Source organism: Seriola aureovittata, chromosome 19 (genome assembly GCF_021018895.1).
Source record: "Seriola aureovittata isolate HTS-2021-v1 ecotype China chromosome 19, ASM2101889v1, whole genome shotgun sequence".
NCBI lineage: Eukaryota > Metazoa > Chordata > Actinopteri > Carangiformes > Carangidae > Seriola > Seriola aureovittata.
In genome coordinates this window covers 1,462,501-1,519,491 of record NC_079382.1, presented here as the reverse complement: position 1 = coordinate 1,519,491, position 56,991 = coordinate 1,462,501, and the positions used below count along the sequence as shown (strand labels likewise).

The 56,991-nt window shown below is 41.3% G+C and overlaps 2 protein-coding genes and 1 long non-coding RNA gene across 3 annotated transcripts; 2 read left to right on the top strand and 1 right to left on the bottom strand.

Annotated features, from left to right (window-relative positions):
• Nucleotides 1-15,405: 15,405 nt before the first annotated feature.
• LOC130187174 (uncharacterized) lies at nt 15,406-17,758 on the top strand. The gene is made up of 3 exons (XR_008830402.1): nt 15,406-15,496; nt 16,925-17,029; nt 17,345-17,758. It is a non-coding gene; the product is annotated as an uncharacterized LOC130187174 (long non-coding RNA).
• Nucleotides 17,759-19,343: 1,585 nt separating this feature from the next.
• hey2 (hes-related family bHLH transcription factor with YRPW motif 2) lies at nt 19,344-25,484 on the top strand. Its single transcript, XM_056363447.1, has 6 exons — nt 19,344-19,709; nt 19,824-20,042; nt 21,577-21,655; nt 21,755-21,838; nt 23,010-23,091; nt 24,415-25,484. Exons 2-6 carry the CDS (start codon nt 19,957-19,959, stop codon nt 25,149-25,151), a joined length of 1,068 nt encoding a protein of 355 aa, XP_056219422.1. The 5' UTR covers nt 19,344-19,709; nt 19,824-19,956; the 3' UTR covers nt 25,152-25,484.
• A 2,407-nt stretch (nt 25,485-27,891) lies between these two features.
• LOC130160750 (lactoylglutathione lyase-like) lies at nt 27,892-31,060 on the bottom strand. Its single transcript, XM_056363448.1, has 6 exons — nt 30,923-31,060; nt 30,446-30,528; nt 29,945-30,085; nt 29,649-29,716; nt 29,330-29,419; nt 27,892-28,787 (listed from the first exon to the last, which is right to left on the bottom strand). The coding sequence occupies exons 1-6, from the start codon at nt 30,989-30,991 to the stop codon at nt 28,693-28,695; spliced, it is 546 nt and encodes a 181-aa protein (XP_056219423.1). The 5' UTR covers nt 30,992-31,060; the 3' UTR covers nt 27,892-28,692.
• Nucleotides 31,061-56,991: the final 25,931 nt, after the last annotated feature.

Below are 56,991 nucleotides of genomic sequence, written 5' to 3'. Positions count from 1 at the left end.
AGGGTGAACAGGAACAGAGCCAGAACAGTCCCCTGTGGAGCCCCAGTGCTGCTCATCACTGTGCCTGAGACACAGTTACCCAGCCTGGTCGTCTTGTCAGGTAATCCACAAACCAGGACGTGAAGCAGGGATCCACCCCCATCCCTTCCAGCTTGTCTTTAAGAATGGGGGGTTGGATGATGTTAAATGCACTTGAGAAATCAAAGAACATAATCCTCATGTAACTACCTGGCTCATCCATGTTTAACCTGTGGCCTCAGAAGGTGGAGAAGCAGCCGCTCCAGGGTCTTCATGATGTGTGATGTTAGGGACACCGCTCTGTAGTCATTACAGTAAAGGAAGGTAGAGAGTCAATATTACATAGGTCTTTACTTTACGATTCACTGTTCCACCTGGGGGAAACCATTATATAGATCTTCAACAGACTATTATTTAAGTTACACAAATATCAACAATTAACATACAGTATGTATGTGTAGATTCACATTACAAAAGAAAGCTCATTCAGATACAATGCACAGCAGCACATACAAAATAAATCTTATAGTATACTGTGTCCCTTCCTTCAAAGCCTGGCTGTCCAACAGCCTAATATTTAAAGATAATATATTGTAATTTAGGCGGCGCCCTACAAAAATAAGGCTGTGTTATACATAAAATGTATAAATTCCTTGGAAAATGACACAATTGCCTTGATTTTTTTTCTTAGATCTGCATTTGCCTCTGTGTATGTGTATGCATGTGTCAGTGTATGTGCATTCACTGTGCTATTGTGGTTCGGTGTCACGCAAATTTCTTCATGTTTTAATGTGCATATTTTTCATGTGTGTGTGAGTGCGGGTGTGTGTGTGATGGGTACTGACAGGCGTAGGCTCTGCTACAATAAGAGCCTGTGTAGCTGCAGCAGGGGGCAGGAAGCACCAAGAGGGGCAGAAAGAGGGCAGAGAGGGGCATGAAGTCAGGTCAAACACCCTGGGAGAGCAGGCCTGGGAAAACCATGGGAACAGGGGGGGAGGGGGGCGATGGAGAGGAGAAGTGGAGGGAAGCCGCCATGTTGAGGATAAAACCTGAAGAACACAACAGTCACATCTCAAAGTTTACATCAGTGGATATTTACTAAAGCAAAGGTTCTTAGACTGAGATCCTGCTTTCAGCTGCATTTCCACCCACTGATAACACTGCTGAACTTTGACCTTTTATTGATCTCTGTCGTGACGTAATGCCTACCTTGGACAAGTTTCAAGTCTCTACAATTACATTTTCACATTGTCCTGATGAATGGAATGAATGGAAACTAATGGCTGCCTGGCAGTCTTCTTAAAGGAGCAATTTGTAAGTCTTGCTATTGCTACATAGCTTACATTAGCATTAACAGCTGTTTACCTACCAGTGTAGGAGAAATGTTGTGAGCTCAGCATCAAACTTCATTCTTTTACTCACAATGAGGCGGAAAGAATCACCAACGTTAACAATTGTCTCTATCACGTATTTTCCTCTACTGAAGTTAGCATGCTAACCAGCTAGCACTTACCAACTCACTGTAGCCTCCAATCTGCCCTGAAGACACAGCGCTGCTCAGAGGATGTATTATAACCTCTTGTATTATAAAGAAAATGATGGCCAAAGCTACAAACACCACCACCTGCTCCTGACAAGAAACCATTAGCAGCAAAGAAACTTACAAATAGCCTCTTTAAATCTGTTCAATATACATTATTTTACTTATTTATTTTAATAGATTAAAATGCCTCAGAGAGAAACTTTGTTGTCAACACAAAATGAAAAAGAAAAAGGTGGAGATGGTTATTGACCTTGATCCTCAATATACTGTTGTGTAGCATGAGCAAATAGCCTTTCAAATGAAATACCATATGAACAGTATAATGTAAACAAATAATCTACTTTGTTGTTTCCTATTGCCAGACAAGAACAATGACACTGGATGATTATGAAAAAGCCTGGATTATGTTCAATGTTGTTTGTTTGTTTGTTGTTTTACATTCTTGCTTCCTACAGTATCTGCACACAGCAACATGTGGTTAAAGTAATGGAAAGATCATGGTTTTAGTTAAAGAGTTTTTTACACTACATGTGACTGACATTTTTTCTGTAACAACGAAAAAAAAGTTATTTTTTTCTGTTATACTTCTGTTTACTGTTACACTTATCATCCACCACATATTGTTTTATTTGTTTATCTATTATAACAAGATGAAGCTCCACAATGATCTTCGAGCAAAAAATGAAATATTCCTTAACTTTTAATAATGTATTAAAATCACAATTGACACATGAGTCCAAAATTAAGATGTGAATTTGCGTAACTGAAATGTTTTGCAGCTGTCTTCTTTTATGTTCAGGTGTAACTTTTTTTTTTTCCTAATCTGCCCTCATTTCTCACCCACAGATCAAAGTTATCTTGCTTGTTTTTCTTTTTAAACTTTATTTTTTCATTGATTTGCATAACTGCTGCACCATCTCTTGAAAAACTGAAACTAAAGAGGGACACAGTGATAAGATAAGTGAAGATATCATACGATGTATGAACAAACAAATGGAATAAAGAGATGGGGCTGATCTCTGGGTTTCGTGGCTGGACTCGGTTTTTTGTGTTGAATCGGGGAGATAATCTTGGGTAAGCCTCCTCCAGCAGCTCGTGGAGATCAGGTCTGAGGGCGACTATCAGGATGTGTGATCTCAGATGACCAGACCCACTGGTAAACTGCACTCAACAATGACCGCCTCTCAGCAGCGCCAAAGAATAACACTCTTTCACTGCAGCGACACACAATTATCCTTTTCTCTCCTCATCCTCTGCCCTCTCTCCCTCTAACTCTGTCACTCCTTCCTTCCTTTCTTTCTCCGGTCAAGAAGTTAATTCACTTACAGCTCGACTGTACTCACACAGAAATCCCCTTCTTTCTCCTCATGAGTGTCAAACACCATCAAAGCTCTTCAGCTGCTCTGTATTTATTGATGTTGATGGGAAATGGGACTTTTTCTGCTGTTTGTGTTTTTTAAGTTGAGATGTCTTGTAGCATCTCGCTCAAAGGCGCATGTGATGGCAGGGATGGAGCGCTGCCTCGCTCCTCAACCCTAAATCGAATGTTCCACCAAATTTAATTTAAATCTGTTTTTGAAATATTGAACCTACAACCAGATTTCCCATCCAACAAACTCAACTATCTACAAAACAGAACCTCTCAAAGATAAGGTTCTTTAGGGTTAGGTCTTTTTTTTTTTCTTCATTTAGTGCATCAAGTAGATTTCCTGTCATGGAGGTTAGCTGTTGTGGAACTGCCTCCATCTGTGTTCCACGAATCCAAAACTTGTTAAAAGTTCTTTACTGGAAAGTCATCTCAGATGTGACTGTTGACCAAACCTAATCTGAGAGGGAGATCTCTGCAAACATCACTGATGGAAGCCATTCAACACTTTCAACTGACGCATTTCTCAGGCTACATCCACTCTAATACATTTTAGTTACGCTTCACTGTTGCTACGTTTACGCCTGGCATCTACACTACTTGAGTTTTGGAGTTTTGCTTCCTGATTGGTGTCATCAGTCATGAGGTATCCTTCCTTGACTTGTGGATTGGATGGTTGATAATATGTTGCCGTATTTGCTTTGCGACAGTGTTTTCCACAGCAATGACCAATTTATACTCCTGTGTTACCACACTCAGTTTGACCTTGAAAGTCAATCAAAGCAATAAAAAACTGTGGTCTTACTTTTTGCTAATGCTGTTTCTCATTCATAGCAAACAAACACCTGCAGGGTAGACAATCTGCTTCCTGTTTACACCGGTACATGTGTGCCCAATGTACATGAATGGACATGTGTAGGTGTGTTAGATCATTTCTGATATGGAGCTAAAACGCTTGTTTGGACTGAGATCATTTTCGTTTCAAAATGCCGTACGCATCAGTGTGGACGAGGCCTAAAGCTACCTCTCAAATGACATCGACTTTAAACTAGTTGCATGGGGAAATAAGAGATGAAAATTGAAGTTTTTGAAAACTTCATCAGAGTAGATGAATAATAAATCACCCCCCTAAACATTTTGGTGTTTGGAGTCGGGAAAACTGATCTTTCTGACAGCAGTGACAGAAAGTTTTCAGTGTGGTTAATTAGAAGTCCTGGTCTGGTGGCTGAACAGGTTTGAAAATGGCCTATAAATACACAACATGCAACTAACCACACTTTTTTAACTACACTTCCTAACTTCTTAACACTAGTTCTTGTATTCAGAAATTTAAACCATCACCATGCCAACACACAAACATGCCTGTTGAATGTATAATGTGAAGATTATTCATTTATTCATGGCAATAAAATGATAAAACTGATCATTGAACTTGTGTTCATGAGTGATGTTTCTGAGAATCTGAGTTCTGGTCACATTACAATATCATTAAAGCTAAGGGGACTTTCCCAGCAGCTCTGGTTTGAGATGACACACATACACACACACACACACACACACACACACACACACAGATGTATAAAGATAAAGTGCTGGGAGAGTTGGGGGAGTTGGATATCAGCTGATCGTGTGTGAGTGTGTGTCGTGGAGAGTCTAAGATGGGCAGCCAGGTCTTTCCCACACCCACTTTCTCTTTTTAGAATGTGTCACAAATGTCAACACACACGCACACACACACACACACACACACACACACACACACACACACACACACAGGCTGCAGCCCCCATCAGTGGAACGTGTGGGGTCAGGAGGCCACAATGAGCCAGGTCACGTTCCTGAGGAAGAGAATGTCTGCAGGCAGCAGAACCAGGAGACTGGTGGAACTGGTCTGAGGTCAGTTTACTCAAAACTTCTAAAACTAATGGGCGTGTCAGTCCTCACTTTAGGACTCCTAATTTTTCAGACTAAGAGCTATTCACAAAGCCACTTAGCGCTAAAAGTTGCACCTAAGTCTGGGAGAAGGAAACTAAGTGTTTGGCAACACTGCGTTACTTGGCAACAGAGAAAAGCCGATCTATTCACCAAACAATAAACGCGCTCCGACCCGACATCATAGGACAGTTCATACGATTTCTTTAGATGTTCAACAACTACAGAAATGAATGGCTCCGGCTGTGATCGGTGCCAGAGGTGGAACCTCTGTAAAAATGATTGCACCATCACAAGAGGAGGAGGTGTTTGCAAACAGGAAAACAAAATCAACGCACAGGTTGTGTTGATGCTGCCTGTACAGCTGTAGACATTGTTGTTCAGTGTTCAGGATCTACACTCGAGTCACGGATCTTCATGGAGAGCGACCTGATCAGCTGTTTGAAAGGATCATACTCCAGCTGGATGTCACCTGGTGGGGGACAGTGGAAATCTTCTCACACTTCAACCCACAACCGAGAGAACTGAATATAAGGTTTTATAGTAAAATTCTCCCGGTCGACACAAACCTTATCATCATCATTTTGCACTACTACGTAAACAGCTCCTAATCCGTTATTATTTCATTTGTACTTGTTTATTTCTCAGTGTTTTTTAAAAATGATTACCACAGGGTGTTGATCATGCATTTTCACCGGCACAGACGGTCTGTCATCAACCAATCGCTGTGGTTCCTGCAAGGAGGCTTGTCCATGAAAACCGTCGTCAGCCATAGCAACAGAGTCGCACTCTTAGCTGAGGAGTTTTCACTTTTCCTTAGTAACAGTTGGTCTCAGCTGTTTTGTGAAGAGGACTTAGGAGAAAACTTTTAGTTCAAACTCTTAGCGTGACTTAGGAGAACGCCACGATCAACATGAAAATCTTCTGTTCTTCTTCGTCTTTTCAGTTGGAAAACAACCAACTACATCAAAGTTAGAGAAGACAGACATGTTGTCTTCTTCGTTTTAGTCTGCACAGAGAAACAGAATTTAATCACATTAATACACAAAGACAATATTCAGAATGACAACAGCACTGCATCAATACTGAACCCTCCTCATTCATTTCAATGTTGAATATATATATATATATATATATATATATATATATATATTGTCATGAGGAAACTTTTGGAGTTAAGTGGGATAGTCAGACTGGCTTTAACATTTAAATCAGAAATTTAAAAAACAGGGTGGTACCTGAAGCAGGAACTGCCTCCTTCTTGGGGTTTGGGGGCCGCCCATGGTGATCATAGTAATAATGATAGTTTCTTTTCACTCATACTGTTGCTGTTGTATTTATTTATGTATTTGTTACATGGTAAACTTTAGCTTTAATGTCTGTGTCCAGCTATTTTCTCTTGATATCAACATTGTTGTTAAAATTTCTCCTTCTTATGTCTTTTTTTACTTTGGTCTCTTCTTTTCATATTCTTTGTGGTCTAGCATTTCATGTCACACATTAAATAACATTTTTTTAAAAATGAAAGAAAAGAAGGAAGGAATGTGGAAACTTCAGCGTGACTGCTCATCGCATCAATCAAAGCTTTTTGATTTCTGACAGAGCTCAACTTTGCAGTTTATACCACAGAGAAGGGGGTGATTTAAGGTGTGGATTTAAATCACATTTGCTTCCCACATGGGCACATCCTGGCCTCCGTACCTCCACTTCTTCTTCTGTCTGTGGAACATGTCCAGCTTCAAGCATTGATGCAATGCAGCCAGTGTGAGTGGAACTTGAGTTATTTGTTTTAAAGGCTTGATTTATCTGATCATAGATGCCCTTTTCCAAGTTCTGCATGTGTGTGTGTGTGTGTGTGTGTGTGTGTGTGTGTGTTGTCATATACTGTAGGTAGCAGCAGGAATGTGTGTGTGTGGTGTGGATCTGATAGAAGTGGTAAAGCCTCCTGAGGTGAGACTAATGCTGAACAGGATGTGTGGGAGAACAGAGCAGCTCTCACTGCAGACACAGACCTTCACACATACTGACATGAAGACAGGCGAGGTCAGTGACAGGTGGTGAAGATGATGAAGAGCATGACGCCTTTTTTTTTTTGTCACAATGAGTAAATGACAGAAGAAGCAAAGTTTCTTTTCTTGCGTTTGTCCTGAGTCGGCTCTGCATTAGTGCTGCACACAGCCGAAGACACGTTTATCTATTTAGCTCATTATCACGTATAGTACAAGGTCTCGTAGGCTTCTGTTGACGCACGGGGCAGCCATCTTGGATTTTGAGGATGGGGGTCGGTGAGGTTCCTTTGACTTTCTGGGATGGAAATCCGACTTCAGGGGCCATTCTAGTTGAAATTTCCCAATGGAAAATTCTGATTTCCCAGTTTAAATGGAACACAACAATATTTTCTGAATAAAGAATGACATTGTAGGAACTTCCTGTGCTTAATATTCAACATTTTCACTTTCTGTTGGTTTATAGGCGTCATTATTATATTTCTTATATTATTTGAAACATTTGAACAAGTGCTTGACATTTAAAGGCAAGACAATAGTGACAAATATATATATATATATATATATATATATACATACTTGTATATATACACATACACACACACATATACATATATACACATATACATATATAAATATATATAAAATTATTAGGATTCAAAAGTAAAATCAAACACAACAGATTAAGCAGGAGAATATATGACAGTACAGCTACAGTTCAAGATATGAATAAACAATCGCAAATGTTATAGAGCTGAAGAAGACCTGCAGTTTTCTGGGAGTTAGTTCTGACATGTGGAGCAGTATTAGAACCGAATCCTCCAGCAGCCTTTAACAAGAGAAAGTGAAGGATCCATAGTTATCAGGAAAGATCACAAAATATTTTTCAAAAAGATGCAGCATGGATAAGTTGCTGCATCTCTGTCATGGTAGGGGGTAAGGCTGCACCCAAACGCAGCCAACACAAGAGAGTCTGTGAAAAATGTTTAATAATCAGAAGAACTAACAAAACTGGTGAACCAACTTAACAGGAAGCCAAAGCACAATGTAACACTGGGGACTAAACAGAAAGCCGAAGCACGAGGAAACACAGGGGACTTCAAACAGGAACCACAAGCAGGAGAAACACAAGGAACTGGAACCAGTAACACAGGAGACACGAACAGGTGAGCTGACCCAGACCCAGGGGGAGCACAGAGACTGGATAGATACAAGGGAAGGCAAGGGTGATAGAACACAGGTGAAACACATTAGGGCGGGGCACACAATCAATTAGGAGGGAAACAGGACAAAGACAGGAAGTAAACACATCATGACACACAAGGAAAACAACTACAAAATAAAACAGAAAATGACAAAGGACAAAAGTCCTAACAAAATCTCAAACATAAAATGACCGTCATGGCAACCCCTTGACAATCTCAGCGTTACTGAGCTTTGTACAGGAAGGCCAGGAAATAAAGAATAAAGAGGGCCACCTCACTGTGGAAGATGCTTATAAACGAAAGTCTCAGAGGAAGCGACAAAATGCCACAGATGCACCTTTGGTTCTCAAATATTCACATGGCTGATTTCAATTTTCTTTTTCTTTTTTTTTTTATTAACTTCACTGGTGTGAACAGGAAACACGCTGCTGCACTACAATGCACACTCAGCCGCCCCCCTGTGGATAAATAAAGACTTTATAAAAGCTCTTTAATCTGTGTGAATTTCCAGACGGGGTGTTGCCCCTGATAAGTTCAAACCAGACCGAACATATCAGTCCAGGAGGACGACTCTGGATGAGAGAGATAAGTAAAGACTGGAAGAAATCTGCAGCACCTCTCTCTCTCTCTCTCTCTCTCTGAATGAAATGAAAATAAAGATCAAAAATGTTATTGAAGTGAGTTTGAATTGAAAGAACAGCAACAATATCTAGCTGTGTGCGTGTGTGTGTGTGTGTGTGTGTGTGTGTGTGTGTGTGTGTGGTATAATGTGAAAGTCCAGATTGTGAAACATACCTGTCATCAACTAAACTGCCTCCCATCACACCTTGAAATATAGAGCCTGTTCACACCAGGACACACACACACACACACACACACATATGCACAAACAAACACACATACAACAGATTCCCAAGGGTTCTCGTACGTTGTCGAGTGTGTGTTGACGTGTTCAGAGATTAAGAGGTTCAGGCTTCCAACACTTCACTGCTGAGAAGTCTTCTTCTTCTTCTCCTTCTATTTCTCCTTCTTCTATCTGTTCTTCTTCTTCTTCTTCTTCTTCTTCTTCCTCTTCTTCTCCTCCCTCTTCTGTGTGAGAGGAGTATATTTTCTATCTTTTTCTGTCCTTCCCTTGTTGTATTGATAGTTATAGTTGTGTTAGGTGTTTAGCGTTGTGTTCTTGTGGGTTTTATTTTTGCTCAGGTGTTTTTGTGTGTTTTTGCCGAACAGCCAGGCTTCGTCCAGCTGTTCAGACGCCAGCATGGCGACGAGCAGCGTCTTCTCCAAGCCGACACGGAAGCACGGCATCCAGACCGGAGCCGGCCCTCTGCGCAGGGTGGAGGAGCCAGGTGCGGCCTTGGCTCTGCGAAGTCCGCTGCCCGCATGAACAGCGTGATAGTTCTGTTCCTGTGGAGCGGGTTAACAGGTTAGTGGAAACACGGTGAATGGGATGTTTGAGCCGGTGCTGCCACTAAACGCGACCGGCTACTGAGATCACACTGTCAAACGTGCGTCCTGTTCAGACGCAGAAAGGTGGTATCATCCGAAGTGTTGCCGGGCTGTTCTGTCTCACCGCAGGCGGCTCCCATCACCTTCCTGTTCGTATGGATGACTGATGGCAGATAAAAGAACAGGTGAACTGTGCGAAACAGGTGAGGTGGCAGGTGAGTTGCGTGTGACTGGCGAGGTGACAGGTGAGTTAAGTAGAGCCGGTAGGGTGACAGGTGAATTGTGCATGGGTGGTGCAGCAGTTGATGCTGCTAAAATGTTTAAATTGTTACTAGCAGACCAAAGGCATGAAGGGTGGAGATTGAGAGCGGTTTTTTCCAGATAAGCAGGTTTTCTACACCTCAGCCAGGTGAGCTGAGTCAGACCTTACTGATCAAGAAGTATCTAGACTGAAGAAACCGATGATAAAAGTAAGGAAATTACTCAGTTTGTAATGACAATGAAGGCACTGGTTTCATTATTATTTACTCCCTTGATTGTTTTTAGTTTAGTTTTCTAACCTCTCACTCAGTATGTCTTTTTGTTCTTTTTTAGAGTGGGGACTTAAAATGTAAATGGCGGCAGACAGGCACTGAAGACTGAAACACACATTGTTTTTACAAGAAAGGCACAGTGATGTGAGCAACAAGGCAAACTGGAGCAGAGGGTGGGGAGGGGGAGCTGGTTTTAAGCCATAACACCACACTCAGTGGAGGAGTGGGTTTCCTGTTCTCCAGAACTTTTACTCCAACTTCTCTGGAGGTCGAGCATGTGATAGAGGGGAGGCGTCTTTAAGCCAAAGCGCCTTTTGAGCATTTAACTGTGTTTTTTTTTTTTTTTTATCAACATCTGTGTTCCAACTAACGGTGCAGAGAGGAAGAGCTTCTTCATGATAAATTGAATAGCTGCAGCTCAGAGGATTTTTTTATTCTTGGCTGGGGATTTTAACTGTAGTGTGTTTTTAGATGGTAATCATGCAGAGCCTCATCCAGCCTCCCGACACACTCTGAAGCAGCTGCTCTGGTCTCATGGCCTGGTGGATGTGTGCATGGAGGAGACTGCAGACAGAACACATGGTCCCACCTCAGTGAGGACAGGATCTCCTCAGCCTGACTCCGCCCCTTTTATTGTTTTAAACATGACTTTAATGTTTTTAAATCCTGTAAAATGATGCCAGCTGGTTTTTACTAATTATTCTTTGGCTTAATGTCATGTTTTTATTAGGAATATTTTACCCAAGAGCACATACTGGCATTTTAATTCAGTTGTAAAATTTGATAAAGGTTTTAGAGAGGCTTTAAGTTACTGTTGGACTGCGTTTAGACATAGAACAGTGATTTTACATGTCTTAGGCAGTGGTGGGACTATGGAAAGACTGAATCCTCAAATTCAAAAAAATGGCTCTAGCCAACCTGCTGGCCACTAAAGTAAAGGTCCCGAGTCCAGAATATCACAGGGGTGGATGCTCTTTGGGGCTGGAGAAAAAGCATGGACAGAAAAAAGTAATCCAACCCCCCCGCTCTCTGACACAGGGCAAGAACTCACTGAACCTGGCCAGATCAGAAGGCGAGAGCTGTTGAGTTTTTCTCCTCCCTCTATACTGGTGAGTACAAGGAGGATGACTCACCGTTTGAGGGTTTCTGAAGTGAACTGCCTCAGGCCTCCGAAGAGACCAACTCACAGCTAGATCGGCCTCGACTTTTAGAAAGCCCTCTGGGACATTTTAGCAACTGATCTTTTTAATTTCATTTAAAAGTCTGGCTTCAGGTTCTCTGCCACTGTCCTGCTGCAGGGCTGTTGTCGCCCTCCTGCTGAAAAACAAGGTTTTGGATAACAGGCTGAGAGAAGCCGTGGAGCAGGTCGTCCATCGGGACTAGGCCTACTCTGTGCCCGGCAGGTCCATGGTAGTCCAAGGTGTGTCTACCTAACTCGAGATGTTTTGGTGGTCTCCAGCTCATTGGGCATAAATACCGGTCTGACTTCTCTTCTCCGGATCAGGAAAAGGCATTGGACCGCGATGAGCGTGACTTCCTCATGGAAAATCATGGCGATGTTTGGGTTCGGCGCTGGTTTCATTGCCAAGATCCGGGTGTTATGCAATGACTTTGAGAGTAAGCTGAAGCTTAATGGCAGTTGGTGTGCTCCTATCAGAGTGCGTAGAGGCTTCCAGGTCTGGTATCCTCTATTCCCTCTTCCTAGGACCCCTACTTCATAAAGGAAGCACAAGCATTGAAGGCCTGATTTTACCTGTTTATAATGAGAACATCGTTTTCTCTGCCTATGCAGATGATGTCATTGTTATTATTAAAAACCAGCGAGATGTTGATATTTTAACTGATTTGACAATTTTACCATTCTATCGGCAGCGAGGGTGAACTGGAAAAAAAGTGAAGCCCTTGCTGTCGGTGGATGGTGTGACGGTCTCCCAGTTCTTCCTCAGAACCTGAACTGGAAGAAAGACAGCCTGGGGAACTAATTAGTATTTTATTTTATTCTTTGAGTGGCTTTAATATAGTTTTTAATCTCTCAACAACAATGAATAATTTCAGAGCCGGGAGTTTAAACTTTAATGGGGCTAAGGAGACGAGGAAAAGAAACAGCTAAACTTAAACATATAGACACATAGTGATTTTAATAATGAAGCAGACTGGTACAGAGAGTGGGAAGGGGAAGCCATCTTAAGTCATAACACCACACTGAGTGCAGGGGTGGGCTTCCTTTTCTCCAAAGCCTACATCCATCTTTTTACTGTTGTTTTTATTAATGTTAACGCTCTTTTATTGTTTTAAGCACCATTTTGGTGTTTTTAAAAATGTGTAGGATTTTACCTGTTAGTTTTACATATCACTCCTTAGTTTTATGTAGTGTTTTTATTCGAAATATTGTGCGCCTGCTGGCATTTTAATTCAGTTTAGCTGCTGACCAAAGTTTTAGAGAGGCTCTTGGTTATTTATTGACTGGTTTTAGACAGAAGAGAAGTGAGTTTACCTGTTAAGGGCAGTGTAGGGACCATGGGAAGAGTCTGATCAAACAGCAGCACACCCTCAATGTCACACGTGACAAATCTCCAGATCTATCAGAGATCTGGAGATTGATATTGTGGAATGAGAGAGTGTGAGCGAGTTAACAGGATATATTGAAATCCTCAAAACTAAAAAGATGGCGCTCTAGCTTCTAGCTTCTTCTTTGGCTTGGAGAGGAAACATGGGCAGAGGAGGTTCATCCACTCTCTGCTGTCAGACACAGGGCAGGAGTTGACTGGACCTAGTGGGGCCAACACTCACTGATGCCCAGTCTGTGAGCTCTATGCTGGGTGTACATTCTGTTCTGTTGGTGCAGCAGGGCCTGGAGCTCTGGAGGCAGAAGCCCTCTGCAAATGAGAGGAACCTACAGCACAGCCTGACCCCACGGACACTTTCCCTCCACCTGAGCCCTGGGTTCTCACAGCTTGACGGTCCCCAATTACAACTGAGGGAAGGGAGAAACTAAGCCTGCAGGCAGTGCATGTGCTCTGTGTGAAAACCATCATCAGGAAAAGCTTGTGTAAGAGTGTGTGTGTGTGGACAGACAGACTGAAGGGACAGTAGACCTCCCTTTATAAACCACCTCTGATCTCCAACAGAGAATTCTGCACGGTGCCATTGCCACCAATGCTTTTGTGTCTACTTTTAACAATAGTGTTCTAAGCAAGGACAGAAAGGATTCTGTGGTCCGTCTGAAAATGTTTTTCATGTTTTCACTGAATGCAGGAGACTCGCAGAGTTTTTCAGTTTTTTATCTGCTGTTTTCAAACTATTCGGTCAAGTCAAAGTATCAACTGGTCAGCTTTTTGGTAGGAGAAGCCAAATTGGCAATCCACCACGCTCGCAGAGACAGACTGCAGACCGGGTCTGCACACAATGTTGTGACTTTATGGAGGTGAAACAGTAAAACCAGGACGAGGAGAGTTGGAGTTCTGCTTCCACAAAGCCACAAACAATGTAAACACTTCCATGCAACTGTGGGCTCATGAAAACTTATCACGCCATGTGTCTGATCAGGGAGAGAGAAACTTTGCAGATTACCTCGGTCATAAGTGTGCTGCCTGTACGATACTCTCCTCCTTTTATTTCTTCTTTCTCTTCTTCTATTTCTCCTTCTCCTTCCTCTTCTTCTTCATTCCCTTTCTTCTGTGTTCTCCTCCTCTGGTAAAATAAAGAGTTCTTGAGGGTTCTTGACTGAGGTAATCTCTCTAAAGAGCCACTTTCACTATCTGACAACTGCTGTTTAACTTAACCTTTATTTAGAGGACAGGTGGAAGAAAGGTCAGAGGTCAGCTGAGTGGGAAAATGAAATGACTCTCAACACTAAGGACTGTTAACAATAACCTTTTTTTTTTTTTTTTTTTGCATCCTGCTCCAATAACTCTCTTTAATACTAACGATAACACGTCTTTGTAATACCAAAGAATGATTGAGGAATTGTTCAGGAATCGTATGAAACAGATTTTCAGAAAACATATTTGCTGTTGCAGTTTAAACATCGTTTTTGGAGACAGGTTTGAAACGGTACCAGTCGTCCTTTATGTGTAATTCTGACTCATTAGATCTTGTTATATTTTCATAAGACGCACAATTAGTTTGTTAAAGAATAAAAATTGTGATAAAGAATGAAGAGTTTTCCGATAATTTATTCACAGATAAAAACAGCTGACACATAAATCAACTGACCACCGACGTGGTCTGGCTCTCATCATCATGTACAATACATCCCTGCCCAGCACGCACACACACACACACACACACACACACACACACTCCTCTCCTTCCTCCACACCGTGTCCTGATGGGAGACGTGGGTCAGGTGACAGGAAGGAAGTGGAGTAGCGCAGCACCTGTGGGGTTGGTAGTACAACGCTCCCAGAGGACGTGTCTGCAGGTTTCCTTCATCGCAACAATGGACTATTATATCCTGAAACAACAGACATTCATACAGTCTGTGGGAGTGCATTAAAGGCTGGTGATAAATTTTTCTTCACCCCCCCCCATCCCCCCACCCCCAAAACACACAAACACACTGATCTCCTTTACAGGTGCCACTTATATATTCTTATTTTGAAATGAAGCTCAGTCTTTAGACATGTTCTTTATGTTCAAAGCTGCTGTGACCTGTTATTGATATTTAGACAATATAAAGACAATATCCATGTTCAGAACTGTCTGATTAGTTCTTTCTTCTTGTTTGCTTTTCTAGAGCTTCTTCAGGTTTGGTCATAGAGTTGCAAACCCATCATGGGTAACATTCTGTATATGAAAATTTATTACAATATATCAACCAACATTCACAAGAAGTAAAATATACTGAAGTAATATAATGTAAAAAATATCAATTACAGGAACATAATTCACCAAAACTAACAAACATCAGCATCAAGAATGAATCATTGAATCATCTACAGTGTGCCTGAATGATCATGTACGGAAATATCAGCACATGTATGTGTCATGAGAATGAGATGTAAATATGATACTGTAACTGTATTATACGTGGTGGACTGTTACGGCACATCACACTTCCCTGCAGGAGCGTTAGACCTTGTTATTTGGTCGAATGTAGGTTTTACAGCCAGCATCAATTTGACGTAGAATAACTGACGACAGCTGACGTTGATATTTTGTTGTTTTTAAGTCGTGTTGTAAAGTAAATAAAATCCATCATCTTTCAAATGTCTCATGCCAACGCCATCTTGACACACAGTATAAAGTACAGATACTTTAAGCTGTGTCCTAAATCAGGGGCCGCATCCTTCGGAGGCCGCGTTTGAAGAGCGGCGTGAAACATTTCCAAGGCTCCTTCAAGTGTGGCAGAGAAGTGCGTCCTTCAACCTTGGACGAAGGATCCAGCAGGTGGATCCTTCGTGGCCCCGCTGACAGGGAGCTCACGGATTACACGTTTAACTGTAAGTATTGTGTTTCAGCTCAATTCAACAACTAACAGTACAAGTCTTAAAACCAAGGGCCTTAAAACCTTTTCTGTGAAAAAAAATGGTATATGTTATCAAGGTTGCTAGGCGACAGCAGCTAGGCGACAGAAGCTTTGTAACGCAACGGTAAGAGCAGGAACAGGTGACGCAAAGTGAAAATCTTCTGTAGACCAGACCATCTCGTTTTAGTTCAGCCTTCGTGGTCTACGGTCGCCGCAAAGAGCCACGTCTTTGTGGACGGCGTCCTCCGAGGGATTTTCATTTCCAACCAAAATATAACGTCTGTCCAATGTTAGAGTCGTTAGAGTCCAACACTGACCTCCTCCTCCTTCAAGGAGTGGGTCTAAAGAAAGTTCCCTCCACCACGGAGGGAACCGCAAAGAAAGAAAATCTCTCTGGTTTCTTCTCACTGAAAATAAAATGACGAGAATCAGGTTCTTGTTGGATGTTTGTTTGTGCTGGTGAAGTTACAGCAGGTAGTTTATAGGTTGACGTGTGTGTGTGTGCGTGTGTGTGTGTGCGTTGAATGTCTTGTGGGAACGAGGGCTTGAGCAGTGTGAGGTCTGAGGCGTCGTAGTGACGGACGGGCGGCGAGCACCGTCTAACTGAGAATAATACACCACTTCCTCCCATTCTCTCTCCTCTCTCTCTACACACACACACACACACACACACACACACACACACTCACGCACAAAAAGGCCCAGTCATGTTCTCTTGTTCCAAAAGGATTTCCGACTCACGGCCTGGCGCTTCGGCCCAGCGTTCCCTGAGATATTATCCTACACACACACACACACACACACAAACAAATATTCCTCCCTCAAACACTCAGTGTTTCCTGCTATGGGATGACCCTCCTTGTCCTCTGTGACCCCTGACACTAATAAACCTCTGATATCATCAACACGCTCACACACACACACACACACACACACACACACACACACACACACACACACAGACTGGGTTTTTCAAATTGTGACCTAGTGGGCTGCAGCCTCCCAAACACAATGCACATATAATAAGCTTAATTTCAGGCTATTGCACATTTTTGAACATTTTTGTAGAGTTCAGTTTCTGAATACAGGCTGTGCGCATTTCTCTGTGGACTGAGGCTTTGATACTTTCACAGTATTAATATAGAACCTAGACCTGATCTATAATCAAACTACACATGGACGGAGACCTTTAGACTGAATGGGCCTTTAATATTACAAAATGCATCATTACAGTTTTGTCTGGTTTCTGTTTTAAATTCTCATACCAGGTGGAGCTCCCAGTACGCCATGCCATCAAGGAAGTATGACCAGTTAGTGTTCATTATTTGTCACCTGTGTGTAGATGGACTCACTGCTGTGTTACTGCAATAATCTGAGACAGAGAGACGCTAATGTGTTTTAGTAACAAGGAGAGAGAGAGAGGAGGAGTTCAGCCAATGAGAGGGTGCTGACAAGTCTATCTGAAGTTATCAGCTGGAAGGAGGGAGAACGGATAAATGGTGGGAAGGTGAGTGTGTGTGTGTGTGTGTGTGTGTGTCTGCATTATAATTCCTGCATTAAATCATTGTTGTATTTCAAAAAAGATTAGCAGGTGTGAAAAGACAGCCGCTTCTGTGTGTGTGTGTGTGTGTGTGTGTGTGGGTGTGTGTGTGTGTGTGCGTCTGGTCTCTCTCACACGATGATTGGGTTTCAGCATACACAGCCAGGAGCGGTGGGAATGTCTCCTTCAGACACACACACACACACACACACACACACACACACACACTGTGTCACTCTAACTTTTCTCTATTTTTGTCTCACTCTGTTTCTCTACACTCAGCCGACACTCAGCCGACACACAGCCGACACACAGCCGACCGACCGTGGTGATGTGGGAATGTCGTGCACCAACACCAACATCATGGAGGAAACAAAAACAGCATGTCGGATGAAATTACAGTATTAAACGGCTGCAGGCAGATGTGACTTCGGCATGAAGCATTAGTTCAGGGGGAATCCATGTTAGTTTAGGACGTGTCTTACAACCACAATAAACCACAGCAGCCTCCTCATCTTGTGGCTCCTATCCTGTATTGTAGTTGTTCACACATATAAACCCAGAGTTTTCAAGACACCTGACCCTGTGGGATCTCACACTTGCTCTCTTTGCCTTTTCTTTGCCCGGGTTTATAAAATCCAGACTTCAGCGCACCAAACCTAAACCACGGAAGAAGGCGGGAAACACCATCTGAAGGGGACAGACCAGGTTACGCTTGAGAAGACATGGCTCATAAAAACCACCACGTTGAAACTATAGATCTTTTTTTTTTTTTTTAAATAGAATAATAATGCAAACACAAATATCAAGGAAAATCAAAAGAACATACTATATAACAGAAGAACAACATCAGTGACAAGAGAAAGAAATAATGGGTGCAAGGATGACACCAAGAAACAGCTTTCAGTTTACATGATCGAGCAAGAAGCTTGTGGAATGTGTCTTTAAGGCCCTTATCAAAGTCTTTGTAGGAGACAAGCTCATGATTCACTTTTTTTCCATTTTTTTTCCCATTTTATTTCCTTTACAACAAGGAAAAAAGTGTTTACAGCTGACCTGAATGTCCACACTTGAAGGCGGAGTGAGAAGAGAGAGAGAGAGAGAGAGAGAGGACACAGTGGTGTAAATATGGAGAGAACAGTGAACACTGGTGTCGCTCTCTGTTGTCCACGTGAAAGTGAGAGAAATAGTTGTGTAACAAATGAAAGAAAAAAAGAGCAGAGACAGAGGCTCAGACCCTGACACTGTTTCAGTTCAATTCACTTTCACTTGTATAGTGCAAAAATCCTAATATGCATTATCTCAAGGCACTTTACTGTTTTAAAGAGAGAAGCCCAACAGTTCCCACAAACAGCAGCACTTGGCGACAGGGGGAGGAAAAACTCCCTTTAACATTAAGGGGGGGGGGGGGGGGGGGGGTCTGCCTCTAGGGAAGGGGAGAATGGGGGGAGAGAGAAAGAGAGAGAGACAATGAACAGCAGTATATACTGTTGATTGTTACTTGCTGCAGTGAACATAATAACAGTTCCGCCCAGAGGTAACGGTGTTATCATATGTGCTGTTTCACCTCTACACAGCTGATCAGTCTCTGAGCCAAGTGGCTGTAAATAATAAAACATAATGAAAAAAGTTACTGACAAAAACAGGTGAAAAAAGTTGGATTAAATAAATACATCTCTTCAAGTTACTGTGAAGAACAGAGCATGTTGCATCATGGGAGCCCAAGTGAGAGAAAACCGTGTGGACACATCCTCTTAGTACAAACTAGTTAGTAGTTATAGTCATCAGGTTAGTTTGGGACCAACAGAGTCACGTTAGAATAGATGGCAGGAGTTAGTAGTATAACGTAGAGCTTAGCTGGTTTAACTGTAGGTAAAGATGTGAAAGAGAAAGAGCAGCAGCTGCAAACAGCAGCGATCAGAGCTGATGGAGAAAGTGGAAGTAAAGGAGACATGGTGGATGTTCAGCTGCTCTGCTGCAGACCAGCCTGAAACCTACTGCCTTATATAATGGCTATTTTTTGACTGTAAGAAGTGGCCTCATTCCCATGCACTTGTCTGTCACACACACACACACACACACACACACACACACACACACACACACACACCGTCTGAACCAGACAGGCGGTATTATCAGGAGAGAAGGACCAGCCCTGCCGAGACTGCACAAATCTTCCATCTCAAACTTGCTGCTTGAGTTTGTGTGTGTGTGTGTGTGTGTGTGTGTGTGTGTGTGTGTGTGGCTCCCAGGCTCCGTGGGAAAGCTCCAGCAGCAGAGGAGGAGGAGGAGGAGGGGGAGGAGGAGGGGGAGGAGGAGGAGGAGGAGGAGGAGGACACACCGGTCACCAGTCCAGTCTGCAGGCGCCTCACAGGCCACCTGTCTCGGACTATTTACCGGACACACACCGCTGGAAAAACAACAACAACTCCCGGAGCTCCAGTGAAATTATTTTACACTGAACACTTCGAGGAGTTTTTCTTTCACTGACTTCAGATCGGTTGTACGCTGATGTTTTGCTGGGAGGGATCTTTAATTTCAAACGTTTGCAAGAGGAAACTTGAGTTTTGCTTTCTGGGAGGAAACCTGCATCTTCACCAACCCCTGGATGAAACAAACCTGAGCCTGAACCTGATGTCATACTCCTGTAAGACATTTCCACTCATCAGTATTAACGGTATTTTAATGCAGGGCCTTTAGTTCACCTCTGTCACAGTATTTTCACTTTTAATGTAATTTCTTTATTCATTTATATCTCTAGAGCAGATCACAGGACTCATCGTAACTTTGTTGGTAAGAGAGGAGGAAACCTTTTTTTTATTAACTTGACCTCCAACACCTCCGCGTCTCGTCCCGGGGACAGACAGCACAGCCCTGCCCGCCGTCCATGCACCATGAAGCGGCCATGTGAGGACAGCAGCTCGGCGGAGAGTGACGTAGAGGAGACCATCGATGTGGGCAGTGAGAACATTTATCCAGGGTGAGTGTTTCGTTTTTCAGTTAAATTCCCAATAAAAAATTTTCAGTGGCTGATGATTAATCTGATTTTATATTTAATATATAAGAAAATGAAACGGGACGCTCAAATGTCACGTTTTTGTTCTTAAACTTTCTTTTTCTGGGGAAATTCATGGAAAAAGCTGGATCCAGAGAATTTTTCACATTTTTATCAAATATGTTGTGTATTATTTTTTAGTGATATATCAAACCACTCCTGCATCTCATTTTATAAAATAAAGTCCAACATTATACTTTCAAAAAGGAGGTGAAATGATAGAATTAAGCGTGTTACTAAATCTTATACTGCTCCTATTTAAATAATAATACAATTCTAAATCTAGATGGTGCGGAAAGTCCAGAGCAGAAGGCAGCAGTTTGTTACAGCTGACATTAAGTGTCTGGAAGTGAAATTAAATAAATCCACCTGAGGAGAGGTCACCTGTCCATCTGACAGGATGTGACCTGACCCCACTCACCTGCTTCTGCAAGTAGAATAAAATAAAAGTGGACTAAAGGACAGCTGATATAGAGTATGAGCTTGTCAGTCAGAAGGAATAAAATCTCCCACACCCATAAAACAGCAACTGAGCCGGTCTGATATTAAACTTTTTCTATTTTCATTTCTTTTTCTGGAACATTCTGTTTATTACTAAAGTCCTACATCTCCACATTTCCCACAATCACTTTCTAAAACCTCCAGAAAAGAGGTGTCTTCAACAGATCATTACTGCATTATTTAATTAGAAGTAGCTGAAGCGATGTAAAAGTCCTGCACTGAAAGTAATAGTCACAGTAAAAGTACAAATCCTCCCATTGAGTGTAATATATCATGACTGACACATGAGGGTTTAAGTAACATATGTTTTACTGAGGTGGAGCTCATTTGAACTATTTCTTATTCCTTTGGGGAGTTTAATCTATAATAATGCATCATATTTTACTTATATTATGTTTTGCCATTAAAATCTTAATTTTTAGTAACTACATTTGTTAAATATAGTGCAGTAAAAACTACAATATTTCGCTCTGAAATGTGGAGAAAAGTACATTTGAATTGTGTGAAAGAAGAGCAGCAGTGATGCTGAAGGGAGATTCCCTGCTGGAGAGATCATGTAGAAATGGCTCATCATGTCTTTGGTGGATTTGCAGAGGAATAAATCCGTCAGAATACAGGAGGAAAATGTCCTTTTCATTGCTTCAGTAGGTCACATCTCATCAGAGACAAGTCTGACAACAGTGAAAGGTTTTACTGCTGATTGTCGAAAGTCAGATTCTGTTGCAGCCGATGGGAACATCTGGATGTGATCTCTGGAATAACAAATAAAAAAAAACAGATAAAAGACAATTAAATTCAACATTTGTGTTTTAAAATGCTGTTTTTCCTACAACATCCTGATGGACGTTTTCCCAAACGGCCCGAAACCCAAAAACCAAACATTTAAACAGTTGAACACATTCCTCAGTGGACAGGTCATAATCTGAATCCCTGCTATCATGTCATTGTTTTTTCCCAGGCACATGAAAGCATCCTTTATAAGATGTGGATCACCGACGACAACCACTCAGGTGATGGCGAGGAAAAAACGCAGAGGGGTAAAGTTATTATTTATATTACTAATAAAGGAGAATTGTACTGTGTTTGAGGATTTACAGACCAGAGACAGTGTGTTTTTCTTTTATTCGTTTACTCAGATTATTGAGAAGAGACGCAGAGACAGGATCAACAACAGTTTGTCAGAGTTGCGGAGACTCGTCCCCACGGCGTTCGAGAAGCAGGTGAGATCGGTGTTAATCACCTGTGGACTTCTCCACCTTACAAGCTACAATATATGTATTGATATACACTTCTGTCATTTAGTTGTTTCCTGGTTTAGTCTTCTCATCATGCTTCACATTAGATATATATATATATATATATATATATATATATATTCCATACATAATACATGATTATAATGGAGACTGATCTGGCAAAAACTGCAAAATTGCAACGCTGACCTCTCAAGGTCACCAGAGGTCAGATATAAACTGCCTCCATGTCTGGAACCAAACCTTCATGTATGAAGATTTTATTCTGAAACTTTGATGCTTTAGTCATAAAATGCACATTAGGTCTGCGCCACTACCCATACAGAAATGTAATATGTGACATATATGTCCTTATATCAAGAGTGATGCTGCCACATATGTGACATATGATTATCAAGTATATATATATCTATATTTAAGTTTATAACATATATGAAATAACCATGGTAAAATTTGTATATGCACATATATTATAAATATCTACAGTATATTATGAATTGTATATGACATGTTGACATGTAGCGACCATATATGTTAATAATATATTTTTTTAATTTATATAAGAACAACAAAGATACATACACAAACATATAAAAAAATCTATATGCTAATATTTTTTTCTTTTTAATTTCTCATTTATTTTAAACATGTCTCTTCCTATTTTAGGACAGTAGTCTCAGACTCTTAGACAGTTTATAATATCAACATATACTGACAGGCTTTGGGATGGATATATATTTATTAACATATGTCTATAATATAAGCAGACATACATAAACATATATATTTGTATGGGCTAGACATATATGTCAATATATGAAATAATTCAAATTTATTTCTATATATAATTTTTACATATGTGCTTTTATTTTATATGTACATATATGTCATATATAGAAATTCAATATATGTACATATATTACATTTGCATATGGGTAATGATGAGAATGATTTTTTTTATATGGATATATATCAGGAAATGTCAAATGTCTATAAAACTAAAATCAAAAAGTCGCTAAGTGTAATAAGTGATGCTCGGCTGTAAAAGATTACATCATGATCATTTATCATAGAGTCAGATTTGCGACAGAACTTTTACAGGTGTCCTGCTCTAAACCTTTGTCTTTGTTTCTTTCAGGGTTCTGCTAAACTGGAGAAGGCAGAGATCCTCCAGATGACCGTGGACCACCTGAAGATGCTGCAGGCCACAGGAGGGAAAGGTAAACACAACACGATATCTGTGTAAACCCTCCTTCATGTGCATCGTTGCACCAGTTTGCACACTGATCCCACACAGAGGACAGAGCTTCTGCAACATACTCTAAGCCTCAGGTCCACTCACATGCTCACTTTGTCCTCTTAGCTTCTTAGCTCTTGCTCACCGGTCGTAGCTCTGAAAGGCTCCGTGTCTAAACTCGGACAAAAACACAACTAAGAATGTCCAAATGTATTTTTACTGACACAAAATAGAAGTCATGAGTGAGAGTTTGAACCAGCGGATACTCACCGGGCTCAGGTTACATTGTATCTAACGGACAGTTTATCAGTTTCCATTCAGCTGAATTTTTCCCACCATGATTTTCTTTTCTTCTTCCACCAGCAAAGAGACTGTGAGCTTGACTGAAAAGCAAAAAAGTTTTATGGTGTCAGATATGATTTTTTTCATCAGTCGTTCAGTTTGTGTCCCTCAGATGTGTGTGTGTGTGTGTGTGTGTGTGTGTGTGACAGAGGGAGGTGGTGAGTCCATGGGAAAGCAGTGCCGGGATAAAAGCACCACTTGACCCTGAGCAGCGCTGTTTGCTTTCATAAAGCCGGCGGGGGGGTGGGGGGGGGTGGGGGGCAGTGCTGGCTGTAGCATTTGTTTGGGTTTACCAGCAGCAGCAGCAGCAGCAGCAGTGTCTAAAGAGCAGAGACAGAGCTAACACAGGGTCAGCTGAGCAGAGAGAGGTTCATCTCAACACACTGAAGAATCTATGTAGTTCCTCAGACGCTGAAGAAACAGCTGAGCGGTTGTCACCTCACCGGCAGATGTTTCTCCATCACCACAGTAAAAGAAACAGTCGTAAGGCAGATGACAGATCAATCATCAAGCCGACCTTTTCGTATTCAGACAGAAAGCTTCAGTTTTGATTGACAGTGTCACAGAGATAGTATTTCAAACTTCTTTCACTGGTTTTTAAGGCACAGATTGACCTTCTCACTCCCTGTACGCTGAGGCAGGCCATTGCAGGCTCAGGCTGGACCTGGTCCTCAGGCTCAGGCTGGAGACTCAGGGGGGGTCTGACATCAGGAATCCGAAACTCTTGAACAGCTTTTTACTGGAAATTAGACAAACAGCCTCAGTTTCTCTTTTAAATCTTCTGTCTATAGATGATTATTTTATATGAGCTTTTAATAGCTTCACATCAGCTTTTAATTGTATTATTTAGTTTACTTATTTATTATATAAAGCACCTTGTAAATTTGCTTTTATAAATAAAGTTTATTATTATGTTTTCTTCAGCCTGTCGTTATGGAAACGACCTCTCCCTATGTGTCTGTAGGTTATTTTGATGCCCACGCTCTGGCCCTGGATTTCCTGTCTCTGGGTTTCCGGGAGTGTGTGACGGAGGTTTCCCGCTACCTGAGCGCCGTGGAGGGCCTAGACTCCAGCGACCCCCTGCGCTCCAGCCTCCTCTCGCACCTCACCTCCTGCGCCTCACAACGCGACGCCGCCGCCCTGACAGCTGCCTCCCATTCTCCGCACCACCACCATCAGCACCACCAGCAGCAGCCTCACCCTTTACATCACCCCTTCCACCCCCATCACTGGGCGGCTGCAGCCGCCGCAGTCGCCACCGCGGCCGCTTTTCGACATCTACCAACCGCTGCTGCATCGTATGGACTGAGCGCGCTTCCTGTTCCTCCGGATGCTGGAGGAGGTGGAGCCCCCCAGAGGCTGGCCGAGCTATCGCAGCGCAGCGTGGCCTCCTCCTACTCCTCCCACGCAGACTCCACCTCATCCTCCTCTCCTTCTTCCTCCTCCTCCTCCTCCTCCTCCTCCTCTTCCTCGTCTCTTGTGCTCCCCTGTGCCCCCGCCCCTCTCTCCACCTCCCTCCTCTCCCTCTCGGCCTCGTTTCCCATCGCCCTCCATGGAGGTTTCCCCATCTTCCCTCCCTCCTCCTTCACCTCCACCTCCACCACCAGTCCTCCCATCTCCTCCTCCTCTTCCTCCCACACTCCTCACAGCAGCAGCAGTAAACCCTACAGACCGTGGGGCACCGAGGTTGGAGTTTTCTGACTGACTAACCTCTGACCACCTGGAAAACACTTTTATCACCAGCCAACAAAACACTTACAAACCATGTTTTACTGATTGAACTGGTTTTAACTTGTTAACCTCTGACATGTCTCTGACTGTTTTCACCTGCTGATTCTAACAAAAAAAATTACTTCTGCCCAGAGAAAAGAAATCAATCTTTACTGAACTGTTTTAGCATCATATACCGACATCAGCTGTTTCATTTACACTTGGACAAAATTGAACTCACTCTTGTTAAATGTTTGCTGTCATGAAACTAAAACCTGCGCAAATTACGTATTTATTATTGTTTAAAGCTCCATATTTTCCTTTTTTTCTGTGTTTTATTTGAAGTGTTGATCCATAAGAAGATATATTTGTGGTTTTAAGAACCAAAAACCATCTCAGTGTAGTTTTACATCTCCTCTCTCGAGCTCCAGAGAGAAGCTTGACAGGTTGGTGAGCCAATCAGAAGAGAGGAGGCTCTGAGCCTCTCTCTTGATTGGCTGACTGTTTTCTGAGTGATCCAATAAAAATATAGCAGATTTCAGGTTAACACTCAGAGAAACACAATCCTGCATGGTTAGATTGTGGGTCCAGGTGGGCGGGGCTTGGGGAATGGCTGAGGGCGGTGACTGCTTTGTTGTGACATCACAAAGTTCCAGAAGTTCTGACGGCTGCTTTTAAGGCTCAGTTTCTGAATACAGCACTTTGATACTTTCACAATATTAATATAGAACCTAGACCTGCTTTATAATCAAACTACACATGGACATCTACCTTTATACTGGATGGGACACATTAGTTTGTCACACTGTTACACGGTTGACATGTTCCTTCATAACCATGAACACACACCGTAGTTTATTTGAGTCTCACATACACCGTCCTGCTGCCCAAAATACTCACTACAGCACCAAATGTGGATTAATCCGCCATTGAAAATAGTCCCCAAAAATGCACTAAAATAAACATTGTTCTGCAGTTTTACGAAATTATTGAGCCTTTTAAAAAATGGAACTATGTATTTGTGAAGTGATTTTAAACATTTACATCTTCAGGACGGACCAGTGGGCTCGGAGCTGAGAGCACACATCAGAAAATCTTAGGAGATGGACTTGGTTTTGGTCTTTGCGTGGGATCTCTTAACAAGAACTACAGACCGTCTTGTGATGGGATCAGACATAAACCCCTGCCAAAGTGCTCAAAACCTTGGTGCCTCTGCGGTAGCTCCTGATACAGCAGTAACCAGGACCACCTTTTACAATGACTGCACACACAAGGTGAAAACAATACCAGCCACACTGCTGCAGATGGTAAAAATGTCGAATAACACCACATGGATCATTTGAAATCTTCCCTAAACACTGACCATTGACAAAAAGTGATAAACCAAAGTTTCTGGGAGGATCAGTCCACTGATGTTTAACCTGACTAACAAGGATGTTATATGTTTTGAAGTGAATAAAATGTGTCCCTGCAGACCAGTTGTGTGTTCAGACTGGTGCAAACTGGGTGATCAACATAATAACAATGACGGTGATTCTAATATCTTACTGAAACTTTTCCTCTATTACCTGTGGTTTTTACATGTAAACTGTCACTGATCTTCCCACCGTGAACCTGTGGCTCCCTGCGTGCCTTTCTACAAATAAAGTAACATTAAAGCTGCTGTAATGAAAAGTGCTGGTGTGACAGTTTTTTCTCTTTTCAGTGGGAACTTGATCGCACTGTGGTTCGTTGTGTTTAGCAGGTATTCTGGAGCTTTCTATCCTATTAGAAGAGCTTCCTCTGCAGTTGGAGTTTGCGCTGTTGAAATGTTGACATTTCCTTTTTTTTTATTCTCCTTTTTTAAAGTTTGAACAGCGACATTTCTATTACATACGGGCAAAAGCACCAGAACTGCTAAGTGGATCCTGCAGTGAGTGTTTTCTCAACATAAAAGCCGCTTCAGTGTAGACTGTTGTTTTCCAGCTCAAATTCTTTAATGTAAAGTATCTGTGACTCACTGGACTACACACACACACACACACACACACACATACACACACACACACAGACTTTAATCCACTGCTTCTTGCTCTCGGCCTTCATCTTGCAGTTGATTTACACGCTGAAATCACTGTTGCACCCGTTAAATCCTCCCAGAGAAGAAAACGCCATCATTTCCAGCTGAGTGGAGGATTAAAGGCTGACAGGTCTGGGAACAGCTCCGCGGGCCGTAAATCCGGCCCGGTCAGCCGACACGGTTCTCACGCCGACGGCCGCTTTGAAGTGACCGGCGGGAAACTTGGTGACATGAGCCAGCCAGCGTTTTTACATACAGAGACGGATAATAACCGGAGGACAGAGAGTGAATGAAGAGACGCTGAAGCAACGAGAAGACATCCACAGAGTCTCTGTTTAACCACCGGCTGATTCACACACTGTTCATGTACCAAACAGTACAGAAGCTGTTAGTAGAGCCACACACACACACACACACACACACGCACACACACACACACACACCAGGATTCCCAGTTAAAACACTAAATAATTATAAAAATCTGGCTTCACTTGTATTGAAAGAATATCCATACACTGTATACACCATACAATGTTCTATATGTGCATTTATTGAATTTCCATACATGAAATATATCCATGCCCATTTATATATGTTTAAATTATGAGAAAATATACAAGATAGACATATTTTTTAAAATGAATTAAAAAAACAAAACACATATAAACATACTGAATTTGTATAAGCATGATGTTTTAATAAACGTTCCCTGAGCCTCTCCTCTGATTGGCTGACTGTTTTTTGAAGGAAGAAAAACAGAACAGTGCTCAGGTAAACAGTCAGAGAAACCAAATCCTTTAAGCTTGGATGGCGGGTCCAGGTGGGCGGGGCTTGGGATAGTGGCTGCTCTGTTGTGACATCACAAAGTTTCAGAAGTCCTGACGGCTTGTTTTAAGTCTCAGTTTCTGAATAAAACAAACTTTAACTTGAACTTTGACTTAGTCACGGCCTCTTCTCTGACTAGATCCCTCTGATCCTCTGATACTGTTTTTTTTTTTTTTTTAAAGGACCAGAATTTATTTAAGAGGCTTTTAGTTTCACATTGAGCGTTTGTTTTATAATGATTCAGCAGGAAAACATGAGATGACTTCAGTTTCCTCATTACTTTCCGTTGACTGGGTCAAAGTTAATGTCACATTCATGTTCATGTTCCTCATAAAGCATCCAGAGGTAGAAGCTTTTTGATTGTAAAATATGTAAACATTTAACTAACACTGCAGCATACAGACAACAGATTTAAAGCTGTTTTTTTTTTAGAAAAGCAGCAGCATGTTCGCAGATCTTCAAATTCTTGAGAAAAGTCCCTAAGCAACATAAAAAGAAAAGAAAATGACCAAGAGGAGCTGGATTACAACATAGAGGAAGGTTTATGTTGATATCAAGTCTTTGACATGTGAAAAAAAAAAAAAAAAGTTTTGTTTCCACTGTGTCATCCAATAGTAACATCCTGAGTGTCCCCCCAGTGTCTGGTCTTTAAGGTGACATTAAGGAGACCATGTTGTTCGGACTTAAAATCTCAATCCAGTAGCCGTCAGGGTCCTGAATGAAGGCCAGGTCCTTCATTTTACCTGTGAGAAAGAAAGAAAGAAAGAAAGAGTGAGTTACATGTCGTCCCCACAGTGTGACAAGTCAACAGAACCCAGCATCAGCTCTAACCTCCACCCTGAACTCTGAGCTCCATCTCCTGGCGGAAAGTCATATATATAAACCATGAGTCTGAGTATGTCAGTTTTCAACAGCATGTAGATGTTGTACCTCATCTCGTATTGAAATATGTAAGTTATTCTGCTACAGTGATTTAACAGTCTGTGGTGAGACGGGATCTAATGAGAATCGAGACCCTTCATAGAGATTAATCAGGTCAATAAATGAATGAATATCTGCAGCTGCAGGGAGATTTCTACTGTTTTCTGCCTTTAATCTCATGAGTGTTTTAGTTTGACTGTCAGATTCTGAATCAGGCTCAGCGTCTACAACAAACACCAGCATATGCAACCATTATATGTGACATCACGGACGGTCAGCTACTGTAGATAAAATGCTGCTCTGAAACGATTGCTCCAGACCAGAGTGCACAAATGTTTTAAACTCCGAGTGAAGAAGAACTCACCTGAGGCTGGCTTCTTGACGAACGTCACTCCTTCGTCTTCAAATAATTTACAGGCGGTGTAAACATCAGGGACAGCAATGCCAATATGACCTGCAACAAGACGGCAGGTTACACCCAAAACACACACAGCCAAGAAAGCAAATAAAGGTCCAATCTGCTTGGACAGAAATAATGCAGGTATAATATGTTAATTACAGTAAATAACAACAATAAGAATTAAAAAGTTATCAGAGGAAGTGATATAGTAAAATAATAAAAGAACGATTTGATAGTTAATGTAAGCTTGTTTCCTGTCAGTGAAATCTGAATGAACTCTCACCAAATCCTCGCGGTTCGTTGTTCCCGTTGTGGTACGACAGGTTTTCATCTGACTCTGATCCCCAGTTACTGACACAGAGAAACAACAATCACCAAATCACTGAGACATTTATTAAACATGAAAGGAAGTGGACATATATTTAGAAGCTCACTATTCTGCAAAATGATAATGTGAAATATCATTGTAGGTTGTGGCTTTGCAGTTTCCCTTCATATGGAACTGTCCATACACTTTTGGCCGGATTCTTTGGGAGCTTCTCTGCTCTTTTATGGTGTGTTTGGCGTCGTCATACATACTGTGTGAGCTCGATGGTGGCTCGGCGGGAGAACGTCCACGCCGTCCTCTCTCTGATGTCGACTGGGATTTCCAACTTCTCCTCGTAACCCAGGAAGTAGAGGGTGAAGTGCATCGAGGGGAAGTCGATTTTCTGCAGCAACCTGGAAACCACATGGGAAACTGAGTGCTGGATGATTTTGAACATAAAAACAGCAGGGAAGACTAACATGTCTGACTTTGTCCAGCCATGCAGGACGTCCCTGTGAGAAGTGTTCACAGGGAGGACTGTGGTTCATCCGGAGTAAAGAGGACACAGTTTCTGGAAAGACGAGTTGCTGTTGAACTTTGTGTGTCTCTGGTGAAACAAAGGAAAATTCCTTCCAGAAATCTCAAAACCTGGACAAATAAAACCCAAACCATCTGCGCGGGTAGATACCACTGGAGAACATGGGGTGTAACTTGAGGGGGAAGTGATCCTTTTTAATATTTGACCGTTTGAATAGTTTAGACCGAGGACTCACGTCATGCCAAGGATCCGAGTGTAGAAGTCCAGAGACCTTGCCGGATCTTTGACCCTCAGCATCGTCTGCTGCATCATGTAGTCCTGCAGAGACCAGAGTCATCAAGAACACAGAAACATGAAGCATTTCAAATACTTTAAATACATAAAAAATAACCTTCAGGAATCATTTTAAGCACAGGTTTCATTATTTTCGGGGACATGAATTAACTTTCACTCAACACAAGTTTTTATAAAACAGTCCTAAGACTTCAAGTCTCATTAGAGTGGAGGTGTCTGCAGCTCGACGTAAATGTCAAGGTATGTGAAGTGGCAGCGCGGCACACAGGTATCTGCACGTCTGGAGTCACACACACATCACAGCCAACAGGTTTGACTGCATTGCAGCCTCACCACAGTCAGCCGAGTAAAATATATCTAATCAAATTCATTATATATAACGTGGCTTCGTTAAAAAACAAGAAAAGTAAACGGTTACCTTGGTGATGGGGTCTCCTTCTTTGCAGGCAGCAGACACAGCCTCATCCGACAGCCCTCTACCCTCCATGGCTCACAGGTCAAGACTAAATGAACGCACAGGTTCCTCACTTTTCCTGCTCTGTGCTGCCTTCAAGTGCTGCTCATAGGATCGTGTGTCTCAGATGTTATATCACACTTGGTTTTCAGAGGAAAAGAAAGAATGTGGACTCACCACAGAAAACTTTTAAGGATATTACTGTTTGTTTATTGCTTTATCCATGTAGAAAGTCTGGGTCACTTTCGAAATATAGCTGAGGAAATCATCTGCACTTTTTTCTTGTCTTGAATGTTCTGAAACTTTTTTTTAAATTAAAGTTTATTTACTTACCACTGCTATCGTCACCAGTAAGGCTGTTATTATTTTAGCTACAGTCACTGATTAAAAGAGCATTAGAATATTACACAGTTCTTAATGTTATGAGAATGTAATGACATATTTTTGTCATTATTACTAAACAACATATCAGCTAATTTTAGAAAGAGATAAGTTTCTTGTTTTAATAAGATAAATAAATAATAAGATAAACTTGTCATTAAAACAAGGAACATTTCATTTTTTAACAAGCGTTGTCGATTCTGTGAAAACACAAGAAAGTTCTAATTAGATACAACAATATCTTGATTTAACAAGAACGCTCAATAACACTGAGTAATTTATATGGTAATAACAAGAACAGTTCATTATAACACAAAAACAACTTGTTATAACATGAAAAGGACTGAATGCTGCCGTACTCCAGATAATTTCCATATCCCCAAATCTCCCCACAGCGTAGATGAATGATATTTAACATATTCTATCCACATACTTTTGGCCAAGAGGTTTGGTGTTGAGTTTCAGAACCTCAGCAGTGAGTTCAGAAGAAACTTAAATGTTGGTTAAATTAAGGTTTTAACACTTAAATCTGCACGTCTCTTATTATATCGTTATATTTTTTATGTCATTGGTGTTCGACAGCTCGTCTCTTCATTGCAGCAGAATCTGATTTTCCCGGTTTAGATATTGCTGACAGTCCATGAAAGCAGCACTTTTTTTTTTTCCGGTTGTTGCTTCTGTAACAGGGAGGGGCAACAGGGCAGCCGCTGCCTTCGGGTGCCCACACCTGAAAATAAGTGTTAACCGCACAGTGAGTTATGTCTATAAAAGTGGGCGTTAACACACTTCACATTTACATACCTGCTCCACAGACCCTGAACGCACTGAGGAAATGATCTGATCATCAAAATAACAGGGAACTGTACTTTAGCTAGACTAGAGAGTGATGGGAAATAAAACCATTAAAAAGTAAAGGAAGTCTGGCAGGCAACATTAATGAAAAGTAGTATACAAGTTTTTATTCTCTAAGAAGATAATTATGATTAGAAAATAAAATGTAAAAATGTTTTTGTTTGTTGGGTGGTGGTGTTGGTGGGGGGGGGGAGGGGGGTGGCAGGTTCAGCTGCAGGTCTGAACAGGTTTACACTGAGACATTGAAGGTGCAGGAGGATGAGTGTGTGAACTGAAGCTGCAGCCTGATGTAACACATCCTGATTCTGGATCAGTTTTCAAGATAACTGTTTGCTTTCATCTCAAACCATGTTTACATTCGTCATTTCAAAGGAAATCGGATGTGTGTGTGTGTGTGTGTGTGTGTGTGTGCAGAATTGTTGTACATTTCTCAAAAAGAACATGTTTTGGATTCTTCCACAGATGTTACCAGCACTTCTAACTCATCCATCTTAACATTACATGGAAAAATCTAAACGGTTACAAAATACCTCAGAGAGATGAGATGAGGAAGGTAGCATTGGTTGCTAGGTAACAGAGATAAAAGTTTAAAAAATTGGAGCCAATCCCAGCTGACATTGGGCGATTGGCCCACCCTGGACAGGAACCTGCGACCTGATTGGTCTGCAGGTGCCGCCTCATGCTACCAGTAATGACACGGACAGTGTTACTCCTTGAGCAGTGTATTATTCTGGCACACATCATGAAGAACTGCCTTGCTGACTGCAGACCAGGGAAGGGGGCTTTGTCCATCTAAACTGCTGTCCTCCCCCTCCTCACTTCTATCTGTGTCACACTGCTGCAGGTTCTGTTTACACACACACACACTCTCCCAGACCATAAGCGAACTTCCCGCTGTCAGCTTGGCTCAGATGGAATGTGACCCCACACATTCACTCTTTCTGGAACTCAGTAATGATCCCTCCTCTCCACACACTTTTTTTTGACAGGAATCGGAACTTCCATGACAGGAAGCTTGTATTTGTGTAACAATATAACTGTGGTGTGGTGGTCTGGAGAAGAGAGGCAGGGTGTGCCAGGCATGCTGCTAGTTGTAGGGAGGGGGTTACTGCCACTAAACTGGAGATGAGAAATGATCCTGTTAATATAATCAGCTTGTTTCAACCTCTTGGTGAACACTGTGACGAACTGCACGTGGATAAACAACCGTCGTTGTACGGAAAGTGTGAAGGGCATAAAAGAGCTGAACTGATGTGTGAAAGTAACATTTTTTCAGGAAGATTTTCTGGTTTGAATGAGAGGGAAGAGGTTGAAGGTTTCATTATAATCAAGGTTCAAATAAAGCTGAATATATTCAAACCTCTGAATTGGATTAAAAAGTTGAATACAGTCATAAATGCAGGGACGTTTCTGAACATTTTGAACACTCATTGTGAATATTTTGGAAGGTATGAGATATACCAATGAACTGAAAACAACCAACTACGCCCTAGCTGAGGTTTTAAGTTTGGATTGAGTTTCTGTGTAGAATCCTGTAGGAGTTACAAATAAAAAAAAGTAATAAAGATAAGATTTTTTAAACAGTTAGATGAAGGAAACACATCATCATCATTTTAAGAAATAGGAAAATTAACTTCTTTTAGTGGAGCTTTGTGATTAAACTTTGACTGTCACCCAAAGCTGGTTGGCAAGCACAAATACATTCAGTAGTCTTAAGAGAGGCCTCCCCTTCCAGAGAGCATGACTGTTTTTCCCCTTATCACACACATTAAGATTATAATTCATTTTATAATTCAACTAAAAAGGCTCTTATTTTCTTTTCTAGACACTGTAATACTAATAAACTTAAGCTTACACAGTTTCTTATCCATAAAGGACGGTGGTTGTCGTCACTTTGCTCTTACTCAGGCCTCTCCTCTGAGCTTTCACCTCCCTGCTCTACAGTCTACTCCTCTGTCGCATCTCCTGACAGATCTAAAGCGGACCTTTCCACAATTCTGAGCAAAGTCCTTTATTCAGCCCTCTACCTCCTGCAAAATGGAAATGGGTTAGAAACTGGGGTTAGTAAGTCCTGCTGTCCACTACAAAGCACATAAAAGTACAATCAGGAGAGACTCAGAAATATTTGGGTAAGTAAAAACTTTCATTGCCATGTGCAAAACAGGAAAAGTGAGAGGTGAAAGAGTCTTTTGTCATCATATTAGAGAAAGGGGGGCGATGCTGTGCATTGTGTAGGAAATCCCCCCGGGGTCTAGACACTGGTGGAGGTCTCAGAAGATCCAGATGTGATGTGGTGATGAGGAGTGGATTCTGATGAGCTCGACCCAGACGTTGGACATGAAGCCAGGAGCTGAAAGGGGAGGAGGAGGGTGCAGCAATCCGGCTGAAATGATACCTGACAGCAGAAGAGATAATGGATTTAAAGTTTGGCAGCAACGACATGATTGGCTGATTGAGATCGTTGTGACATATGATAAACTGACCACTGTCAGCTGATTACAGGGAGTGGAGAGGGTCTACTAGATTGAACTTACACGAAGCTTCGCTCAAGACTCACATTCAAAAGAGCTTCATATACAGCAGTTAGATTTATCACTAGACTGTTCCTGAAATAATGTCACAAAAAGGGTTTTTTGAAGGTTAGCAGTGTTGCTACAAAGTTCCTGAGATGTCAACAATGGCTGATTTCTTCTGACTTTTCCTTCCCTATGGAACATATGAAAATGTATCTTACCTTCCTCCTCCTCTGTCCTCCTCTCAGCTCTCATAAATCACTTATTGCCTTTACATTCACATTTCCATTTCCATCTGCGTGTCTTATTTCTGAGAGGCATTTTGAGCTCAAGTGTTCACACAGTTCGGGAGGGGAGATTCCACCATTTCACCAGCAGGCGGCAGTGCATGCCCACTGCCTTACATCCTCCCATGACTCCCCCTCACAGCCTGACCAGAGAACAACTGCTCACATGATAAAACCCTCTGCATCTGCTGTTGTTCAGTCTCACATCCTTTGTTTTTTATTTTATTTTTAATTATTTATATGTATTTCTTTAGTTTTGTTATTACATTTGCCTGGTTGAAATTCCAAAGGTTTGTCTGTGTTGATCAATGTAATGTTTAGCTAATTAAAGTCATGAAACTGCAAAGCTTGTTGTTTTGAAGCAGTTTAATTATTCCATTGTTGCCACACACTGAAGTGTATTTTTGAAAGGTTGATGGTTAACATGGATTGCACAGGACAAAATAAAATGATAATAAAAAATAAATAAAATAAATAATAATGAATAATAAAAACTATTCCCAGGCTGCAGCATCCATAAACAGCTTCATGTTTCCTGATATACAGGATTGTTTCCTTATCCTCATCCTTGTTGGATGAGACAGGGAGTTGTGACTTGTTGTTACTGAATTCTCCACAGCTATATTTATTCATGCAATACAATCTCTGTTAACTCTATGCATTGTTAGCTTTCAGCATCCACTACTACTGTCTCTCTAGACATGTTTATTTGGCAATGTCATTTTCAAATATTCACATCAGAACGTCAAGCTGTGATTTAACCTGATTTAACATGTTTGGGGACGAAGCAGAGGAGGGATTTTGGGACAATGGGACTAGGTCTTACAGTCTTATGGTCTTATGGTCTTACGGTCTACGGTATGTGCATCAGTCAGCTGTCACATGCTGGGTATTTGCAGGAGTGGCTGAGACATGACAGTGGATGTGACAGTGGAGTACCTGAAGGACTGGGTGATGTTATTTATGACATTGATTGTCAGTTCACCAGCTCAGGCAGTACAAGTATTGATGGCAACAGCTGTATCACAGAGGTTCACATACACACAGTCATATCTGAATCACTGCAGAGGACATTACATGGACATTCATGGCTTACTGTAACATTACGGCCACTGAAGGGAGAAACCTCCATCATCATTTTTTAACAAATCCTGCACTTATTGTTAAAGGAGCTATTTGTAAGTTTTGGTATTGCTACATAGCTAACGTTAGCATTAACAGCTTTTTACCCACCAGTCTAGAAGAAATATTACGAGTTCAGCATCAAACTACATTCGTTTACTCACCAACAGCTGTCTCCGGAGGTGGAAAGAAACCCTCTTGTTTAGCTTTTATTTCTGTCACTTCTTTTCTTCTACTAAACTTAGCATGCTAACCAGCTAGCTGCTAAGTTGGCTGGGCCAGTTGTTTCGTCACTTGCTGAGTCACTGTAGCGTGCAGTCTGCCCCGAAGAAAAATAACGCTGCTTTGAGGACGTATTATAATCTTGTGTCTTATAAACACGACGATGGCTGAAGCTCTTGGCAAGACTGGTAAGTGGCTACGTAGCAATAGCAAAACTTACAAAGCTCCTTTAATAAAACAATCGCACCACAAGGTCATTTAGACGGTGTCGGGGGATCAATCACATGATCAACTTCCGTCCTGTGTTAGAACTCTAGAATCTAGAGTTTGGCAAAAAGACTCTAGAATCTAAAGTTCTAACATCTAGCTCTAGAGTCTATATCATCAAATTTCCATTTTGCGGAGCACTTCAAAGGTGTAATTGAATGTTTTGTGTTGTAATGTCACAGAAATACGCCACTAATGGTGATGGTGATTTCATGCTTTTATTTGGAATGGGGCTAAATGGGGAATGACATGCAGAATGTCCCTTGCCAGACCCAAATCAGAGATTTTGAGGATCATGCTGTGTGCTTCAGTTCCTAGGTATGACATCGTACCAGCCATAGTGAGGGACCACACATCTCTGAACATACATCACATACTCCAACATGAGCAGTGAGACCATCAGGCAGGAAACACTGACACTCTTCCTGTCATGGTGGATGGAAGTCAGGACCCATGATGCAGATAAGACACTGAATGGGTGCAGGAAACACAGGTGTTTATTACACAAAAGAAAAGGTAGGAGCGGCTGGAGCGGGGCAGGGGTTGCTGGATCTTGGGAGGGTAACTGGGCTGCTGGGGCTTGGAAGGGTGGCTGGGCTGCTGGGGCTTGGAAGGGTGGCTGGGCTGCTTGGATTTGGAAGGGTGGCGGCAGAAGCAGGACCTGGAAACAAGGGGGGAAAAACACGGTCAAGAACTCAGTCATAAAACTAGCGAGAGAGCTAATGAACAAGAAACTGACGAATCTCTGAGCCGATATATTTACTATACCACTTGGGGTTAGCTGACAATCTGGCGAAGAGCTGTGGACTGGACCAAGGCTTTATGCAGACTGGAGTGAAGGTGACTTGATTGCAGATCAAGTGCTGCAGGCAGGTGGCTTGATTACTGACGGCTGGCAGGTGTGCAGGTCAGCTCCGCCCAGCTCCAGACAGAAAAACACTAAGATCCTGACACTTCCATTCTTATACAAACTGTTACATACTGTATAGAGTTTAACATGGCAGTCTCTGAGACCCTATAACATACTGATCTGACACAGAGGGAGGACATATTCTTACTAAATGACATTTGCATTAGAAATTACATTAAAAAATCCAAGTATGTTAATCTCCCTGCAGGTAAACCTACCTGACATGTTCCAAGTTGCTGTACAGATGTGAAGCATCTGTAGAAGTTTCCCATGGGACCCAGATATTGGCATCTCTGCCTTCATTAAACTGAATTCTCTACTTGCCAGTGCCAACTTTCATATTTACATACTTTAGTGCTGCCACTAACAACTATTTTTCTATCAATCAATCTGTGGACTATTTTATTGAATAGTCGATTAATCTAAACAATTAATTTTCTTCCAGAAAATCTAAATGACACTGTGGCATGATCAATGATCAATAAGTTCATAAAGATTTTCTCAAACACTTCTTCAGTGTAAATTCTCAGGCAGCACAGACGACTTCATGACTTTATACTAAAGACATTAACAAGCTCTGTCGACCAATGAACAGACACTTACACATGAAGCGATCCTTCACATGTGTGTGACTGGTCTCACTGTGCGCCATAAAAAATAATAATCACAAAATAACACTGGTGAAACACTAACCAGCTGATTTTATCTTTACTTTATTCATACATGTATTGATCCAGCTCACACTATTGCTGGCTCTTTTTAAAAAGAATACATTCACAACAGGATGTGAATCGATTGTTCTGGTTTGTCTCTGCCAGTTGCTCAATTTACAACAATCTGCCACATTTTAAGATTCGTGGTGAACTGAGATAATTAGTTAGACTTACACACAGAGAAACAGAGTTATCATTTCTGAACCCAAAGGCACATTCCTCAGAAAAGTACCCTGTAAGATACTATAACGGTCCTTAGGGTGATAACTATGGAGCCTCGTTTCATTTTAAAGGTACAAAATCATTGCTGACAGCAAAGGGCACATAATTGAACTTTTACCAAGATGAAGGTTCAGGCAGATGATGCTGCAAATCACTGATTACTGAGTCGGGTTTGTTGTAATATTTCCATTCAGTTCTCGGTCTTGGAATAATTTCATCAGCTTCATTACCAACACAGCTGGCTGAGCATTCTAGTGATTTCAGCTTGTCTTTACATTGTAATAATGTTGTCGGGTCTTGAGGCAGACTTACAAAGCCAGTATTAAAACACCGAATGAACTGAATCTAATACAGTATGTGAGTTATGAATTTGCATTTTGTAAGTGCACTTTTACTCAAGCTCGCCCCTGTTTTGTGTCTGAAACCAAAATGAAATGTTGCTTTGTTGCACTCAGTGATTAGAAGATGGCTGCTTAGGTGTTATGCCTCAGCTTAATGTTAAAAAGCTGCTTTTTCTCATGTGCCGGAACAAATCAGTTCTAACAGAGCAATACATTGAAATACAGTGAAAATGGATTAGTTTACATATAAAATGTTATTTTGGTCAATAACTGTAAATGATTTTGTCTCTGAATTTATGGGGATATTTTGCGTCATAAAGGTACAAAATGACATGTCGCTCCAACTGTACCTCATAAGGTATCAGTTCCAGGGTCACCTCTGTGGCTCACCTGGGGGAGTGTGCACCTCATGTGTCTGAGTCTGACCTGTGGCCCTTTCATTGGCCTGGTCATTCCCTCGCTCTCTCTCTCCCTGAGTTTCCTGTCTCTCTCTCACTGCACCTATCAAAATAAAGGCAAACATGTCAATATATAACTACAAAAAAAATAAAAATAAATAATAATAGTAAGAAATTCTGTATCTTTCCATTGGGTATATTTTTGTACCAGGACATAAAGGTACAGGGTAAAGAAATGTTCTTTTAGAGGTCCACAGAAGAAGGTAAAAATACAATATTAATACATGACTGCCACAAATAAATCAATGTTTGGGAAACAATTTGTTGACTTAATTAATATTGACGTTGAAGCATTTTAATCATCATTGCAGCAGCCCTGTTCTACATTGACAAAGATACAGTGATTTCATGTGTTTTGGTTTTCTGTATGAACTGTCAGAGAGATCTCAAAAACTCACGGGGGGATTTCCATTAAACCGGGGACATCATGCCTTTGACTGGGCAACAGTTGATGACATTAGTTTTACTAATTAACTACGATTCAGCTGATTCCAATAACAGGAATGAATGCTTCAGGTGAAACCAAAAAAAAAAAAAAATGCTGGTGTAAGTACTGTGTGCTTATGTGCAAGACACAAATCCATGATTTATTGGAGTATATATCAAAAAGATACAAAACGTCCCTTCCTTTGATCTGAACCATGTGGAAGAAGATGTTGTTAATGGACTACACGGACACAGATCCCAGCCCAGTGTCTGAGCGGTGACACCCACATCCTGCTACGAGCCACCAGCGCACGTGTCACTGTGCAGAGAGGATGGAGACGGGCAGATTAAAGACATCTAATAAATCTTTGATAAAGGTTTCACCAGCCCGCTGAAGCAAAGGGAAGATAGATCAAAAAGGATTCTTGCTTTGCTTCCTGGCTTGCGTGTGGACTCACCCATCAGCAGACGAGTCTATCGCCATTTTTTTTTATTTTGCAGAAGAGTGAAGTCAGAATGCGACTGCTCATGCCATGATGGAAAAACACTGATTAGTGTCTGGCTGTCTTAATAAAACAATATATAGGCCGAGGCTGCTAGGGAACTCCCATGATGCACTGATGCGCTTTCCTCGTCTTCTCTCTCTCTCTCTCCATGTATTTATATAACCCTACTGCATGTCATTAATGTCTCTCCCTCAGTTTGTGTTGTCTGTCCTCTCTCTCCCTGTCCTCATTCTCTCTGCATCTCTGAGTACAGATCAGTCATCCTTTTAAGGATACTGATAATTGCAATAAATTGTAAATTATTATAACAATTATAATTATTATTAGCCATTATTCTTTCGGCCACAAAAACCTGGCTTCAAAAATTGCAACACACTGGCTCACACACTAGGCTTACATTAAATTGTGGCGTTTGTCTGAAGCCTGACCTCTTCAACCTGTCAGTCATCACTGTGGGTGAGAGAGTGTTTCCTCCATGTGTCTTCATCTCTTTATTTATTTATTTGTTGTTGTGTTTTTTGCTGGCCAAACTGTTAATGTTTCAAATCAATAGTGGTAAAAGGAGTGTTCAAGTCCTTTAATTATACAAGGCTGAAATACCATAGTATAAAGATGTACGACTACAATTCAAAATTATGCATTCAACATATTACTCAAGCTAAAATTCAAACGTGCAATCAGCAAAATGTGCTTAAGGTATCAAACGTAATCAGTATGTAGAAACATTGCTTCAATATATACTGGGACTGTACAGTGATTCTGGGATTCTGAGTTACACAAAACACTTAAAAGCATATTTGACACGGATCTGTTCTTGCAATTTTCCACACTGTTTTTTAAAAATTGTTGATTTTGCGGGCAAGACAATCAGATGAATATACAGTATGTTTGGTATTTTGATCTCTGCTTGTAAAAAAAAAGCGCTCACAAGGCACTGGTTACTTCCTGAACCGCTAATGATACAGGAGCAGATAGAGACACTAAATGACATTTAGATATCATGGAAAAGATTACCTCACTTCATTAAAACTATGGACCGAGTGGATCAGACATGTAAGGCCCTTAGGGCAGATTTTGAGGAAGTATTGAATGATCGACCCTGAAATGTTGTTTTACTCTGATCTCATTGTTTTTCATTTTATTTACTTTTCTTATATTTTCATCCAGATCCTCTTATAAGGTCTTACATTTTGAAAAACTGTGGATGCCATAGGAAAGTAAAGAGCCTTTTCCTGATATATATATTGTAATATAAACTGCTGCATAGGCTAGCTCAAAGTTGTACTCAGAAGTACTTGAGTAAAAGTACTTGGTTACATTCCACTGTACAAGCTTTTTCTGTGGTAAAGTGTCACAAGGGAAACTGGATTTTTTTATGCATATTGTTTTGGGGTTGTCCGTCTGTATGGCTGCGATATCAAAGTAACGCTGTGACGGAATGTCTTCAAATTTGGCACAAACATTCATTCGATTCGAAGATGACCTGATTACATTTTGGTGAACAAAGGTCAAAGTTCAAGCTCACTGTGACCTCAAAAAACATGTTTTTGGCCATAACTCTCAAATTTATTCATTAATTATGACATAATTAATAATAATTAATAACTCAAATTTCTATAAGGATAAAATAAATAGATGACATTTTATATCCAAAAGGCCAAAGGTCAACTTCACTGTGACATCATAACGTTCTGCCAAAACATTTCTGGTCATTGTCCGACGCTGTAACTGATTCTAGTTTCACTTAGTTCCTGCCATGCCTCAGTCATGTGAACACTGCTCGCCCTGGACGTCCACAGGCGTACACGCTTATCTATTTTGCAGTAGAGATTTAAGCGTCATCCTCTGTAGTGCACAGAGATAAAGAGGAGGCGGAGTTTTCTGCTTATTGGACTCTCGCCGATAGAACTGGATGAGGGAGTCGGCTTCTTTTTTTTCCAGCATATTAGCTTTAATGTGAAGAGTTTCTAAAGCGTCGCCTCTGGCCACCCTGTTTGCAGTCATATGCTTTCAGTCCAGATCATGATTAGATCTCTGAATCATTTTAATTAGAAGACTAATTGGTGAATCGAACAGCTGTTTTCTTGCAAAGCAATGGCAGCCATGAAAAAAAAAAAAGGAAGCTCCCTGATGATGAAATCTGAAGTTTAGTTGTGTGTTTCATGTGAGCATAGCAGTTGTAACTCATCCTGACAGTTTTGCCACGGGGAACTAAACATCCGTTCAGTGGTGAGCACTTTGTTACTTCAGCCTAACACTCCGTCTCTCCTCCGCCACACTCAGCCATCTCCTCATGGTAGCCCCGCCACATTTCACACTTTGTTCATCTATGGAAAAGAGAAAGCTGCTCACAAACAGTGACGTGGTCTCCGTGGATTGCATTAAGACCTGACAGTCGGCACAGCATCATTCAGGAGGCAGCTGCTGAATCACCCAAAATTATACCTCGACCAACCCGAGCAAAGTCACTGCAGGTATTTTGATTCTATTTAATGAGTGAGAACAAATTCTGTTTTTATATACATGCTGTGGTATTTGTGGATGTCTATCAAGCTTTATGCTGATTGGATATATGGTTAATGAGTTTTGCCTCGTCCTTTACAAAGATATTTTGGTTGATGACGACTATGTTTTTTGACCAATCTTGCCCATTAACCACCTATCTGCAGCTGATGACATCATTGACACATCGGTTCTGCATGGCGAAGTTTGTCCCTACAGGTCGCAGTGTAAAGAGCAGCGGTGAGAGAATGTGTGAGCAGGTCTCTGCACTGGATAACAGGGAGGAAGCTCTCTGTGTCTCTCCACGCCGGATGTGGTACACAGTCATTCGCTGGCAGCTCAGCAGGCTCTCAATATGAATTCTAATGTGTATCAGTGCCTGTCTGCGAGGCCTGCCAACCACTTCTACACAGCTAGAGTTCAATACGCGAGGTGAGTCTCCATCAGTCTTTCTGTTTTGCAGACTGCCCTAGCAGCGGTTTCATTTGGGCTGGGAAATACTCATGATTGGATTTAGCTCTTTAGGGGGCCCGTAGGCAATAGCATGCTGCTGGGCTTCTGTTTACTCTCTGTTCCTCCTGGTCTCTGTGTAATATGTAGAAAATGCAGGGGGCAAAGAGCGTTGGAAAAGGGTTCAGCTAGCATGCGTGTATCCCCTGCAACAGTGGTAACTGGTAGAAATGTAGCCCACCTGCTTAGACCACACCAGACTGCAAAGCTGTTACTGTTACTGTGATGCGGTAAAAAAAAAAACACGAAAAATAAAGATTAAATTTGGGTACAAAAAAATACAAAATGATAAAATTAATGAATAAATAAATAAATAAAAACAAATGTGTTTACGCAGGATTAAACAGCAGTATGTGTTGACTGTTCCCAGTTGGGCTAAATCCCACCTTGAGAGTAACCCCCTGAAAGACAGGGGCTGAACCCACTTAAAGGCCTTTATCAAGTTTCTTTAGACAGACAGTCCCTTGTTTATTTGAAGAGAACCTTTCAAATACCAAGACAGTTCCATTAAAAAACATGTTACTGCAATACAGCATTTAAAATACAATGAAATAAGGTTGACAAACACTGGCCCGCTAATTATATTAAAATGCAGTTCCTATTGTGAACACTAGGGGAATATCAGTCACAGAAAGACTTTGCACCAGAGTCACCAACTATCTCATGTAATCAAGAGCCTGTAATCAGTGTGAGCTTCAGGCCTTCCTGTTGGAAACTGATGCACAGTATGAGGACATCATCTCCCACTCTAACGAGTGCTGGTTTAGCTGTGGGACATTTCTGGAACAGTTTTGCTATCTGAGTCCCGAAATTGCTTATTTTTTAAAAGTAAAGGTGTCAGCCTTGTGGAACTGAGCAAACCTGAGTCACTTTTTTAGTTCATCTCATCTCCAGTCTTCACCAGCAGCTGCCGCTGGGACTGGAGCTCTTGGGTTTTCTGCTGCTAATTACTCATCTTGCCCTCAGTCATAGTCATGGATTATATACACGGTACAGTACATCAGTTACTGCTGATGAATCAGTGGCGCCTACTTGCAAATCACAGGAAATCAGAGAAATTCCTGGGCTGACCTGCAGTGACTCACATGAAGGAAATCTTTGAGGACATGCAGATTTGTACCAGGAGAACATGGTGTGACCGGAAGTGTGCTGCTTCCCCCCAGACAGCCATAAAGTGGCCTCTGATATTGAACATTATAGTGGGATGTAACAAAGAAGGAACGGAAATTTAACGAGGACAGTCACCCACAGTGGTGTAAATCAGTGGCATTTGATGCGGGTAAGCGCCCCTCCCTGAAGAGTCAGTATGGATTTCACCTTCAATGTGGAGGATGTGCACAGATGATTGATGGCTGGTATGGCTGAGAGAGAGACTGGTGTATGTGTTTGGTGCAACATGTCCAGTGCAACCTGAACCACCAAATAGATCACCCCCCCCCCCCCCCCAAAAAAAAAAAAAAAATGAATTGTATGCCCTATATATATGCTCCTTACAAAATCTCATGGTTGCTTTAAAAGCATCATCGTCCTGGCAGCTTGGACTGATTGTACTGCTAACTGCTAAATATGTAGTTAACTCTCTCTCACTTTTGCAGTTTGTTTTTTTTCTCTCTCTCTCTCCCCCCCTCTCTCTATCTCGCTCTCTCTCTACTCCTGTAACAATATTCTGTCTCATACTTCTCAAACCCACAGCAGATCTCACACAGAGATGATGAATTAGTGTAATTAACTTGTTTACCTGCAACTGCTGCCTCTTAACGCTTAATGTGTTATACATCTGTATAATCCTGCGACTGATCCCAGAAAGGCTGCTGTCCTCTCCGCATGACGACCTCCAGCCTTTATCAGCGGGACACAGTCACACGCACCACAATGACAGAAACTATAGATGCATGGACTGGAAGTCAAGGTAGTTTCAGAGACTAATAGCTTGCTGCTGCCACAAGAGGGCAGTAAATTACATGTTGAATGTAAAGAGGGGGACAGATGGCTGTTCTGAGATCAGATGTAAGAAGAGATATCACTTCCACTTCAGTATCTTTCTAATTGATGTCTAATTTTAGCTTTAACTGGTCAATAAATAAATAAATATAATGTATTTAATTTAGAATAGACAGAAAAGGCAATAAATAAATACATTGTGTGCCTACTTTATGTTGCACTTTTATGTCCTCTTGGCTTTTATTCTGACTTTGTTACACTTCACTTCCTCTTCCTGTCTGTCCACTGATCTATTGTCTCTGCCAAATGTGTAATGAAAATAATGAATTTGCAAAAACCTAAATTGGACTGTTGTTTGAATTTGATTTTCTCACCCTTTGTTTGGAAACAAAACACGAATAGACCACATGATTTTGTTTTTGGTTTAGAATTTAAAATCAAATAAAGTCATATGAATATGGGTTTTGGTTTCTGACACCAAAAACGGTTTTTGCAGTTTGGTTTAAAAATAAATAACAGATTTAAGATTTATTTCATTTTTATTACAGATTGTCCGATGATTTTTCTAAGGAGGTTGGATCAGCACTACTGGCAGACAGAAACTAGCACCTATTCCCATCATTCACTTCCTTCCCAAAGCAGAACTGTGTTGGAGAAAGTTATTGTAATGCAGTTTATCAAATGTAGATTTATATGATACAGTGAAAGGACACACCAGAATGACAGAAGAAATGTCACTGCAAATGTTGCTCCGGTAACGGAGAGTGAAACTAATTCAGAATAATACTAAATCTTTCCCCACATTAATGTGGGGAAAGATCAGTGACTGGCACATCCCATCATGTGGGTGGGAACTGACAGCCGGATTGTGTCTGCATACTCAAAGTAATATGTCTGACATTTTGTGTCACTCTCTAAAGTAAGACTATTTGATTTTACTTGTGTCTGTCTCTTTTAGCTCTAGGGGTTTCCTGAATGCTAGACATGCCGGTACTCTTGAGGCTGACTTTCATACTTCTTAAATAAATACCTTCCGGGTGTCTTTGAGTCTGGATCGAGGCAACTCTGCATTGTTCTTTCATGTTACAAGGTAGCTTGCTGTGTAATAATTGGAGTGAAGAATATGTAAAGTCATATTTTTTATAAATAAATGAATTACTTTCACTAAGAGGACATTTTTCTGTATGGGGTTTCTCTTTTCTCTTTTTGAGCCACTGCTTACTGCCTCATTTACAGAGATGTCCTTTGCACAAAATGGGCACTTTATTTCTATGACGAGCTGAACCATAGCAGCTGCAGGAAACATATCCATCAGTACGGTGGCCCTGAGAGCTTACACACTGCAATGTCAAACATATTCAAAAAAAAAAACATCTTCATCAATGTGACAACGCATGAGCTGCAAATACTCACATCACAACAGAAGTGTTTCTGCGGTGGCGCAGGTTTGAGTCCAACCCATGGCTCTTTGCTGCATGTCACCCCCATCCTCCTATCTCTCTCCTACTTTCTCTGTCGAAATGAAGGCAAAAAAATAACTTTGAAAAGAAGTGATGCTTCAAAACTTCAAAAGTCACAAAGTATTGAACAACAAGTGCATCCCAGCCAGGTTCATCACTTTTTTTAGTGTCCCCTGGAAATATTTGAGTATTTGCAGCACATGTGTTATCAAATTGTTTAGCTGTTTGGTTTGTTTTGGCTATTTCTATGTGTTTTCTTTAGTGGCAGTGCAGTGAGCTGTCAGTGCCACTGTATTGATCGGGTGAGGCTCCCATAAATGGGTGTAAGGGTGAAATCCTGAATCCAGCTATTTCTACCAGGACATCTGAGTGAGAGAGGCTATGTTGCATTTCATAGTACTTTCTTGCCAACTCCTCTGGAAAACACAATAAAATGAGTTGACCATACTTGAATACAGTACTAATTCCTAACAGCAATGTAGTAACATAAACGTATATCTCACAGACCGCAGGCCTTTATGTGATAAGCACTGATAGAAAAGAGTGAAGGTTGAGTGGAATTCATTGTTTCAATTTGAGATGAGCACACAAGCCCAACTGCTCATAAATACCTGGTAGTCTCATGTTGAAGGACTTTGGGTATCATATTTTTCTTATCAGGGACACTGGGGGCTTTTTGATGCCTGCCTTTATAGATGCTCTGAAGGTAGATACTTATTAAATATTACTCTGAAAATACAAGAATTCAAACTGGTGAACAATTCAATTTTTGAAGGCAGCAAACACACCTTTACATTAACAGCATGCACATGCAGTACATGCTTCATTTTAGATTTGACTATTATGAGCTCTTGGCTTTATTTTAAACAACATTACTCTTAGATAATGATGTACCTGCTCTTTGGTCACAGTTATGTGTTCAGACAGCGCTCCTGCTCGCTCTTGTAACTCTGCTTAGTTGACATCCCGTGCTTGCTTGTCAAAAAGATTTGTGAGGGGTTCTGGTAGATCTAGCGTGACAGCTTTAGGCACATAGGATGCTGCATGCTCTCCGACAACAGCGAGGACCACTGGCTAATCTGTCCCTCTGGTGTACAGCTTTTGGAGGGGCTGTTGTAGAGTTGGGCTTGCTCTGTAGGGGCCAGACATGGGAGAGCTGATGAGGGTCTCTCTTTCTTGCATCATTGTGTGTTGTTAGAAATTATGTTCTTGCCTTGCTGATATTCCACTTTCCTCAAAGATTCCTCACCTAGTGCAGCCAGGCCATAACAACAAGCTAACTCTGCATACAAGTTAGCACACCAATTAGATTCCACTGGCTGTTGCTTATGCTAATGTTAATAAGATATAGTGATACTTACCCTTCCGGTCACGACAAAGCAATTTTTAGCTGGTAAGCTCCAAAGCTGAATATTCACCACAAATCCAGACTTCGTCCACTTTCATCCCTTCAGGCTTTTGTAGGTTTTCAATTACTCGCCTGAGTAAGAGGATGGAAAGTTGATGAAGTAATTGCAGATGCCTGGATACTGCAGGCGCCGTACATCATCCACCATTATAAGGGTCTGTAATGTTTAACCATCGAGTTTTGCGATATAGCGTTCACTGTCTGTAGAATTAAAGTGCACAGTGAACCACATGAGACACCATGAGTAAATGACCATATGAGTGACACCATATTGCCATCATAAGTTGGGTGCTTCAACAGGGTGCTCCTATAGATGCTGAAAACACTCACAGAGAGGAAGAAAGCCAACTTAAATTAAACAAGCTAATATATGCATACAATTATACAATTATTGATTTACTATTCATAGACTATTCCGGCTGATACCAGAGGCTGGAACCTCAAACCACCAACAGCACATGAAGATACGGAACGTGGGAAGCAAGAAGCGTATGAGATTTCCAGGGAGAATGCGCAGAGATCTGCAGATAAACAGTAAGGTCAGGAGCTCTGTTGGACGAGGGTGACTCCCAGGGGTGGGACTGGCTATATCTGTCACTGGGAAGACTGTGTCTACAAAATTGTGCGTCAGGTAAACAAGGACCTCCCAATCTATGAAGCTGAAGGGAGATGAAACCATTTACCATTAGAGATTCCACTCAAAGTTGCTAAGCAGCCAAAGAAAAAGAGCATCAATCAGACGACGGTTGTATCAAGCCGGTAAAATGGCTAAAGAGAACCTAGAGGTTGCTCAAAGTAAGATGAAACGTCTGTTTGACCGTCGAGCTGAACGCAGAGAGTTTTAGCCCAGGAGACCAGGTCCTTGCGTTACTGCCGATAGCAGGGTCTCCATTTCAGGCAAGGTTTTCAGGACCCTACACTGTAGTTCATAAAGTTTCTGACCTGAATTATGTGGTTGCTACTCCAGATAGAAGAAGGGCCACACAGTTGTGTCATATCAACCTGCTAAAACCTTATTATGTCCGTTCTTCTCCTCTAGCTGCTGTACAAGAGGTGAAGCCAGTGGCGTTGGCTGCTGGATTTGGGGGTTCGGCTTCTCCTCCACCCTCGGTGGTAGCAGGGGTCGAGGAGGAGCTGGCCTCACCAGATGACTGTATGCTCAGAGGTAGATTGAGAACTTCTGAGTCCCTGGGTAAGCTGGACACTATTCTGGGACATCTGTCTGACTCCCAGCGTGTAGAGTTGGGGGATGTCATAAACGAGTTCCCCGAGTTATTCGGAGATACCCCATCTCGTACCCATTTAGTCCAACATGATATTGACGTGGGAGACGCCGAGCCAATACAGCAACGGTTTTATCAAGTCTGCCCTGAGAAGAGAAAACAGTTGGATTCGGTGGTCGACTACATGCTTACTAACCACATTGCTGTTCCTTCTAACTCCAGTTGGGCTTCACCCTGTCTGTTGGTGAAGAAGCCGGACCACACCTTCAGACCATGTACAGATTACAGGAAAGTCAATGCAGTCAGTAAGCCTGATTCATATCCTTTACCTCGCATGGAGGACTGTATTAACCAGGTGGGAGCAGCTACTTTTGTAAGTAAATTTGACCTCCTAAAAGGCTATTGGCAGGTCCCTTTAACGCCTGGAGCACAAGAGATTGCTGCTTTCATAACTCCTTCCGGCCTGTACTCTTACACTGTCATGCCATTTGGTCTGCGGAATGCTCCGGCGACATTCCAACGCTTTATGAACCTGGTAGTGTCTGGGTTGGAAGGCTGTGCTGTATATCTAGATGACGTGGTGTGGTGTACAGTAACACATGGTCTGATCATTTGCAGTGTATCCAAGCTCTCTTCAGACGATTGTCTGGAGCGCGCCTCACTGTGAATTTAGCTAAAAGTGAATTCGCAAAGGCTACCGTCACCTATCTGGGGAAAGTTGTTGGGCAAGGTCAGGTACGTCAGGTTAGGGCAAAGCAGGCGCCATTGAAGAGGCACCGATGGCGGGGAATGGAGAGCCAGAAGATCCATGTGTTCGGCTGGAGAGTGGAGCCGAAGATTCGAAGAGCTGATGAGGCGAAGTGTGGACCTCAGACTCCAACAGGTACGTGACAGATCCAACTCTTTCCACGGTGGAACCACACAGGATAGGTAGGTAAAGAGGATGATGTTTACCTCTTGAAGGAGCAATGGTGAATAATACGCTCCGTGGTCTTCACAGGTTGATACCGGGCAGCAGGAGAGACGAGCCGGCCAAACCAGGAAGTGGTGAGTTGAATCGTTTTCAGGAGGAAAGTCTTTGAGCAGGAAACCAACAGATACTTGAAGCCAAGAGACCAGACATCGGAGCATTTACCAGAGCTGAAGCTGAAACAGCAAGTCGACCAGTTAGTAATGTAGAATTTTCTTTCATAACTTTGTCTTGTTATGTGACGTGTCAGCTAATGTTATTGAACATAACCAATGTTAAATCATTCAAGATGCAAACCAGGTAGCAAACAAACTCCATGCAAGCTAATGGCTGACATTATTTAAGTGTAGAGAAGTTTTCTTACTTCATCTCATTCCTATTAATGCTGCATGTTTAGGATAGGAAATCACATGAGGCTCCAGTATTAATTAGAGAGGATGATGGTAACACTGCACAGGTGAACAGGCAAATAAGATTAATTATAAAGTTAGAGAGAAAACAAAGTTAGTAATAGTCCTTTTGAATATTTTTCTTATTTTGAACTTTCATACAACCTCTACCCATCCAGGCTCAGAGTAATCTTCTGTAGGACTTCAAATGTACATTTGAGCTCTGGTGGGTCCAGACAATTAAATGCCAAATAGCAGAGCACAAGAAACCCCCAAATCAGTAATGACTTTCACACCTTCAATCGGAACACTGATGTCCTCTGGATCATCTCCTTCTGTATGACATCACAGTTTGCTCCAAGGAAGTGTTGGCTCTGGTGTCTGTGTCCTGTGGAGTAAAATATAACAATAAATACATTTTCTGGTTGTAGAGTGTACAAAGAGGCCGGAGTAAACACAACGTTAAATATGCTGATTGCAATGTGTGGCTCTGGAAACGCCTGAACATCCTAGTGGAAGGCAGTAACATTGATAGTAATGATCACTATAAGAGCTACAGTCCACAACCCCATGGAGAACACTGCATTAACCTGCCTGCCATTAACCTAGAACCAGATGCTTTAGGATACACAGTGGTACTGTATGTGCAACTAACCAATAGTAAGCAAAGAGTGAATTCAGCATTCTTTACACTTTAAACCCAAACACAGCTGCTGGCTGTGACAGAGCGTTTACACTCATTAGGTTATCAAACCATAGACAGAATGATCACAATGAGCTGATTGGATGAAAACTGATGCAGTTCTGTTTTTGGGATGGTGATATATTCTGTATGTGGATACACTTTTTTATTTGAAAGAAAACTTAATACTGTTTTCTGTTGTGTGCAATTTGTTTTTTTTGTTTTTTTTATTAGTGTGCATGAATTATTTATTTTCTTCATGACACAAAAATGGTTACTAAATAGTGTTTAAGATGTTTAAAACTGATACATTTAGCAAATAATTAGCAGATGAAGGACAAAGCTTGTTTATTATTTTTATCACCCTTAATTTCTGTTGTGAATTTAACATGTCAAATGTTTATAATAAAAAAAATGTAAATAATTGTAATAAAAATGTTTGTGACTTTGTCACACCAAGTGTATTTCATCATTAATGAAATACGTGGTAAACATATTTCTGCTCATGCTCTTCATTCAGGTAGATGCACAAGAACTTGAGGATGAATGCGCGTCTTGTATACACTGTGTCATCCTGAAAAAGAGAAGAAGAGGACGATATTCAGCATTTTAAGCAGCTGTTTGACAAGACAGTCTTTATAGCAAACAAGTTTGATTGAAGTGTTAAACATGGTTATTGTGTGATAGAAAATACTCTGGTCTCAGAAACTCAAAGATCTCAACTCAGACATGAAATGAGGCAACCACACAGGGTGGTTATTCATTCTGACCAAAGTGTTCACTATGTGATATGACCAATTACTTTCTCATGTCTGACTGAATGAAGTTTTTTGATTAAGTGATTCATTTGACACTTGTGCCTAGAACATGTAAAGAGAATTGTGCATTCACAATTGTCATGACAGATGCGTAGGTCGATCCGTTTAAATACAAACCTTGGCAATGGCCACCATGAGACGTCTTCTTCTTCCAGTCTTCCATCCTACATGTTGTTAGCTTGGATAAATTCCCCACAATTCAACTGTTCATTTTAAAGAAACCATGTGTGCAAAAGTATAATTGATTCAGATTTACCAGCATCATAAACCAGCAAGACGGCAAAATGTTGGTTACGTTCGTTTAGTCCATAAGGGTCCACAGATCAAATGAATCAAAGGGTTTTTTCATTCCAGGATGTGAATATTGTGATGTGAAGATCATCGCAGACCGTCAGGCAACTCTTCACTTCTTCCAACAAGAAAAACAGTTTTTCAAGTTCCGGCTGGGCGGCTTTGGGAATGTTTGTTTTAGTTCGTTTACTGCCCGGTTATGAGCTCTTAACTAATGACTGAGCCAGTCAACCTTTCCTCTGCCTAGAGACAACAAAAAGAAAAATCTGATTGGATAACTCTATTTTTGGTGATTCTAGTTTGTATATGTTGTGAGTCATTGTGTACAAAACAACCCCTTCTCTGAATACCTCGATTCTTCATTCACATATGCATCTTTTTGAGTATTACATTTAATATTATTTGAACTAAAGAACTGTAAAACATGTACAAACCATGTTAATGGAGCACAGACACACATTTCCCAGCAGCCTCTTGCCTCATTGACCACCAGGTCAGGTATTTCTTTAACCTAATATTATTTGAAATGAAAACTTATAAAACAGGCACAAACCATCTAAAGGAGAAGCACTGTTGTGTATGCGCTCAATCTATTTCCCCGCGTCCTCTTATTAAATTAATGTTTAAGGTGATGAAGCCATTGTTGGACAATTAGAAACATATTGTTGAGGGACCTGTCTCCATCACCGGTCACACATGCAATAGGTTAATTTCCCCACTGTCCTCACAATGAAGGTGTGTTTAGACCCCCACCCCTCACCCCCCTCTAATTGATGAAATGTTGGTCTCACATATCGTTGAGCCAGAGATCATCACAGGCCTGACATCTGAAAAAGTTCCCATCCTGCTTTTTTGTCCATAAACTACCTCTCACACTTTGTCTTCTGTTCACTGCATACCTTGGTGCAACTAATGCAGCAGAGAATCATGCAGGCCTACAGTCAGACTGGTGCCATGAGAAACGGGTGGGGGTAGGCGGAGTCATCTTTGTCTGTGAATCCTTGGTGCCTCATGCTACCAGCATTAAAGCCACCTGGTTGTGTTTGTGTGTGCCTGTGTGTCTATATGTGCGTGTCACCCAGGGGCTACTCACTCCTGCGCCCCAGGCATCCTGCTCTCGCCTCAGATGTGTCCGTCTTGTGTTCTGCTCAGAGACTTCCTACATGAAGGTTCTCAAGTAAAGTACGAGAACCTCTAAATTATACTAAAAGTACTGTTACTTTCTACCATCGCCATCACCACAACAAATCTACAAGGAAAATACACAGTATTCATACATATATTAAGTCTTGTGATATTAATTAGGCTACTATCTAAGGTCATATAATGCATTATGTTGCAATATACTGATTCAGCTGGGAAGTTTGAGGAAGCCATGGAAATAAGACTAAATTCAACCAAGGAAATGGTATCAATGTCTGCCACTTTTCATGGCTGAACTGTGGAACAATCATTTTCTGCTTTGTTCTTTCATAAACAGGTATAATCCTGGATAATGTTGCTGTGTGCTGACATCAGTCAAACTGATCAGGAGATTTGGGTTATTGGCTATTGCAGGTTGAGATACAGCAGGAGCAGAAAAGCTGCTGACCTACTGAGTTTGGGTAATTGAAAAGACTTTTTATTATCCTGTAAAGTTTTGCGAATGCTTTGTAAGAACCTCACTGGCTTTTACCCAGGTTCAACTTCAGTTTTTGGATTAAACATGCATTAATTGTATTTCTGCTCTTTTGGTCACAAACTGGACTTCTTTTTCTTTCTGTCTTTCTTTCTTTTTTGTCAGCCTGATACATCATGTAAAATCAAGGGTACATTGTACAAATATACTTGTATACAATAATACTTGGTATGAATTTGGAGTGTTGATATGCAGCTTAACACTATGAATGCCAGTCGACGGTTTTAAAAGATGACTAATAAGCTGTCAATGGAAGGTTATGAATATAAACTACAATGTTGCTTTTCTCTGTTTTGATGTCACAGAGGAGCAGAGTGAAAGCTGAGATACCTTCCTCCAATTCAAAACAGCTGTCAGTTGAATGCAGTGTGGTCTTTCTATTGTTATCACACTGGATTAGAGTAATTCTTACTGTGACTGTTAGCATTGTCTTGTTATACATTAACCTTTCACTGCAGGATAATGACTTGAGATTCATAGCTTACAATAATGTGGCAGTGTTACGGCCTCCACACAAAGGAGAAAAACTAAGGCTCAAAAAGAGGAGGCTGCAACATTTGAAAGGATGACGCTAGACAAAAGGAACAATTAACCCAAGCTTTATTAAATTAACCCCAAAAATATTCAAAGTTGCAAACAAAAACAAAGGGAAAAAAAAAACTGGAGACTCCGGCCAAACTAAACCAAAGAAGGGAAGACGCTGGTCCAACCACGCCCCCAGAAAAGAAGACAAAGAATCCTCACCACAGGTGCAGCTGTGTGTGTGTGTGTGTGTGCCTTCCTCTGTCTCTAAATTCTCTTCCCCTCTTATCCCTTCCCCCTCTCTCTCCCTGAGTGCTGATTGCACCCAGGTGTGCACCGGGCAGAGGGAGGAGGGAGACAGGAGTGACAGGGAGAGAGGACAGGACACCACACAACAAGGGCACACAGGTGCTGCATTACTATAATATATTACTATTACAGTTGTGCATACGATGAGACTGTGTAGCAGGTCAAGTGAAGTCATTTTATTTATTATATTGACTTCCTTTTAACTGATGGATGGTTCAGATTGCCATTAAATTGTCCACAGACTTTTGTGTTTTCCTGAGTAATCACATGTCACATTGTTCACTTGTCCAAGATTCTAATTTATGTCAAATGGACCTTTTGTAGTAAACCAAGTGAACACAAACACACTCATGATCACAAATACCTTTTACAGGTAGGCTGCATTTATTGTTCTGATCCCTGTTTAGTTTGCATTGCTGCCCCCTAGTGGACATTGTAGGTAGTTCTTATTTTTCTTAAGCTTCACTTTCTATCCTCCATGTTGTTTTCAGTGGAAAAGAGAGCAACCTACAGTGTGCACAGAACAGTTATCTCCTCTCAGTTAAGCCTTGGAATCGATATGTCCGTAAGTAAAGATGTGAATTGTCAGAATGAGGAAATGGTTCTGTGGAAGGTTATTGCTATTTTAGTTCCTTGATTGTAGCCTACACATGGTAGTTATTTGTTTTACCTTTCAGCTTGTTAGCTAATTAAGGGGGTGTTTCTGTAGAGGTCTGTGCTAAGCTACCCACTGCAATTCATATGTTGGTACTTACCTGAGTTACCTGATGGCGTTGGATATTTGTATTAGATTAAAACACTTACCTGCTGTGATTAGAGTTCATTTACATTTAAGAAGTACCTTGTTTCTGTAATTAACATTAAGTCAATTAGTGTTTGTATATAACTTTGATCATTGATGATTGATTGGTTTTATTTCATATTTGTGCTGTGTGCAGTATGTTGATACATGTTTTATAGTGTATTGCTCAGTAAGGCCATTGTGAGGACAGAATATATGCAGTATAAATCCAAGCTCACCAATGTGAGAACAGAATAAATTAAATGCAATGCAGCTTTTCATCCTAGCTGAAAAGATCAAATCTTTGTGAACACAGCTAAGAATTCAGATGATAATAGTAAAATACCCTCCCGTCCGGTGTAGAACAAAACAGTGGATAAATTGGACAACAGAGGGTTGGGGAGGCCTAGTGATAGTCCTTCTTAATATTCTCTCCTCTGTATGTGTCTCTCTAATTGAGAAGAAACCCCAGTTCTGTTGAAAGTTCACTGAATTTGTCCCTGATTGACTGGGAATTTAGCAATTACACAGTTATCCCTATTCAGAATGCAGTCAGCCCCTTCACACAATGTGAGCAATTGAGTTAATGCTACAGCTCCAGCATGAGGCAGGAAGTTTGCAGCTAATTAAACCAATTCACAGTGATGTTTCCATTCAAAGAAAACAAGACTCATAACAAAAGTGCTGAAGCAAAATGAGTTGTTTAGAGAGGAGTGATTCATGAAGCATTCAGTTTTCATACTAATTTTTACTATTTACACCACTTGCTGTTTTATTTGCAGATTAGTGGTGCACAGTCCTGCTCAAGGCGATGTTGAACAATGGTCTCTTGAGGTGTTAAAGACAAATTAACAAAAGAAAAGTGAAATCCCTGTTAGTGGTTCGCAGAGGCTGCAACAAAACAAAAAAATATTGATGATTTCTATTCTAAGAGCCTGTGAAGTACAGCAATTCATGAATATTGTCAATAAATTAAATGGCAACGTGGCAATTAATTTTTTCTGACAGAGGCTAGAGGAAAACACAGAGAAAAGCACATTGGTTTATCAAGATCATGCAGTCCAGTTTACATGAGCTTTACCTTCAATTAAAGGTGCAATGTTTAAGATCAGGGCAGAACTTTAGTTTGAAATGTTCAAAAAATGAACTAACACTATCAACAGTGTGTGAAGGAGCCACAGTGATGATGTCATGACCAAGACATATATTGTATTACAGATATATCTACTGAAATGAGCATGCTAACCAACTAGCCGCGTCCCACACCATGTTGTAATACCACTTTATGACACTAGATGCTGTGTGAGTTAGTGTAGCGTCCAGTCTGCC

Excerpts from the sequence above, each read along its gene's own strand:
- hey2 (XM_056363447.1), top strand. The coding sequence starts at position 19,957 with ATGAAGCGGCCATGTGAGGACAGCAGCTCGGCGGAGAGTGACGTAGAG. Across the intron at positions 21,839-23,009 it reads CCACGGCGTTCGAGAAGCAG|GGTTCTGCTAAACTGGAGAA; the intron begins GTGAGATCGGTG and ends TGTTTCTTTCAG. Across the intron at positions 23,092-24,414 it reads GCAGGCCACAGGAGGGAAAG|GTTATTTTGATGCCCACGCT; the intron begins GTAAACACAACA and ends ATGTGTCTGTAG.
- LOC130160750 (XM_056363448.1), bottom strand. The coding sequence starts at position 30,991 with ATGGAGGGTAGAGGGCTGTCGGATGAGGCTGTGTCTGCTGCCTGCAAA. Across the intron at positions 30,529-30,922 it reads AAGGAGACCCCATCACCAAG|GACTACATGATGCAGCAGAC; the intron begins GTAACCGTTTAC and ends TGGTCTCTGCAG. Across the intron at positions 30,086-30,445 it reads ACTCGGATCCTTGGCATGAC|GTTGCTGCAGAAAATCGACT; the intron begins GTGAGTCCTCGG and ends TGTGGTTTCCAG.